The sequence below is a fragment of the Sprattus sprattus genome, assembly GCF_963457725.1.
Source record: "Sprattus sprattus genome assembly, chromosome: 5".
NCBI lineage: Eukaryota > Metazoa > Chordata > Actinopteri > Clupeiformes > Clupeidae > Sprattus > Sprattus sprattus.
Window position 1 is genome coordinate 22,612,630 of NC_137924.1, and position 71,819 is coordinate 22,684,448.

Below are 71,819 nucleotides of genomic sequence, written 5' to 3' on the forward strand. Positions count from 1 at the left end.
ATGGCTCCATGCAGCACTTACATGCAGCGCTTAATGGAGCACAAATAGATGAGATGTTGGACAGTTAGCGTTAGCTAGCACATCTGTCAAACAGCTCTGTTTGAGACACCCAATGACAGAAAGATGGACAGCATGGTGTCATTCACGTACACTCTGAACAAATGAATTGGATGGCCATATTGGCAAAATTGGAGCCAGACTCTTCGCCGGAAGTGCTTTTTGGAGCCAAAGCATGCGTGGTAAAAAGAAAATGGGCCAGGTCTGCCAAGAAATAATCATATTAGGTGGCTTCATTTTTCACTGAGCAGTCATTGGTCGCACCCTCTGCTCTTACAGTGCTGTCAATATTAAAGAGCCTCTGTAAATGTTTTTATCCAAGTTGTTCACAAACACTATGTACAGGTGTTTATTCTGAGAGGCCAGTAATATATTATGCCTTTTTAATACCAGCAGCACTGTTAAGTTTCTACAGACACTAAAGTAGCTTACAGTACAGGTTAAGTGTAACCTGTAACCTGTTCAAATCTGTGACCTTGGTGTCACTAGCACCTTGTCCCAGTAGTTCAGGTCCAGGAAAAGTAGTCTCTAGGTGATTTCTCTCAAAAACTCTAGCCAATGTTGTCCAGTCATAATCTGGCCATTGTAGACATATTGTAGGTCACGCAATACGCGTGAATACTGACTCAAAGCGCCACTGCTTTTGTTTAAGCAAGCTGAACTATCTTAGCACTCCTCATCTAGAGAGTATCCAAGGAAAAGAGAAACACAACCATCTGGTCCCACTGGGAAGGACAATTGAAGTTAGCCATCAGAGTAAAAAAAAAAAACACCTGAACCAAGATGGGGTCAATTACTGAAGGCCCCTGGTTGATTTTTATTCAAGGGTTCTCGAACAATTATGATGTTAATGGCTTGTAAGTTCAACTTCCTGCCTTTCACATCTGAATGTCTCTGTGGGTGACAAGCACCTGCAGCCAACCCAAGACTCCAGAAATCTGGGACCACTCCGAGTTCTGACATCCGTGAGTGTTGAGCTTCTGTCCTAAACTTGTCATGTCAAAAGTTTCCAGTTAATCAAACATTACCCAGTAGTCTTGTGGTTTTAAAACTGCCATGTCAAAAACGCCATTTCAGTGTGAGAATATAAAGCCAATCTGCCAAAAAACTATAATGTCCTCCTGTGCTGCTGTGGCAACATAAGTCCAAAGGAAAAGTGACATGTGGTAATTTTTAAAACATAACTCAAGGTAAACAACATATAAAATATTGTAAATGGCATATGTGATAAAAGTGTGCTTCATGTAACCTTATGGCAGTGGCCCCCACAACTGTGCTGTGATTCAACAGAACATTTCTAATCTCAGCAGCCTCGGCCACAAATCAATGAATCCACTCCTGCTGGCAAGAGGAGAACAAAAGTAGATTTGAAATATAAATGTAGGTCCCCTACGCTACTCTTTTCCCGGGCCAGGCTGTCTGATGCCCGCCACACTTCCAATCAAAGAACAAGCATCTGCCACATCAAGCACACAGTGAAGGTGAATGTGGATACCCCTTCCAAGAACATGAAGGTGCTTATAGAGACATCAGTACTATTGACTGAGAGGTGGTCTTATATTCACAGTAATGTTTGGTCTTATTCAGAGCTGTATGCTTTGAGAATGACATTACTCAGGTTGTCAGTATTTTTCCAATTGCAGATAAATGTGAATATTGATTGCCTAGAAGAAACAGCAAGTAGCCCATCAAAATATGTAACCCTACCACAATAAAAGCTAACCAGGTATTATGTTTATTAGTCTGAATACTTATAGCTCCACACAACTTAAAGCAATACAGGGGTCATTATTTTACAAAAAATCAGTTACATGAAATCTCTTGTTTTTACATATCAGATTAACAGACACTTTGCTACTTCTTTGCCAAACAGGAAAATAAAAATGAGTGAAAACTAATTTGAGCTTTAATTAGAGCACACTATTTACATGTACTATGGCAGTAGCATATCTAAAGGAGGTTAAATCACCTTCACATATCCTCACAACTTATGCTGATCACGTTTGCTCACCTAGAGTTTAGAGGTTGACTTTGTGTACCTCCTGGCGGCTGAAGCACCACACCTCTCCCCCAAAAGTGACGTCATACTCTATGGTGAAACTTGTGGCTACAAATTGGCACAACCCCCACACTGTTGGACACTTCTGCTGGGGACTTCAGAAGAGGAGGCTTAAACCCCCAAATTAAACCATGCGAGAAATTGTCAACATTCAAATTGGGCAGTGTGGCAATCAGATTGGATCCAAGGTAATGTAAAATTATTCTACTTAAAATGTAAAAATTCTGCATACCCACATATTTATATTTACCTGGTGTTGCATAACTCATAAGAGTAGATTGGTATAACTGTATCTTATCAAAATGCCTTTTCATTATTTCTATATGAAATTATTTGTATATACATACAGTATGTAGGTTTTATGATGAGCTGCACAGCGCATCCTCTTCATTGTTGTTTGAGCTGATTTGAACTGTCCCTTTGTATTTGTTTGCCCATAGTTCTGGGAGGTGATCATTGATGAGCATGGCATTGACCCTGCTGGCTATTTCACAGGGGATTCATCTTTGCAACTAGAAAGAGTTAACGTCTACTTCAATGAGCCTTCCAGTAAGACAGAAACATTTAATCCTAATCTTTACACCATTAAGATACACAGGATAAGATGTTAGTTCCACGCAGCAGGTGTGCCTGATTCATACTAAAATGTGTGATTTTGAATATATGTATACGTTTACCATAGAATAAACTACAATTTGCACCAAACCAGATAAGCAGTTTGAAAATGTAACTGATGGCATGATAAAAAAGAAGATGAATATTTCCAGAGGAGGCAAATGTTGTTTGTAGAATTTTCAATGTTTTCAAAACAGTAAGATGTCTTCATCTCTTGTCAGCCAACAAGTATGTACCCAGATCCATTATGGTGGATTTGGAGCCTGGTACCATGGACAGTGTCCGTTCCGGGCACCTTGGCAACCTGTTCAGTCCTGATAACTACATCTTTGGTGGGTGAATTACAGATTTCTTTATAAGATCATAGTTCATCACCGTTGTTCCTCGCAGATGGAAATATTTAACAAGACAAGTCGCCTGACACAGAAGTGACCACGTCTGCATTAAAATAACCTTAATTTATTTTTTAAATCAAATGTTATGAAAATGTCAAAATTACTGAATTATGACAGTGACACAAAATTACTGAATCTTACTGAATCAGGTGTATGTACTGTAAATATTGTCATTCGTTTTCATTGTGTACTCTAACGTAATTTCTGATCAGTAGTAAAACTTACAACTGGCTTACAAAACCTTACACGGTACCATCTGTGCCTCATGCTTCAAGTGCTCACAGGTTCCACTATTGTGTTCTTGTAGGCCAGAACGGAGCTGGGAACAACTGGGCCAAAGGCCATTACACAGAAGGTAGTGAGCTTGTGGATGAGATCATGGACCGAGTGAGGAAGGAGAGTGAGGGCTGTGACTGGCTGCAGGGCTTCCAGTTCCTCCACTCCCTGGGCGGGGGCACGGGCTCAGGCCTGGGCACCTTGCTCATCAGCAAAGTGAGGGAGGAGTACCCCGACCGCATGATGAGCAGCTTCAGTGTGCTGCCCTCTCCCAAAGTGTCTGACACGGTGGTGGAGCCCTACAACGCCATGCTGTCGGTCCACCAGTTGCTAGACAACACCGATGTGACGTTTTGCTTCGACAACGAGGCGCTGTACGACATCTGCTTCCGCACGCTCAAGCTGCCCGCCCCGACCTACGGTGACCTCAACCACCTGGTCTCCGCCACCATGAGCGGAGTCACCACCTGTCTGCGCTACCCGGGGCAGCTCAACGCCGACCTGCGCAAGCTGGCCGTCAACATGACGCCCTTCCCACGCCTGCACTTCTTCATGCCAGGCTTTGCCCCTCTGACGGCAAGGGGGAGCATGAAGTACCGCGCCCTGACCTTGTCCGAGCTCACCCACGAGATGTTCAGCGGCAAGAACATGATGACGGCCTGCGACCCCTGCCGCGGGCGCTACCTAACCGTGGCGGCCGTGTTCCGTGGCCACATGTCCATGAAGGAGGTGGACGAGCAGATGCTGAATATGCAGCGCAAGCACAGCAGCTACTTTGTGGACTGGTTGCCCAGCAACGTCACAGTGTCTGCCTGCAACGTGGCCCCCAGGGGCCTCAAGATGTCGTCCACTTTCATCGGCAACAGCACGGCCATCCAGGAGATCTTCAAGCGCATCTCGGGACAGTTCACCGCCATGTTCCGGCGCAGAGCCTTCCTGCACTGGTACACCGGCGAGGGCATGGACGAGATGGAGTTCACTGAGGCTGAGAGCAACGTTCATGACCTGGTGGCTGAGTACCAAGTGCACCAAGACGCCACTGCACACGACGATGAAGAGCTGTTTGAAGAAGAGGAAGAAGAAGAACCAGAGATTTAGAGCGAGGGGTGATTCATTTTTAATTTATGGAATAAATGTGAAAAAAACTGTCATTACATAATCACAGATACCTCCTTGTCCTTTTTCTCCAATGTCTTGATAGTGCTCCTTCATCCATGATAGTTCCACCAGTTATATTTACTGTGTTGCAAGGTTGCTAATAAAGTTGTTTATCGTTTGTGTGTTTGGTTACCCAGCCCCGTAATAAGCCTTATCTACTGATTTAATGTCTGTGAGCATTATCTACTTTGCTGCGATTTTCAAGCTCTGTCTTAAATAGATTAAGGAGTGTGTTGAAAGATTTGTGGCAAGGTTATCTTCAACCTGTAGTAATTCATGAGGCAGGCACTAGAAATGAGGTTGGAAGTTTCAAGGATGATTTGTTAGAACTGCAATTTGAAGAGTTAATAGAGTCATTACTGAGTGAGTTTGTGAGGCTCAGATTGTGAGTTCTATCCAGTCATACATGTCATAATGTGTATGTTTGAATGCCATTTAAAAACAACTATTTAAGTTAAATATGTGTCTGTACTACTAGTTCAACCAAGTAGAGGTCAAGTCTGAAGGTTCATAACAGACCTGGCAGTAGCCATAGCCATTAAGGCAATCCTGGACACATAGGGCCCTATCTTGCCGATCAGAAACGCAAGTAGGACGGCGGCAAGCGCAAGTAGCTGTGTGGGCGGCTCTATGGCGCAGTTGCTATTTTAACGGCGGAAAAAACACACTTGCGTCCAGCGCAAGCGTCAAAAGGGTTGGTCCAAAGGAGGTTACTCAGCCATAGGTGTGGTTTGGGCGTAATATGCAATAAACCAATCGGAGCGTCATTTCACATTCCCTTTAAGAGCGAGAAGCGCATAGTCCATAGCGGCTTGTTATTTTGATGGCGGAATTACCTGGTGGAAGACCGGAGAAGTTCACAGCCAAGGAGACCGACGTGAGATTTACACCAATTTTTTGGCAAGCCATATATAATTACAAGGAAAATAAAGTATTTACCACTTGAGGAAATCAGTGTGAAATCCATATCCAAGATATTTTAAAAATAAGCATACATGTAGCCTACACATTGACCCAAATGATTCAGGTTAATTGAAGCTGCGTGACATTTGATTTATTGTATGGCTTTGTAAAAAGCCGGGAGATAGATATATATGGGGATGCGAGAAACCCTCCAAAAGTAAGCAAAGTCAAGCAAGCATGTCAAGATATTGCCGTGATTGTTTCTGCAACGGGGCACCCGAAAACGTTGCCGAAAACGCTATAATGACGTCCGGAGACGTCGGACATCCAAGCTGGAAGGTAACGCACGTTCTCGTGCCTTCACGGGAGGTGGATCTGCCTCGACCCAGGATCTGACGGCAGCAGAGGACATCGCCACGTCTACCCTCACGCCTGAGAGCGTGCAGGGATTTGGGGGCATGGAAATCGGCACCCAAGCCAGTGCACCAGCTGACCAAACCCAAGGTACATAAATAAAGTCCACATACACAGAGATGAGTTTACAAGATTTATAATAATACTGGCATTAAATAAATGCAACAAAGCCATACAATAAATCAAATGTCACGCAGCTTCAATTAACCTGAATCATTTGGGTCAATTGTGTACGCTAGATGTATGCCTAGTTTTTAAATGTCTTGGATACGGATATCACAATGATTTCCTCATGTGGTAAATACTTTATTTTCCTTGTAATTATATATGGCTTGCCAAACAATTGGTGTAAATCTCTCGTGAAGACGACAGAAGTAAAGTGTAGCCTACAGGTATACTGTGCCGGCAAGCACATGCGCCCTTAAAATAGCGTTCTGAATACGCGTTACAGACTTTAGACATTGCGCCTCACATTAGACCAGCTTTTTTTTGGTCAATGGCGCACGGCGCACGGCGTTGTTTTGAAAACTGCAAAATACCACTTGCGCCAGAGAAACGCCTTCTCTGTTCCGCCCCCGCCCATGTCGACGCAAGTTCATTTCGAAGCGGACCTCTGGAGGGAAAATCGCGCTGTGCGCCGGGTGCAAGATAGGAATGATACTTGCGTCGGTGACAATGTCACTTGCGCTGGGTGCAAGATAGGGCCCATAGAGTCAGATCAAATCACTTCTGCATGACTTACACATGACTTTCAATAACTCAATGAAAATACATGAGGTGACATTTGTCACATTTTAAGGAATTGTAAGGCAAGGTTCTTGTCTCCTCCCCCATGTAATTGACCTTGATAAAGCAGCATTAGTTGATCACATGCTGGAGATAGTACTGTACAAAGAGCCAACAAAAGAGCTTTTACAGCGATGGCAAGACCACGTTCTCTCGTTTAGTGGTCCATGGGACTGCTTATAGTCAGTACCCACTGAAGTCATACCTTGTATGTGATATATGTTCATGTTTATAGTATATGGCAAATTAGTTTGTCCTCAAAAGCATATTTATATATATATTTAAAAAACAAAAGAAAAATGTTTCAACAATTACAGTTCCACCATGGCTAAACTGGTATGCCACTTGAAGAGCAAAGGGACAGGGTTACTGAACCCAGATTTTGAAATCTGTGGATCTTTGGTGTAACGAGTCAACTCATGTTTTGTCACTTACACAATCTGTCCACTGGGGGTCTCTCCTGATTGTCTCATATTTCAGATTTCTGTTCCCATGCCCTGATTAATTTCCGCGAGCTGATTGTTTAACTAATTGACAATATATAGCCACTTTCAGTAGTACACTAGTACACTTTTCAAACTTTTTTTCTCAAAACAAAGCACAACTTTTGTAGCAACAAAACAACAAAAATATTATGTAGTGTCCTATTACTAACAGGAAAAAACTTAGAACTTACAGGAAAATTGTCATACTATATAAAAGAGTAGCATTCCCTTCAGCAAACGTGAACAAATTTTTAACTAAGGCACCAACCAAACAATACGCAGAGTAAAAAGTAAAGCATGTTGTAAACTGGTATGTAATTATAGTTCATTTGGTGTCATGGAAGAAGTCATAAAACAGCAGATACACCTGAGATGCTAAACTGAAGCAGAGGGTGTGTTTTGTTTACTACTAAAACAGAAAATCAAATCAGTCACGGTCTCCGCATGTTGAGAAGAATGTCCGGCACATGAGGCACACATCAGCTGATCTTCCTGTGGAACCAGACAAAGGGGACTGAGCTCTCCATCTTTGACAACTTCCTATGTTCAGCAAGGAATCATTATGACTTTATGACTAATGACTTTATTCAGAAGAGGAAATTATCTCTGTGTGTGTGTGTGTGTGTGTGTGTGTGTGTGTGTGTGTGTGTGTGTGTGTCAAGGCTGATATATACTCAGTTTTAGACGCAACGCGTAAGCACGTAAGATACACAAGAGCCCCTTATGTGCTTAAGTGCGTCGACCAAAGTGAATCTTGACTCTTACCGATCCATAATGGTAAAGGGAACCTCGGTAAGTCCTGAGATGCACACAAAGACACACTCACACGCACACTCACACACAAGTGCACACGTGCACATATACACACACACAGACATACACACACCAAAAGTACTGCTTTTCAGTAAATTCCAATTAGTTGGAAAAGGACCCTTTAAATGAGGTTAATTTCCAAATGCAATTTTTCTAATTCAAAAGGAATCCTCCTGAACATACAACAACAGCAGAAACTCCTTCTAGGCTGGACCTGTGGAAACTGGGACTGCAAGATTAAATGTGTGACTTCATAATCAAAATAGCATACAGACACAGGGAGTTTATTGTAAAGATGGTACAGAGATAGCAGAGGACAACCATTGTGAAGAAAGAGAAATATTGAGCTAACATTGTGTGTGTGTGTGTGTGTGTGTGTGTGTGTGTGTGTGTGTGTGTGTGTGTGTGTGTGTGTGTGTGTGTGTGTGTATGTCAGTCAGTGAATCTTGACTCTTATCAATCTATAATGGTAAAGGGAACCTCGGATAGTCCTGAGACGCACACAAACGCACACTGACCCCCCCTCATCACACACATGCACACGTGCACATATACACACACACACAGACATACACACACCACAGTACTGCTTTTCAGTAAATTCCAATTAGTTGGAAAAGGACCCTTTAAATGAGGTTAATTTCCAAATGCAATTGTTCTAATTCAAAAGGAATCCTCCTGAACATACAACAACAGCAGAAACTCCTTCTAGGCTGGACCTGTGGAAACTGGGACTGCAAGATTAAATGTGTGACTTCATAATCAAAATAGCATACAGACACAGGGAGTTTATAGTTTATGGTAAAGATGGTACAGAGATAGCAGAGGACAACCATTGTGAAGAAAGAGAAATATTGAGGTAACATTGTGTGAGTGTGTGTGTGTCAGTCAGTGAATCTTGACTCTAATCGATCTTAAATTGGAAAGGGAACCTCGGGGAGTCCTGAGATGCAGGGCTTGTGATACTTGAGCCATTAAAACATTAGCCCTGCTGTTCCTATGGAGAGATGAATATATTCAGCCCTTTCTCCTCCAGGGTCGGCGCGGCCTGGGAGGCCCTGCTCCTTGTCCTCACCCTCCACTTATCTGTAAGATGAGCAGGCTGAGGGAGGTGCACGTGTGGAGACGCCTCGGATGGTGTGACATGCTTTCTTGAGTGACCCATCAAGTCTTTCATCTAAGTTCAATTCCATAACTCTCACACATATACCCACACGCAATTGAAATTTGACAGTTTTGCTTCAGGAATATTGTACAGACTGTAATCTCATTGCAAAACCGTTGCTCTAAATTTGTGGGAAAGTAAAGGAGTTATGGCAGTGTTAGCTTCAGAGAAACCTGTAAATCAGGCTACTGACAGGACTAGTATAAGACAGTTACGACAGTGACACACAATCTGTCTCACTTCATTAGAAGGGAATCCCCTCAGCCCACATGACGTTAAGTGTACACATATCATGTGTGTAACCATGTTTACGAAAAGGGATACCGGAGAACATTTGCTTATTGGGGAATCCGGACCCAGTCCTTAATGTGAACAACTGTTCCCTTTACAGCAACTGCTTAACACAGACCAGGACCCCCGCCATGCTGCGAGTCAGTACAGGTCTGAACTTGACTGCTGATCGTTGCGTGTGCCGTAGCAATAAGTCGCATTAAGTCACTAAGATAAAATCGACTTTGGATCCTGGAGGCAATAAACCAAGCTTGTTCCTTGTACAGCTATAGTCCACAACTGAACTTTGTTTATGTGATTCCCAGTTTAAGGGATTTGCTGGTAATTCAATTTTTCATACAGACAAGACTGACAAATTGGGCCTCTAACTTGTATAATTTTGGATGTAATTGCCCTCCGCAGCCAAAGTTCAGATGAACTGGATCTGACAGAAACCTTGAATGGTACTCTTTGGGAAATTGTGAAAACTGGAATTGTGCGAAATGGCACCAAATGGCATGAAGAACTTTACTGCTGTCAAACTTGGAAACTTAAGTGTTACAGTCCAATTAGCAATATCTAACATGAATGGGGTGAAATGTGAATGATGTGGGGATCTGCTCCAAGAAAGGCAACGTAAAGCTTGACTTGTAACCCTTACCCTAACCCTGTCCTTATGTCTATAGGTTTCCACACATTTATCTGTTCCAGCCTCTAAGAACAACTGAGGGATAAGGATTTGCATTTTAACCATTCTGGTGAAGCCCTTCAGCTGAAAAGCATTAATAAGGATGTGCTTAGTGCTAATAGAATAGCTGTTTTGCCCATTTTGTCTATATGGGCTTTCTTTTTCATACACAGCCACAAATACATACCGTGTAACGATTTTCTTGTCAGTTAAATACAGAATTTGATTACCTTTAAGAGATAATACCCATGTGTACATGTTCAAAAAAAGAGGTATCCATTTAAAGTATTCGAATGAATGCTTTAATTTCATTTTATCATCAGCACGTGCCTTTCCATGCGGAGTTGCAGAACAACATAGGTTATCTGAGGCTACGATGTACACAAAAACAGCTCCATTCCAAGAATATATGTTAGAGCATACAAGCAATTAACCTGGTCCGTATATCAACTCAGTGAAGCTACTTGGAACTGAGGCACAAATAAATCCAGTTATCTGGACCAGGACAAATGAGAGGTTTGAAAGAAGATGCTTAGCGATGACAGAGTCTTTGTTGAGGGTCAGTCAGACATGGTGGTGCCTGGAGATCCCCTCTGAATTTTGAACCGGAGGAATGGCACCAGCACAGTAATTCTGAAGACAACAGTTCTCAGTATCCCTACGCATAAAACGTAAACAAGCAAATTAAACCCACCTGCAGCAATACATCATGGAAAGCACAGCGATTTTGAAAGAAAGAAAAAACTGACTATGTCCCGTCTTCATTAAGAATCATTTTATTGTTTATTAGTTGGTTTATTTGTTTGTGTGAAAATATCTACTAACACTAGAAATCTGGCAGTGGTAACTGCCTTCGCCCCAAATGCTCTCCAACCTTGTAACACTCAAGGTGGGATGTCTGACATCCTAAGAAAACAGAACAGAAGCCTCCTTGAACTGATAGCCAACTTGGTACCACTTTACAATAAGACTCCATTATAAATGGTTTATATATGGTTTACAAATAGGTTATTAATTAGGTTGTAAACCCTTTGTAAGGTACACTCCCTACCATTCTTGTATCTGTTACTAGAGATTATACCCCAGGAGGGGGGGGTAGGGGGAGGGCTCACAACGTGCCCCCCCCCCCCCCCCCCCTTTACAATAAAGCTCCATTTTGCCAGTTATAAATGTTTGTAACTGATTACTAGATGATGATGTGTTTCACACTTTACAATAAGGCTCCGTTTTGCCAATTATAAATGTAAGTAACTGATTAATAAAGGGTGATTTGTTGGTAATGAGTAGTAACCAGTAACTTGATCTTGGATAGATGGATACTTTGTTAATCCAGAGGGAAATTTTAGGACATCCAGTAGCATCCAGACACAACATCCATTTTTTTTTTCAATTTGAATTTGAATTACATGGGATGCACACTATGGTCTTATCTGGTTTTCCAGAGCTGATATGGAACAAAAAAAAAATGGAATTGTGCTTTCGTTGTTAGCTAGTAACGTGACGACAAAGGTCAGAAGGTCACAGACCATCAGCCCACGGCAAATAGGGAGCTTGAGTTTTAAATCTTGCCTATATGGGGGGGGGGGGGGGGGGGGGGCTTCTTGCGTTTCCGTTCCGTTCCCAATCCTTTAGAACGTGTTCTCCCTATGTGGATGTGATTTGTGGATGTTGTGTCTGGATGATACTGGATGTCCTAAAAATCAGTTCCGTTCCCACTCCTTTTGAACGTGTTCTCCCTATGTGGATGTGATTTGTGGATGTTGTGTCTGGATGCTACTGGATTTCCTAAAATTTCCCTCTGGATTAATAAAGTATCCATCCATCCAAGGTCAAGCTACTGCCTACTACTCATTACACAAAAAATCACCCTTTTTTAATCAGTTACTAACATTTATAACTGGCAAAACTGAGCCTTATTGTAAAGTGTGAAACACATGATCATCTAGTAAACAGTTATAAACATTTATAACTGGCAAAATGGAGCCTTTTTCGAAACTTTTTTTTGAGGGGGGGGCGGGGCACGTTGTGAGACTCCCCCCTCCTGGGGTTTAAGTAAGGGATAACGGCCGACGAGCTGTCCAGTTCTACGAAGTTAATGGACGCTGCGGGGCAAAGAACACCACGACGCGGAGCGGAGTGGTGTTGGTCCGCAGAAGTCCATTAACTTCGTAGAACTGGACAGCTCGGAGGCCGTTATCCCGCTTATCTCCCGTTTAAAACATCCACAAATGTTTTTATTATTATTATTATTATTATTATTTAGAATTTCCTTTATCTTTAGGAAATTTAATATGCATAATAACCTGATGAATTCTTGATTTGAAGCCTAGTGCTCCCGTTAGAGAAAGCAGTGCGTTTTTTGAAGAAAAAAAAAACCGTTACGTTGGTTGTCAATGGTAACCATTCATGAGCATTGATATGGAACGGCGATTTAACGTTTCTACTGGGACTACGTCCAAGGTGTCCGGTTATACGAACTTAATGTACACCCCATTAGCCAATCAGAAAACAGTATTTCGTTCCAGAGGGAGATAATCTCTAGTTACAGATACAAGAATGGTAGGGAGTGTGCAATTAGGCTAGTAGAGCAAGTTAAGGGATTGACAGTGGTTTGCCAAGATGGGGATCTTCCCAAATAGTGAGCCCGCATCGACATATAAAAACTGTGTTTATAACTCATTTATAAGGGATTGTTAATGACTTACAAAGGGTTTACAACCTAATTAATAACCTATTTATAAACTATTTATAAACCATTTATAATGGAGTCTTATTGTAAAGTGGTACCGCCAACTTCATAGAAAGAACTATCAGCTTCTTGATCAGGGCCCCATTTCCCAAAAGCATCACAAATTAAGGCTTCTGCTTGAAAACGCTCGTAGATTTACGCGTGCTCCAGAGTTGTCATAGATGGCTGAGAGTTCATAAACTGAGACTTCTCACTGGGGTCACCAGCACGACGTACAACGAAAATTACAACTAACAGTAATTTGTCAATGTTATTGCAACGATATGGTCCAACCCTTTATTGTAGTCATCAGCTTTAAAAAAGAAAAAAAAAAGCTAATTTAAGATCACAGAAATAAAATAAAATGATGGACACATAATTGGCAAAGTTATAAAATGAAACACCGGTCATCACTGATTCCATTTGTCTAAGCACACCTTGTTCCTCTTCTTTTGAAGGGGTCGGTGGGGGCACATGTCACAGCATTCATTTAGTAGGGCCTAGGCCTAGCTCACAAGTTTGTGCAGAATGTGGAAGACATTGGGAAACGAAGCTCCATCAAAGAGAAAATATTCAATAAGAAAACGGCAAGATTGGAGTAACGAAGAGCCTGGCTCTTTAGTTATTTCCTCACTATCATCCTAGACATCAGACATCTTCCTCATCCTCAAACTCTCTCTAAAAATATACCAAGTGCTGTTTCTCGGGCAGTATGCCTCTCTTTGTAGGACTATGTAGGCAAGTGGCAAAGAGCAGGTTTATGTTGCATGTCTTGCGTTGGCCTATAGTGTTGGCACGTTGTGCAACAAACAAATCTGAATATGGTGCAATATTATAATCATTTGCGTTATTTTTGTGTTAGAAGACTGACTTACGTTAATTTTTAGTTTTTTTCTCAGACCATTCCAGAAATCTAACAGCACAAAATAGCATATCTAAAACAAAAACAATCAACATGCAGACACTTATAACCAGAAATAACTCTGAAAAAAAACCTACTGTATATCTAAAATCACAAATTATTACCCTACACTAACAACATACTAAAACAAACATCGACACACTTACCACACATGTATTAAGTGACTGGGGGCCAGGGGGATGGCATCAATGCCACCTTGAGCAAACATTGAGGAGAAGCTTGAGGAGAACCTCAGCTCAGAAGGGGGACCCATCTGCTTGGGGCTGACAGGGTGAAGAGATAGAGATAGAGATTTCACAATGGAGATTGCCTGGAGTAGGAGGGGAAGAAAAGAGACAAAGTTAGTGAATAGGATTAGGTTGCCATATATATGCACAGGTTATGGTGATGAGGAACAATGGGCCTCATACTCGAACACAGTTCTAGGGTAACTACGGTTGCGTGCCCTTATAAGGAGCTGGCGGTGCGTGTATGTATGCAAATCCAGGTGTACGAGAACGACCGTCCAATTTAAGAATCCTAATTCGGGGGAACAAGAGCTGAGAACACTTCGGCTGTAAGAACTCATTTCCAGGCATTCATGAATACGGCGGAGGTCTTTTTTTACGTTGGTCTTTCAAAGTTGGGAAGAAGATATTTAAGAAGACAATTAAGAAAATGTACGAGAATAGGGCCCAATATTATCACATATTATCACATCAGCATTTGCAGACAATGGTATGTATGAGAGACAAAAACAGGTTAGGAAATATCAGTCATACACACCAAACACGATGCAATGCCAATTATCTAGACATCAGTTTTAATTATGTAATGGCGTGCCACAGGCTATCTAAGACTAGGATACCTCCCTTCCTAACTGGCACCTTGGCTTAACTTGCACTTAAGCAGTAAAAGTCCCGCACTTCTTTTTCCTTTTCTTTCTATGCCGTTTTCTATTTTTTGAGAAAAAAAAGCAGTATTTATTGTTACACCAGGTTTTATTGCTCTTAGCTTGATTGTTCTGTCCCTTGTACATCGCTTTGGACAAAAGCGTCTGCTAAATGACTAGATGTAAATGTAAAAATAAGGGATTGGGGGCTGGAGACTCCCCTGGAGGAAGCCCCCAGCAACAGACTATAGAGGACTGCTTGTCATTATCCTAATCACAGAGATGGATTTCTCTGGCCGGATGTTTGTGCAGTGGGCCGGGGCTGTACTGGGGGAGTGATGAGGGGAATCAAGCCACCAGGTCTCCGGGCAGCGTCCCAGTTTAGCTGGATAAACACTGACCATGACAGAATGAGCAGTCTCCTCTTCGTCCCTGGAGGAAAGGTCAGATTGGCATATGGCTGAGCATGTTAGTGATGAGTGCTGGTGATCCTGTAGAGATGTATGGCGTCAGGAGAGGGGGGTAGGAGGCTATCTATCCCCTGTATCCCAGGGTAAGAATACACCTTCATATATGCTGTGCCTCAACTGTGGTATTATGCTGCTTGCTTGCTATTACAAAGTAGCACTACATGGGCACAGAGTGTATCCTTATTCAGTGGCTATGTCTTGTACTTTCAGGCAAAAGCTGCTCAAATAGCCGATCTGCTTCCTGCTTTTCTCATTTCTGAGCTGCTTTAACAACAGCCATTACAAACTATTGTTGTTGGTAGGCTGGTAATGCCTGCTGGGTGATCATCTTTCCAGCCCAATCCTCCCAGCAGTGACGGCTCTATCTGTCATCTTACACCATATGGAAAGTATGGAAGCTTCTAGAACCCACCGACCCCCACTCAGCCCTCCCCAGAGAGAGTACCTGGAGCTTGAAGCTGTGACGACCCAAAATAAAACTGGCATATGATGCCACAACCACATTGGCGATATCCTCAGGGCTTTGGCTGGCAGGGGTTCAATGATGTTCTGAATGACTCAGGGGTTTGTTCTTGTCAGAGTGCTGACAGATAGCTAGAGATCTGACCCACAACGTCATTCTCAGGTCAAGAAGAGACAACGATGAATTCTCATCGAACTTGCAGATTTGATTAACTGTATGCTTCAGATGCCATTTAATGTCTGCTGCACGCTGCTGCTTGCATAAGCCTGACTGGTGGCTAGTTTGCTCCACAATCTAAGTTTTTTCTTCTGTTAGATTATAAGTAGAAAATGTATTTGTTCTAAATACACTAAATATTTGAAGAGAACTTGACAAAATGTAAAACTCTTTGCAGATGGGTACAGCTGTGAGGTGTGAGTGCATGTTTTGTGTTACCATGAGGCTTATGTTCATGACTTCGATACAATGTGTAAATAAGAAGGAATGGAATCCCTGGATGTATTGCTTGCCATGCTTATAAGTTGCATTGACTCATGGGAGGAAACACGCAAGGTGTGTTTGTTTGAAAGCGCTAAAAAAGGAAGATGGAGAGTTGAGGGTGGAGGGTTATAGCAATCTTGAATATGCAGGAAAAGTAATTAGTAAGGTCATTAGTGAGAAACTAAGGTTATTGGTTGCAGGTGTTAGGCCTGGTTGGTCTTTGAAGTTAATTGTTTTATAATTTAATATGGCTGTATAAAAAGGTGCATTTTCAAAAGCCTACATGAGTGCAGTCATTCATTCAAATTCACAACATGTTCGCAGACAAATTTAATTTACACCTGCAAAAAACAAACTCAAATGCTTGAGATGCCTTTGCACTATCTTGTGCTAGAGTCTCTTAATAAGGACATTTAGATTCCTGCTTATAACCTGGTTTGCCGAAACACATGGCTGAGATTGTTCACAGTTAGGGAACTTGTACATTGTGACAACATGTATTACTGTACAGAAAGTTGGCATACATTTTTAGCAACAACAAGTCACAGAAAAGGACATGGGTACTTCATGGTTGGAAAAGAATGAGCCTAAGTTATATAAACTGTGAAGACTTGGCTATGAATAGCTAAGGTTGAAGCAGTCAGGCCAGCCCTTTGGATGTTTTGGCTAACTTGTCAATCCATTAGCATCACTTTAGAAAAGAGAGTCCAAGGGAACACTTTTGCATCCTTCCTTAAGTACGTACTATCCCTCTCACTGTACTTCATTGACCCCCACACTAGAATTCCCTGAAGCTGTGTACACAATAGGTGGGGACAGGCAGAGAAAAGAGAGTCCAAGGAAACACTTTTGCATCCTTCCTTACGTACTATCCCTCTCACTGTACTACATTGACCCCCACACTAGAATTCCCTGAAGCTGTGTACACAATAGGTGGGGACAGGCAGAGAGTTTTTTGTGTGCAATTAAAAAAAAAAAATCTGTGTATCTTTTTTTACCTTTTTTTCTACCATGTTTAAAAGCAGACAGAAACCATGAGCGACAACTGTGCCATGTGTGTGTGTGGTGGGTTGAGGTGGGGTGGGTAATCCTTTCCCATCAATCAAGGTGGGCAAAGACACTATGATATCTAAGGGTGACAGAATGATTGGTGGTATACAGCTGATGACAGCCCAGGAGCAGAGAGAGCTGCACGCCTCTGACTGTGGAATAAGTCTATAGAAGTGTGGCTGCAGGTGGGCCTTTTTGTCCGATCTCAGCCTGTGCTTAATGAGGAGAGGGTAAACCTATGAGGAGAACCTTCAGGGTCATTCGTTAATCACCTGAATCATTTGAGGAGTGCCATGCTGACAGACATGATCACCCTGAGGGCCCCTGAGCACATCAGTGCTTTTACCACCTCTCCATGCTTACTATTCACATGACTGCGTCCAGCCCTTTTGATATAGTGCACTGTTCACAGGCTTCAGTTGAAGATCCAGCACTCTATTAGCTAGCCAAACATGCCGATGTCCTCCACTCATGCCAAGCTAACAAAAGACACACCTCACAGATATTGTGCATCGTGATACTGCCAAGTTGACAACTGAGAAAAACGCCATGGAGCCAAACTGGAGGTGTTTAACCGCAACAACTTTTGTGAATCTTGTAGGGACAAGTCATGTTCTGTAGTCTGAGAATTCTTTAAAGGTGCTGCCAGGGTTTTGCACGTGGTGTAGATGAGATTGAGTAGTGAAAGCGAGCGTTATAGGTGACGAGCCTGGGAGGGTGGCTGAATCTTTTTCCCTTTTCAGCCCTGGGGCTGTGTCACAACAGCTAATCCGAATGATGTGATTTTTCTGTGGGGCACAAACATTACTTAGAAAAGCTCTAATGCGATAAAGACCACTCAAAATTGGCCTCACCCCAAAACTTCCTCAGAAGAACCATTTATCAACTAAACCTAATTTGAATGTGATATGTAATTACGCTCGTATATCATACCAGGCAGATCAAAGCGTTCTTCACAAGTGTTTGGTTGGCATCGCCTCCTCCTCTTCAATAAGCTGATCTCACGCTTTTGTGAGCTTGTTTACCAACCTTTGTTTTTACTTTCTTTTTCAATGCCTCGTTATTATCCAATAGTGGCTACTTTGAAGGCCAATCATTGTTTAAAACAAATTACTATGGCTATGATTAGACTAGACTAGACACTGAGTGAGTGAGATTGCAGGTTGTGAGTCTGTGTGTGAGTGACCTGACTTTTTGACATGGCAGTATTTATGGCTGTGTTAAGCACAGGGCTTTAGTGGGGGCACTCTCGTGTAGGGTGAGTGACAGATGTAGACCCACCCAAGAGCCACCCAAACTTGGAGGAGAAAAGAGGATGGAAAAAAGTGGACTCTCCTTACTATGTCTCTGGAAAAAAATTGCTTCATAGATAAACCTTATTTAGGTGGTCCTTTACTGACATACTGAAATACACAGAAACGCAGGACTGTGTTCTCTCTCTCACTCTGTCTATGTGTGTGTGAGTGTGTGTGTGTGTGTGTAAGAGAGAGAGAGAGAGAGAGAGAGAGATAGAGATGATCTACAATGATGCACAGCTGCCAGGAGGACCTTGGCATTGTGTGTAGGTGTACTAGTGCTATTGGTGCCATGCCAAGCTAACAGGGAGGCCATTGTGTATAGCCCTCTTGATGTCGTGTCAGTACTGCACTGTGAAAGACAATGGTACAGGATACATGGTGTCTATGCACCAAACTCCTGTAAATCTCCTCCCTCTGACATACTGTAACTGAGCATGTTGGAGATGTACAACGAGAAATCCTCTCCTCGCCCCTCTTCTCTGTGTGTGCATGAGTGTGTGTTTGTGCTGTGGATGTTCAGTTCTGTTTTTTTTTTGTGATGTTATATCCTAGGGTTCGTAAGCCTTTGCAAATCCTTGTGTGGAATGAGAAGCTATGAATAGCCTCATCAGCACGGGAGCGTGGGCCAGGGGAGGTAAAAGGACTTAAGTAGGGGTTTGCAAATGTATTATGCCAAAATGACAGTACCTATTTTTCTCAGAGCTGTGTGTATGTGTGTGCGTGTGTGTGTGTGTGTGTGTGTGTGTGTGTGTGTGTGTGTGTGTGTGTGTGTGTGCATGTGTGTGTGTGTGTGTGTGTGTGTGTTTTAGAGAGAGAGAGACATTGAGAGAGAGCGAGAGAGAGAGAGAGAAGTGGTACTACAAATACAATTGCTCCGATAAAGACTTCAAAGGAGTTGCATGTGTGTGAGATTTCAGAATTGAGGTGAGGCAGGGCCAATGACCTTGACCAAGGACAGCTGCATGAGAACAGCTGTATTATTGTGTTATGGGCCGCTCTTTTACGACGTGGGAGACTGGAGGTGTACAAGTGATTAAATGAAGAATAACCAGAGACGAGGGCAAGCTTCTACGAAGAGTAAACAAACATACAACACAAAGAGCGAATATCATCTGACTTCAATTTCCTGGCTTTTCTGTGCTGGAGCAGCTTGGCACACAGGAGAGTGGTCAGTTAATGCAGAGCAACGGGCTTCCCCTCAAATAACCTTCACAGCCTCAAAGAGATTAGCCCACTCTGTGTCATACTGCAAGCAGTGTTGGGTCAGTTTCCCAAATGTAGTAATTTGTGATTGGCTGCAAATCACTTCTCATGAATTATGATGGGCTTGTCTCACACAGGGATGGGCTATCCTTAGCTCAATGCCAGTCAAAACAACCAGGCTAAGGATTGAAATATGGGTGAAATTAGTTTAAGTTATTATTCATGGTTTAAATTTGTTTTAAATAATGTTACTCGCTCAGAAATGTATCTTCAAAGGAATTATTGAGACACATCAAGTTAGTCGAGGTCATATGATTACTAAAAATGTAAACTGTAAAGCATGATACTTCTTCATTAGAGGTAAGTATAGGTGTTTTGTTCTTAGTAACCCGTTGCCCATGACACTGATTATATAAATGTCTCTGTGTGTTTCTACACTGTAATACAGAAGACAAAATATGGGGGGAAATAAGTGACTATCACATGATTACCTCACGTGCTGTTTAAAAAAAAAAACGTTTACATTGTATCTGAATCATATCACACAGTCACATAGACTTCACATAGACTTTGTGTCATCATGCTACCACACACCCACATGGGAGAACAGCCTCAGCAAAATTCCAGCACTTACAGATGACTGTGCTAGACGCCTATTGTCCGTGTAACAAAGTAATTACATGCACCAGAGCCTGTGCCTGTATGACACTCGAGCCAGGACAGGATATGATGAAAATGACTGTTAGTCTTTTAGTGGTAAGTGCACTGTACTGGGCACCCCTTACTTGTTTCTGCATAACTAATTGAGAGTATTCTCTATGCAGACACACACTGACGTGAAAACACACACCCAAATGGAAGTATCGTCACCTGCAGAATTTGTGGAGACCGCCTTCATTGGGCTTGTTAGCAGGTTTGGTGGTTATGTAACACCACCCTCAACACATACCCCCCATCCGCACAGTGACACCTCATCATGGAGGCGCGGTGTACAGTCCCAGCGGAGAGCTTTCGCGTCAGCGCTACGTCGCATCGTACCCTGGAGCCAGGCCAGCAAGCCATGCAGCATGAGAAGCGCAAGATAAAAAGGAGAGTAAGCAGTGGAAGGGAGAAGGGTCGGGGGCGAATGGAGAGATTGGTGGGGGGGGGGTGGGGGGGCTGAGGAGGTGTTAGCAAAGGAGCCAAGGGGTTCCAGGAAACACTGCAGAGTTCTCGTCACCATGCCTGCACAGTATCAATCACACAATTCCACTGAGAGAGAGAGAGGTAGACAGAGAGAGAGAGAGAGAGAAAGACAGAGAGAGAGAGAAAGATTGGAAGAAAGAAAGAGAGAGATAGAGAGATAGAAAGACAGAGAGAGCGAGAGAGATTGAAAGAAAGAAAGAGAGAGCCAGAGAGAGAAAGACAGAGAGAGAGAGAAACAGAGAGAGAGAGACAGGGCGGGAGGCTAAGAAATCTTTGAAAGGTTGTGCTCTTTTGACATTTCACCTGAGGCAGAGTTTCCTTTCTAGGCTTCATGTAGGCAGCCTCTAGAGGCCTAATGCCAGCAACAGGTTGAATTGCCCCCGGAGATGTTTGGCATTGACTCAACGGCACGATCAAAAAAAGCAGATGCTTTTTCCGTCACTTCCAGTGCACTAAATAAAACAAAGCAATTCTCCACACTATTCTCTTTTTAAAAATAGCCTGACATTCATGTCCACAAAGAGGTTATGAAACCACTATGACGCTCCCTCTTTTCTTTGGCAGACATGAGGGAATGTGAGGATCAGCTTGAATCTTGGCGAGAAGCTAAATCACGGTAGTGATGTTTTGTTTAGATGGTTTCCAAAAGTGTATTTGGAGATAAATTATGGCGGAATGTTCTTTGTGCGAAGGTCCAGGAATCTGAATTCCAATACAGACACCCGGATGTTTGTTTTTTCCTCCCTGTAAGTTTATGGGGAGTCAGAGCAGGGGGGGGGGGGGGGGGGGGGGGGCAGTAGAAGAGATGAAGTGGGATTTAATAGGGGGATGGAGGAGAAGGTCTCTCACTTTCAAATATTTCCCAGAATTCATATTGACACTCGTGCCCAGAGTGGCATTTTAAGAGAATTCTCCATACTTCTCTCACATCTTCTGTGTCATGCAGACTTATTTCTGCCTCCTTCACCATGGACATTGTTAGAAATCTATTTCTTCATCACCACACCTTACTGAGATGGCACTTTAAACTGACTGGGTGAGTACTGAAGATGTGGAGAGACTTAATGCATGTTTGTGCCTTTGTGCTCAGACAAGGTATCTCACTATCGTTTAGTGTGTGACTGCAGAGGCTTTCCAAGGGTGTTTGTTCTCCTATGTCTCTTAGCACACACGACAGTGTGATGCCTTAAAAGGACAGCAGGGTACGTGTGTGTGTGTGTGTGTGTGTGTGTGTGTGTGTGTGTGTGTGTGTGAGTGTGTGTGTGCGGGTGTGCGTGAGTGTGTGAGTGTGAATGTGCATGTGTGTGTGTGTAGCTTTTTTATCTCTTGTGTCTGACAGTGGTGGCGCTGTGCTTGTATTTATAGCGCATCTAGATAAAGAGTGCCTGTCCTAAGCCCCACCACCTCTCAATTAGCGGCGTTCCATAGGTGGAGTAAGCCAATAAGAGCGGACGAGATCCCTGGGCCCAGAGCAGCCCCTGCTCACTCCACAGAGACCCCTCACCCAGACACATACAGCCAGAGGTAAGAGCATCTGAACTACCTTTACTTTTGATTCTCTTGTAAATGTTATCATGTTGCAATCAATGACTGAATATGCCAATGTTTATCAGTATTAAAGAAAACGTAGTGACTGCAATAGTAAAGAGACTATTATATTACGTACAATGCAAACTGCACCTGATATGGAATGGTCTGATAACAACAGATTGAACCACAGCTGGAACCAGATGTTATTTTTTTTTAAACACTTGAGGGATCAATTCATTCAATATAGTAGGTGGTAGTGCAGCATAGAAAATGTAACATATGTAAAACATATAGCCATGGTCACACTAACTGTTTGAATGTTGTCCATCAAGATCACTTACCTGTAGTCAGGAACATTAACAGCAACTGTTTGTGGGGGATTTCTCTTCTGCTGACAGTATGTGGCATCCCATTCACTCTTCCTCACCCCTTTCTTTCTCTCTTTCTTTCTCTCTCTCTCTCTCTCTCTCTCTCTCTCTCTTTCTCTCAATTAAACACTTTATCTTTCTTTATCTACCATCCTTAGCTTGTGCCATCTCTGCTTCATAACTATGCTGCCACAGGTCCTCCATTAGCCATTTACACGAAAGGGATAACCCTGTGTGTCATGCCTTGCATTTTCCCTTCCTCTCTTTCTAGATGCTAGCATAACATAAATGCTGTCAATTTAACCATGCACCTGTCCGACTGTATTTTGCAATCTGTTTTCCCTGGGTGGTCAGGAGGTTTTAAAGAGTGTGAAATGTAGCACAGGGCACAGGCATTTCACTGAAAGAAGAGACTAGTACAGTGGTGTTGCGCTACAGTGCACAAACCTCTCCACAGACCTCCTCTAAAAGCATTCCAGCTCACTGGCAGAACCCAGCCTCTCTGCAGGTCTCACCATAGCCAACCGGCAGCTCGTTACAGCCTCAATGGAAATTAGAGAATGACAGATGATGGGGGTGTACGACTTACACATGGGACCCTCAAGGGGTGATCAAGTTGTTACCCGGACGGCTAAATTGAGGGCTTCTTTAGGTTCTTTCCAAGTCTATTGAAAAAAACGAGTCCGACTGGATGAGATTAGTCCCACATGGTGAAGGGAGAATTCATGCCTTAGGGAACAGAAATAGCCGGCAATAGCTGGCAATTGACTAATCCTGTTGCCTCTTGGCTTCCTAAAGAGAAAAACCTGAGTACAGAGGCTATTTTATGTGTCACCCATAGAAAAACTTTAGTTCTCATAGATAGATCTTTGATGGCTCAGGAGACCTCGATTTGACTCTCGTTATTGTTTCATTGATGTATCAATTTAATCTCAGATATGTATCCTAAACTTCCTAAGGCGATATGTTTTGAGGCAAAAATGAGATGAGGCCCTTCATTATAAAAATCTAACATGACTGAAAAATTGATCTTCTAGCTTTTCTTCTACGCCACTGCTTTGAATCACCTTGTCATAGCCTAGCATTTCGTAAAATGTTAGCATGATTTATGACCCTGTTGAGATCTCTCCTTTCTTTAGCGAGCACGAGACAAGCAAAGGAAGCAAATCTAATCGAAATGTTCTCATATTGCCATCTTTGACAATGTTCCCTATTTGATTACACATATTAGATCACATCAAATAAATGAGCATAGATGTTTGACAATTGCAAGCCTGTGTCATGAGATGCCTCAAATCACAGGTTCAAAGGATCATGTGACCCACTAAACTTTATCCACTTTTATGAAACCAAACGTGGTTACAGAACAAATTCCACCCACTTGGTCACATTCAACGACTGCCAGACCTGAAATAAACTTTCCTAACGATGTGATACTACAGGAGTCCCTATCTCCTCTGCGTATGGCCTTGTGTACTGTGCAATGGGCACTCACAGAGATGGATCGCAGCTGCTCCTCTTTATTCCGTCTTTTCCCATTTGTGGAAAACCTTCGCCGCCCAGTCCCAGAATACTCTGGATGGCCATTAGAGTGGCGGTGGGCCCCCATGCCCCAGGCTGCTGAGACCAGGCTTAGGGGAGGTAGGGGAGAGAATGAGGGGGTAATGCTTGAGCCCTGATGAGCCCCCACAATCGGGCGAGTTCAAAAGGCTCGGCCACACAAGATCCTCAGCCTGGCAACAGCTGCCTGCCTCCCTCCCCGTTTCAAAATAGGTTGCAGTTGCGCTGGAGGTTTGATTTGTTTGCCACCATTATTTTGGGAACAAGATGAATCCGGGTCTAATCTGCTGGCACTGGAGAGAGATAGCAGGGCAAAGAGAGAGAGGGGAACGAGCAGCAGTAGAGAGGGATGAGGAGGAACGAAAGAGAAGGATTGAAAGAGGAGGATTGTATATCATCTCAGGCACTCTGCACTTCATTTTCTGGCTGTTAACAAATTTAAGTCAATACCTCTCTGCCATCACCTCTGCCCCTGCTGCTGCACTGGTCCTTCAGACCCACAGGCTGTGAATGGTGGAAGGCATCTAGCAGTTTTCCCATCAGATTTATAGAGAGGAAACTGAAGGAGACAGTGTTGATGGACAGAAATATACATGGGCAGAGGAAGATGAAGGCTTTTACAACGACTGGAGATAATAAAGGGATTTCTAGAACAGCAGAGAGCACAATATGCTAGTAAAAGTAGAGGTAAGTGGTCAGTAAAAGTATATGCAAATTTAACTTCCTACAGGGAAGGGGGAAGAAAGGAGAGGGCAAAAAGGTATGAAGACAGGAGGAGACAAAATATGAGAAAGGGAAGTGAGGGAATTCCAGTGAGCGAGCTTTCTCCCACTTTTCAGACATTTGAGTCCTTATATGGTCAAACTCTGGAAGGGGGGTTCTTACGCTGGTGCTGCTGCCTTGGCAGAGTAGTCAGCGGGAGACAGGACAGGAAACAGGAGGGAGTGAGTGAGTGACGGACTTCGCCAGAGATAGAAAGATAGAGAGAGAGAGTACGGCGAGTGGAGCAGCAGTTTGGCTGTGTGTACAGGGACACAAGGGAGCCCGACGGGAGTGTGTCAGCACCAGGGACAGCTGGGCAGGGGTACAGCAGAGCACGACACAAAAGCTCATGCGAGGAACAACCAGCAGGAGATTAGCATGGCCGAGGCTTTAAACAGCTGCCAAGAGTGAGTGGCTTCTTTTACCGCATGCCATTACTGCATGTCATTGCTTCTCAACACTATCCTCTTCTCTCATACACACGAAGCATAGGTACAGAGAGTGTGTGTAAGAGTGTGGACATGTAGTGATGCATGCAGTATCTTTATAATTTTCCACTTTACTCGTCTGTCAGCCTTGCATAACTGAGGAGTGCTGAATTACATTACTTGCATACCATGGTTCATTTAGGTTCTAATCTGATCATACACCTGGGGAATTTTACCGAACACCAGGCGGTGAAGGATCATTTGTGGCCTTTTACACACTCTGTTACCAACATTTTAGTGGGCTGTAGCATCTGAATGAAGTCAGGGCTTTCATTGTGATAAGCAATGTCTTCACTCTTCACAATTTTTCATACCAGTCCTACCATCGTACCTCTTCTGTATGGAAAAACCATCTGACACAAAAAAAAACAGAAACTTCCATATCTGTATAAAAATAGCAAATAGTGTTTCAGCTCATTTACTTTCATCCCTCAGTTTCCCTCCTCTCCCATCTCTTCTGCCTGTCTGCTGACTCCGGGGAGCCGTCAGGATGACAGAGCGCTATGACTGCCACTACTGCAAGGAGTCCCTGTTTGGGAAGAAGTACGTCCTGAGAGAGGAGAACCCGTACTGCGTGAAGTGCTACGAGAGCCTCTATTCCAACACCTGTGAGGACTGCAAGAAGCCCATTGGCTGCAGCAGCAGGGTAAATGTCTCACTCTCTCACACACACACACACCCACACCAATGAGTTTAGCAAAGCAATAAGCACGTAAGGCAGTAAGGGTTGTTGTGCAGGAAGCCAACAAAGATATCTCAGTTCAAAGACCAACCAAAAAGAGAGGAAACTAGTGTGACTCTCTCTCTCTCTCTCTGTATGTTCTTCTATGCTCTCCACAGGACCTTTCCTACAAGGACCGTCACTGGCACGAGGACTGCTTCCACTGCTTCATGTGCAAGCGCTCGCTGGTGGACAAGCCCTTCTCCACCAAGGACGACCAGCTCCTCTGCACCGAGTGCTACTCCAACGAGTACTCCTCCAAGTGCCATGAGTGCAAGAAGACCATCATGCCTGGTGAGATCACAGTTTCAGGTTGCATCTTAATAGGGATGGAGGTTCCATGTCAGACAGTTCCATGAGTTCTACTGGGGCTGAACCTTCCATTTCAGACAGTCCCATGAGTTCTACTGGGACTGAACCTTCCTGAGAACTCTATGTCTACATAGATATCTTTATCGCAGTCTCACATCTAGTCATTGGTTAACTTGTCAGAATTTCCTGTACAGCAAAACATGCTATGGGCGATAGGGATAATTGGGTTAACCTTATATGTCCGTTCTTTCTTTCTGTTAGACAGAAACAATAATGGCCATTTCAAGAGTGTGTACAAAGTAACGGTGAGTCACAGGGTGGATACTAGGAACAGGAAACTGCAGAGCCTAGAAATGATTTTATAAAGGACAGAGATAACATACAAAGACTGCTGGCAACTCTGTTTACCAGAACAAGAACGATCACATGACCTGGTCTCTCATTAACTATCTGCACTGTGCTAGTCAGAGTGGCTGCAACCCTATGCTTGAACTTTTCTATTGACTTAAGATTCAGATCACATGCAGATCCTTTTAAAACACAACAGTTCTTTGTTCCCAAAAAATGTCCACGTGTTTACAAAAACGTCACGGTTGTTATTTTTAGTGAGATGTTCTGTCAGGCTTCCCATGAAGTAAGGAACGTGTTTGTGTCTCACGCACTTCCAGTGCCACTTAGTCCAATCAGGTCAAATGATGTGCAACATTCTCAGCAATCAGCCTTGGATGCTCCTTAACAGCTGTCTTATTATCTCATATGTGTAAGTCTTCTGCCAGTGCAGCGGGTGAGACTTCTAGCACGTACAGTATTAGTCAAAAGTTTGGACACCTTCTCATTCTCAAGTCTTACTCATATTATTTTCTACATGGTAGATAACACTTTTTTTGTTTAGTATTTTATTCCATATGTGTTCTTTCGTAGTTTAAATATCGTCAGTATTAATCTACAATGTAGAAAAACATAAAAGCAAAGAAAAAACTTCTCAAAAAAATAAAAGGTGTGTCCAAACTTTTGACTGGTACTGTAGATTCAAACAGATATAGCTGGAGGCAAATAAAAAAAAATCAGATTCTAAAAAATTGATCTATGTGATTGATGATTAACTAAAGTTGAGAACTTGGACTATTAAATCAACGTTTCATCATCTGTTCATTATTTTCCCCCTCACGTCCCTTCTTCCTTTCCCAGGCACCAGGAAGATGGAGCACAAGGGCAACAGCTGGCATGAGACCTGCTTCACCTGTCAGCGGTGTCAGCAGCCGATTGGCACCAAGAGCTTCATCCCTAAGGACAACTTCAACTACTGTGTGCCCTGCTACGAGAAGCAGTTCGCTATGCAGTGTGTGCATTGCAAGAAGGTTAGGCTTTGACACATTTGTCACGCCAGCCACGTAACCACAAAGAAACTGTTTCATAGTCCGTGCAGATTTTTTTAAGATCAAAAAGTAAAGGATTTTATTGATGTGGTCTAAAGAACAAACTCCTCACTAAAATGGGTATTTCATAGAATCAATAAGATTCTAATTCAAAATTGCTGATTTGTTGTCTTTTTACACCCTTTCGGTTGGCAACTTTTTTCTCAGATCAAAGACAGAGGACACACAGAGGACACAGATAAGACACACATAGGACAGTCAGGGCAGAAGAAGACAGGCACTCAGTCTTATGAGAACATGCCATCGCAAGATGGTGTTAGAACAAATGATGCCTAAGCACTGTACTCTACAGTTAGCTAAAAATAGGGAGGAACCCAGACAGGCACGTGAATGTGGAAGGAAAGTCATGCGTAAACAAACATTCCACTCCTGACTGAGAAAGGTACATTGGCTTAGCAAGACTCTGTGCTGATACACGTGCTTTGAACAGCCTTTTTTATGCTTCTGTATAACAGCAAATACCCAGATGTCAGAGCACTACAGTGAATGACATTAGACAGTCTTGACTGAAGAATGACTTAAAATCACCCCTAGGATGCTTCTGCAGGTTACACTTACATATCATCTCAGAATCTCAGCTGAAGGAGACATTTTGGGAATCACGCCACAAACTTTCAACTGTCCACACCCGTGCCCATCCTTTCCACTTATCGCTCACTACTCACCAACACCTCATCACGTCTCTCTCTCCCTCTCTGCACCCTCTCTGCACCCTCTCTCTCTCAGCCCATCACCACCGGCGGGGTGACGTACCATGACCAGCCCTGGCACAAAGACTGCTTCCTGTGCACTGGCTGCAAGCAGCAGCTCTCTGGCCAGCGCTTCACCTCCCGGGATGAGTTTGCCTACTGCCTCAACTGCTTCTGCAACCTGTATGCCAAGAAGTGTGCTTCCTGCACCACCCCCATCAGTGGTATGCAACACACATACTGACACACAACATCTTATTTGTCATATGCAGAGGTGGTTTTTTTCAGGATATGGGAAGTTGTGTAATTTTTCCATTTCTGAAACTGTAGTCATTTTTCCTGAAGTCATATTTCCCCTTAAAGATGTGTCTAGTCTGCTGTGAATGGCCTTTTTCTGAATGATCATTCTGGAATTGTAACCCAGGTCTCGGAGGTAGCAAGTACATCTCCTTCGAGGAACGCCAGTGGCATAACGACTGCTTTAACTGCAAGAAGTGCTCCATGTCCCTGGTCGGTCGTGGCTTCCTGACCGAGCGTGACGACATCCTGTGCCCCGAGTGTGGCAAAGACATCTGAAGGAGACGTCCAAAGGTGCAGCGTGGACGACAAATTAAAGACCGGACATTCAATGAAATGTGCACAGCAGCAGTGCTATGAAAAATGGTGACAGAGAGAGAGAGAGAGGGGGCAAACAACTGTATATATAATATACAGGCTGAAAAACCTATAGCTGACTGACATTTACTAATCAGTTACACTTTTCTTTTCCTTTTTGGCTTTTGCTTGAAAAGAGAGGCTTTTCACAAGCACTGATCTGCCACTTTCAGCAGCTCTTTCCAAATATGCAAAAGTGCAAAAGATAGATGGCATAGACTATATTTATAAATATATATATATATATATATTCAGAGAGCCTTATGTCCTGTCTACAATAACATATGTGAACTTCTGTTAAGAGCCTTGGTCCACGTATTGTCAGTAATGCTATTTGAAGACATAAGGCAGGTAGGATCAACTTATAACTTTATAATATTTATGACTTAGCTGGCTTTTCTAACACACCATTAGTGCAACTATCAGTTGTTCTATGTGAACTAATTACACTGTGAAAAAAACACACATCCCAACTACCAAGAGTGCCTTGTTTATGACCATATTTTCAAATTTAAAAAGTACTTGTATGTGAAGATTTAAATAAACTACCAAAAAAAATGCAAAAAGTGTGTGATTAATAACCTCTTACATAAGCCTACACTCTATTGATTCCATAATGGACATCAACTCATTACAACAAAACAGTCGTGGACAAATCCAAAGAGTTTCACACACATAAGATCGTTTTGTCAGTTTATTGCACAAAAAAATGCTTCAGCACTATCTGCTTTTGCCATAGAAAAATTGAAAGAGGTCTCTTCATATAGTACACCAACACTTTATCGTTCCAGGAGATCTATTCTCAGGTTCTTTTTGCAATTGTGTGGTGTTAATTGCGCATACGTATCTTTTCCCACTTGGCAGCCCTTTAGATCTAGAGCTTTCAACACAGGCTCGGGAAGAAACACGATCCTTAGAGAAAATTAACCAACAAATTATCATTGCTCATGTCAGCCTTCTGTGCGATTCTTATCCAACCAACTGCATTAAAAGTTAAAACCGCCTGCCACACTAGCAGCTCAAGTTTGTAAAGACAGCCACGGGAGCTAAAAACTACCCACGATAAGACCTAACAGCTGTCATCATTTGCCACATCAGAGTCAAATGGTTCAGTAAAAGCACTCTGCTCTCAAAGCGCACACACACACTCAAAAGTCAAATCATGTGACAACACACACAATTCCAAACCAACAGGGGATGTCACTATGGTTACGTAGTTGTTCCACTTTTGGAACACCATATTCCCACAGGGGCAGGCTTTGGTTCCTGAACAGCATCATCTATTTCTTTTTTAACTGATGTCCTTTTTATATGGACTTGGTGCTCATCAAGACGAACTGGCAAGTTCAGTCAATATGGAGCGTGAGACTTGTGCATGTGCACAGGACATTTTCAAGACTTTTGTAGTGCATTTTTGAGGCGTGGGTCTGAGTGTTGACTCTCTTAGGACAGACAGGCTGACGTGAGAACATGCATCAAGTAGGGCATGAGATCTCCACACAATCCCAGACTGATACTCTTTTTGGTGGCTAGAGTCTGTCTGACGGATACCACTTGGAGGTGATCTGTCCATGTCCATCTCCATCCTGCCCCAGGGCAGGCTCCTATCTGGGGCAGCACCGCTGTGCAGGGTCAGGGCCAAGAAACGTGCTGGATCTTCTTTTTCACATCAGGCGACATCAGCTCCCCCTGCTGGCCAATAAGCAGCAAATCCATTAGGGAGGCCATTCACATTTAGTCACACAAGGTACAAATACTGCAACACTATCACAAGCATGCACACACACATACATGCCAAAGTGTTCAATTGGGTTATGTATTATTAATAAGGCAATATAGATCACAAAGGATAAATCTATATGGCTCACTGAGCTCATTATCAGGCTGCTGTATGACATGCAATTGTGTGGTTTAATTCAATTCATTTTTACACACTCCACTCTTGCACAGTAAGGGATATGAGAATGCGAAGAAAGCACAACAAGGGCAAAGAATAACCGATTTCAATTATGTTTTCTAACCATTTTAGTTATTCAAATATTTGTGTCAGTGAACAATCAGACAGCTGAATCATTCAACGCATACTCACACTGCAGTCACTGTCTCCGGGCCTCTTTAATTTTGCCGTGGCTGAATTGGAAAACACTGATAATGGAAGTCCACTGGGACTTTTTGGTGTTGTTGATGTCGATGATGACGAAGACGATGAGGATGAAGAATTGGATGAGGAGCCTGGAAGCTTGCGAATAGGATTGGTCAGATTCATCGATGGAGGTGGTTTCAGGCGGTCTGTCAATCCAGGTGAAGTGTCAGGCTTTTTCAATTTACCACTGCCTGTGGAGCTGCCGTCAAACACAATCAGTGGCCTCTTCCTTCCCATATCACTGGTTGAGCTATGGCAGACCAAAGCACAGGAAAACATTTTCAGAGAATTATACACAGCTTATGTAACGCATTACGTGAATTTACACTAGCTTTCATTGTTGAAAGTAATCTTGTGGAGGGGTCTTTCGGAGTTAGTTTTCCAATTTTGAGCAAGGAGATCATTTTCGTTCTGCTCACCTGTGACTGTAGGAACTCTGTCCCACTCGAGTCTTCTGCATCTTCTTCCCCCAGCGGCTGTTTGGCAGTTCGCGCTGAGGCAGAGGGATGACATGCCGCATATAGAGATCCGTAAGCTGGTCTTCACTTCCATTGCTGTCTACCTGAATATTCCTCTAAAGTAATAAGTTAGACGAGTTAGAAACCGCTCACATTTCATAGTGAATGGATACACAATAGCTTGCTAGATCAAAGTAACACAGCTAGAGAGGCAAGCTGGCCTTCTATGACAGGAAGTATGAGTTGCTACAAAGTTACAGTCAAATGTATCAACCTGTTTTAACACTGTTAACTTAGATCAGCACCAAAAAGAATGAGTTAACGTTAGAATTTTGTGTACTTCAGCTGTTGGGTAATTTTTTCAAATATCACACATGAGGAGCTAAGAAAAACGTAACGAGTTAGGTCACCTTACTGACTATAAACCAAATGTAGGTGTAGGGGAACAACTCTTAACAGATAAGAGACACCGATTTAACAATCTCAAGTGAAGTTGTTGATGGACGACTCGCTAGGTAACTACCAGCTAACCTAGCTTACAAGTGTGCCCATACAACAGGATAGATGGCTCATGAAGCTCAAAGGGAAAGCTTCCCTTTTTGTAAAATTGCTAACCTCGTGTAAAATCAACTTGATGAAGTCATTGGACAGAAGCTCAGGATGTAGTAATAGATCTGCAACTGATGATCCTCCGTCTGTATTTTCTCCTTTTCCATCACGTCCATGCCTATGGTTTGCCATCTTGTGCATTCATTCCACTTGCATCACAACGTGCATCGCTGTCATTTGTTTTCGCTGTGTCAGCGTACAACGCCACCTACCGTGGCGGAGGTCCACTTGAAACCCCCTCTCACCTCACTAGATGGGCATGAACCACGAGGTGAGTAAATATTTGAATACAAATGAACATTTAGTCCACAGACTGGATCAACAGATGATTTTAAACCAGCTTTTTTTTAAACAAAAAGAATGGACTAGTTCTTTCGTTGGAAAGAAATTAAGTTAACGAGAAAAATAATGCAATGCTAAAATGTAATTGGCTGAAAATGTGATCGCCGTATAGTAAACCGGTTGGCTAATCACAATCAAAACTCGATACTCATTCATAGAGACGTTGCTAATATCACTGGCCGTTACATCCTAATCTAGCCGAACTTTAGATTCAAACAAACAACGATATCTTTTCATTACAAGTCTAAACGTTTGCCTACTCGTGTTAGTTCCTTTTATACATTGCCTTTATATCTTGGACACTGAAACGAAAGATAATGAATGGCATAAGTTAAATAACAGGACTTTAAATACAATCACCGATCGACCAACATTTCTGCTCCTGACCAATAGAGGGCAGTACAACCTTTAGTGGTTCCTCAAAGCGCTCATTTAACTTCTTCAGCATCTACGAACAGCCTAGGTGAAGTAAGGTCACATGGAAGAGGGAAATTGAGTGTTCTTTGGACTTATATAACGATTTAAAGAGGGGTAAGGTAGCAGTTCACCATTTCACTTCTGCTGTTATTGATCTTTATGCTGAATTTAGCACGGACAAAAGAGAGGTCGTTGTTTAAGGGCATCTGAGTCATATAGCATAGCATAGGATGGTAACGTACTAGGATAACATTGGCTCGTTAGATAACGACATAGTTTGGTGAGTGTCCTGCTGTTGTAGCAACCAGGGTAATGTTGTTGAACCCAGTTGAAATACTTCATGTTATGTTACGTTATCTTCCAGATTATTTCAAGTTGAGAGAGTAACTTTACAGGCGCCACTAACGATGTACGAAAATAATGATCAGGGAAGTAATACTGTACTCCCTCTGAGATAGCACTAGCAGGATAGTAGTTAGCTTTCATGTGATCGGTGAGGTGGTCCAATGACGTGTTTGTGTTGATAAACGCCCATGTGTTTCTGCATAGCAGCCATGCAATTTATAGCTCCTTTCAACTAAAATAAAGTCTGCATTCCTGGTAGTACTGGCAGTAAAGTGACCAGCAGTTTAGGTGAAAGTGGATATAGTTGATGAGGTTTTTGTAAACCAAACTGTATCCAGGGCCGTAGAGTGCTCGAATGAGTGTACCTCGATGTACTTATTAAACAAAACACCATCAGGTTGGATGGTTTGTTTTGATGTTAACTTTGAATATTTGTGGCGTTCAATGGCCTAATAAAACTACCCTAAACCATAGTTGTTCTCCTCTGTGCTAGAGCCTCTCACTTTTTGCCACACCACACCTGAAGGCTATTTGAAGATCAAGCCAACATCATCTTAGTTCTCACCTCAGAGTACCTGGCAGGATTTATGATGTATTGGTCGCTATGACCACCACTAACATGTATCTCATGTTTAATTATACTTATGTATAATAGCTTTGCACTTCACAGACCTTTTGCTATTTCAGCTTGGTTGGCGTAAGACACTCAAAGTGTAGTTTTACTAATGTTTATACGTGTTTTTCTCTCAGACTGAAAGGAAGAAAAAGAGGCCTGCCAAGATGGCCAGTGTAAGTTACTTTATACTCACTAGAGTCTACATGTAATGCTATCATCTGTCATGTCTTATTGAGTATGTAATGTCGGTCCGAAGGGGATACTCTTTTCAAATGTGTCAGGTCTGTATAGCGTGTATGTATGGTATACACATATGTTTGGATGTGTTTGCAGGTAAATTAAAAAAACTGTGAATAACACTGAAATGATGTAGCTAATGTATATGTGGGTTTTATGTTTTCCAGGTTATCTGTGGAAGGGCAAGGATGGTGACTTACCTGCCAGGGATCCATGTTTTGGTGCGCCGTGTGGTTGGATCCAGGACCTTCTCTGGAGCCGGATCCTCAGGGTCTGACGAGCCGCTCCGGAACATCACACCACCTGACCTGGGTACACATGGGTTTTGGAGCCCCTCCTACTTGCAGTAGTTCACATCAGACATGCCTTATGCACTATGCCCTATTCACCGCGTTTAACAAGAGCAGTGGTATGTCTCAGGAAAAGAATGTAAAACTTTTCTTGTGATTTCTTTCAAATCTTTTGCTGCTACTTTTATTTCAAAATTTCCATTTAAATCACTGATAGGCCTGGATGGAAAGGTGGAGGTGCATAGACTGGAAGGTTAGGTTTTTCTTGCCTGCTATTTGTGGTAACCCTGTGTTTATAGATACATTTCTCTGTCCTTTAATGTGGTTGTGTGTGTGTGTGTTATAGGACCCAGGACGGTGTGGCCAGAGGCGAGCATGGGACCATTCGGACCTCAGGATCTGCGCTTCCAGCTACCTGGTAACACAGGCTTTGATTGCCACCTGGAGGGCACTGTAGAGCAGAAGAAGAATGCGCTCCCCAGACAAGTCCCAGACGTGCTAACCGCACCCTCCAGCACTGACAGACACCACTTCATTTTGGCCCAGCTTGCCTCAGAGTATGAGGTTAGTTGAACAGTTATGGTGACCTTCTTTTTGGGGGATGAGATGTGTGTAATACTATGTTTCTGATTAATTGTGCCAATAGTTTGAACGCACAAAAGGCATTTTTGTGTCATAGCTAACTGGACTGTTGTGAGAGGGAGAGTAGAGCTAACGTGAGCTGTTATGTCCGCAGGGTGAAGAATCGCCACCACAGCCTGTTAGCAAAGTGGAGCAGTACTTTGAGAACTCTAATGTGGAGTGTGCCATACAGTTGTGCCCAGAACTTCTGAAGAAAGGTGAGGCTGGAAACGTTTATATTTTGTATTTGTTTGTTCTTGCTTTACTCTTTCTTTGAAAATAAAAAGGGGGATGAAGATATAAGTAAGGGATAATGTATTGTCCGGAGGTCATTCTCCAAAAATAATTCCCGACGGGGCGAACAACAGCCCGATGCGCAGCTGCTAGCTATTGCCATATACCACTGAAGTGCAGTTGCATGTGCGTTAATGCCTCGAATTGCCACAAGAGGGCGGCCTAACATTATTTTAATGGGCTGCCCTTTGCTAATTACTGTGTTTACCGGGTAAAACATGAACAGGTATGGTGCCAAATGTTGGTAAATGGAATTGCCACACGTTCAGCGTGAGAAAAACCTCCATGACCCCATAGTTGCTTTATGAGGAAGGTGTATGGGAAGAGTGATATTTGTGTACATTTTCAGATCCTTTTGTTTGTTGAGGTTTGCTGATATTCTGTCTTCAGTTATTTGACATGTTGAGTTTGAGTCTGCTGTCTAGGAAAAAAGAGGAAGTGCAAATGTTTTGCTGGCAGTTATTATTAGAAATACAAATCTCACAGGTAGAGATTAGGGTGAAATATACAGGTCTGCAATTTCAGTAGATGGTGGAATAGTTTCATGTTCAGACAACTATTTTAGCCATTACAACATGTTCACTTACATTGGCATTTGGCTCAATAACTGCAGTTGAAGTAAATTGTGTGTTGAAAACATCAAATCAAATAACTGAAGTCCATCAGCGATTGTTGTTTTTCTCATAACCCAGATTTCCAGCTAATGTTCCCTGAGGCACCTTCAAAGAGTATGGTGGTGGTGACGGTGACGCAGAAGACGGAGAATGACATGACGAGGTGGTGTGAGGAGGTGGATGTGGAGAGGGAGAAGCTGCTGTCTAAAGTGAGTCAAACCCTGAACCTTATGCTATGCATTGTGTAACATTGTTTAAACTAAATGCATATAACGTATGTCTATAAACTAAATGCGTTCAACAGGGCTTGACATAAATGGTTGCCGGTTGCCTTTAGACACCAAATTGATACAAGCGGCATCCGCAGTAGAAATTTCTTAGTGATATCAGAACATCGTCTAAGTCCCACAACACTCCAGTTAGCGACTGTTGTTAAAACATAAAACACCATTTGATTGATGATGCTGTTCCGAACAACTTGGACTCACAATGTGTGTGTACATAACACTTGTTAATTGCAGTATATTGGATGAAGTCATATCTTCAGTCTATGCACTGTAGCCATCTATCACAAACAACAGGTAACTTTAGCCTGACAGAACAGGTAGTTAGCATCTTAGGCTGTAATAGACATCATAGCCTTGGCTTGTTGTATCTTATCTGTTCGATATATGGGACACAGGCTAATGTTACATACCTCTGATTGTCGTTGTGACCGAAACTTGCTAGCTTCATGGAGTTGTCTAATGTCATGTATGTGTGTATGTGCTAGTAGCCTACGTGTTTATTAATGTAAGCTGTGACAAACACCTATCTAGACCATGGCGGTATTAACCCCTGCATAGCGTACATTTAATTGGTATTCAGTCACTTTGCTAGTAGACTAACGTTTAGTGAACCCTTCAGAATTTCTTCAGAAGGGGTAGCATGCCATACAGCAGAGTGGCTACACGTTACAATGGACTGTTTTGTTTGGCTTTAGCTCAGAGTAGAGAGGCGACACTCCCCTATATTCATTGTGATAGGCACACTTCTGAAAACAAATCTTCTGTGGGGCCCCTGTGGCATTTTGTGCCCATGACAACTGTGTATGTGCCCCTGAACTAGCTATAGCTATTATTATAAATTAGCATATTTGTGAAACTTGCTTAGCCTTTTTCTGAAAGCTGCCTCATGTGTTTGCAAGAATAAAATACTTTGTCATTTAAATTAAAATTCATTCTTCCCAGTTATGCTGAACTTTTAAGTTTAATCTTACAAATTGTTGTAAGAGCAATCAAACTGATTAAGGTGGAATACTTACTAATTTGTTTAATCACTATTACACTATTACTAGTACACACATACATTCACAACTTCGGATAGAGGCTGTTAATGATGGCAACCATTTAGTTGGTAACCAAAAACTCATACCTTTTTAAAGTTAATGTTGAGCCCTGCTCAATGTCTGGCTTAGCATTGCTAGCTTTAGATGTGTTAGAAATGTGGCATAAGTCTCTTGGTGAGAATATTGTTCAGCTCTGTTTTTTTATGGCAGTTTTCTATTGCAAAATGCAGTGTTTGGGTTGGGCATTCCCCTGTAGATTTATATGTTAAGTCCCACATGGACCCAACAGAAATGTCTTTCTTTTGTTTACGCAATGCTGTCACTTTTTTAACCACCTCCAGGCTGATTTACATTTCTGACAGTGTCCAGGCGCCTGGCTCAATACATTTAAAGATGGTGTTTTGGTATAGATCTTTTAGTGTTTCTTTTAGAAAGCCCTAGAGGATTAGAAGGACCAAGAGCTCCGCGTTACTACGACATTATGGCGATGATGCACCTGAACTGCTTTTCACGTGGAAGATAACATTTGGTGGACAGGGCCAAGCATATAAATCCCCTCTACATTTTAAAGGCAAGATGGCACTGTGACTTTAAAAAAAAAAAAATCAGAACACAGGTATTACTCAAACATGTTATCTATTTTTGGCTGGACTAACCATAGAGTTGGTAACGTCAAGCCTTGCGTTGTGATTACTGCCAAAGGACTAGTTGAGAGGCAGAGGAAGCCTAATGTGAGTGAGCAGGCTTTGCGTGGTTCCGCAGGGGCCCTCTGTTCCATTTGCGTTAGTCACCGTCTACTTAACAGCACCCTGTCTGGGCTCTGGTCTCCTCAGCAAGCAGCTCATTTTATCTCCTGCTCTCCCTCCATATGACTACAGATGGGGACTCTGAGCGTTTGGTGCATGGGGGTGTTTGCAACGAATAGCTCTCTCCTTCCTTGTATAACTTAATTTGGCATAATGTTTGCAGTTTATCAACGGGGCCAAGGAGATTTGCTACGCTTTGCAACAAGAAGGCTTTTGGGCGGACTTTATAGACCCTTCATCAGGGCTTGCGGTGAGTTAATACCTCTCCTGTGTTTTGGTGATTATATATTCTCTCTCTCTCTCTCTCTCTCTCTCTCTCACTCTCGTCCCTGTAATTGAGCCAATGTAGTAAACGATACTCTCTGTTTATCACTCTTCTAGTTTTTTGGCACGTACACGAACAACACACTGTTCGAGACGGACGAAAGGTATCGCCACTTGGGTTTCCAGATCGAAGACCTGGGCTGCTGCAAAGTCATCAGACACAACCTCTGGGGCAGTCATGCTTTCGTAGGGACGGTTTTCACCAACGCACCTCCAGGCAGCTCTGTCATGAAGAAACTACAAGGCAGCCAAGATTGAAAAGACTTCTGCAAAGGGATGGTCACTGAATGTTCACATGTACTGTGGTACAGCACTTAAACACGAATAAACTCAAAAAAGAATACATCAAGAGAGTTAAAAGTGGGCCTTCAACACTTGACCATCAGACTTTTGCCTATATACAATACAGAACATACCTTACAAGTGTGATGGAGTCAGGTGCTCTGATGTACACTAAATATTGTAAGGTTACAATCTATTTATTTTTAATAGAAGGAAATATATTGAATATTATGTCCGCTTGTTTTGTCAGTGTCCGATGTGAGAAGTCAATGATATTATGTTATTTTCTGAAGTGATGGACCCATCGCTGGATATCCGCTCATATTCCATACTGATTCCTTAATATTGTTTGTTTTAAAGACCCATTGATTCAGATTGCCTTTTACCTTTTAGGTAGGTTGAGAGCTCAGTTGCTAGTGTCTAGGTGTGTCTGTGAGCTCTTTAGTTATTGATATATATTAAGTATGTGATTTTCACTGATTGTACAGATGGCACTTGATGTTGGGAAAGTGAGTGTTGAGGATTTGTGTGTACATTTTACGGCAGCTTCTGCTAGAGGTCCATCCAATATAGAATAAAGAAAAATATTTTGTCATTTTCATGCCTAAGTTTCATTAACAGAACAAAAAAAAGTCAGGAACCCTTTTCCATCAATAGATTTGTAAATGTATATCATGGAGTCATTGTATAAATGTGCTGATATAATATTTAATTGCATATATTCATATTTAAGACTGGGAAAACCGGCTGCACCCCAGACAAGAGACACTCAGCATTTCTCATTTTTCAACAAGACTTACAAACTATCCAAATAGACCAAATTCAATTTGAATTTAAATACAAATTGAATTTCAGCCCTCAGATTATGCAAATGTCGCCGTAACTGTTATCAAACTCCGATATTACAAGCACTAAAATCAGACCTTTATACCCCGTAAAGCTGCGGCTCACACCCCCTTACCGACGGGTCCGAATGGCGCGACCCAGTCAGATTAACACAGGGCGAGCTGGAGGTGTCTGGACTTGGGCTATTGTGGGAGGGCGCCACCAGCTGCCGTGGGTGAGTGTCTCAGGGGCCACATTAGCATTCATTAACCCAAATGCAACTATCAGAGAGCAGATGGGGACCTAATCAGTCTCACCCTTGGCACGGCACCCACGTGAATTAAGATGGACATTTCCATGTAGAGAAAAATGCAGCGGAACTCATGCAATTGCTATTTCAGACTTATTTACTGCAAGTGGGAACCTTCAGAGGAACGTGATTTTTTTTGGTGTACTGATTTCAGAGATAACCGTGAAGCTTTCCATTTTCAGCTTTTTTTCGTCAATACTCTGGAGAGCACATCGTTGTGTTGAGAGGACAATAGATGATCAAACAAAAAACCTGTAATGATCAAAAAAATGAAAAAATCTGCTTATGGCTAATTTGCTAATTGCAATTAAGTGCTCTGCTGTAGAACAGCAATAACATAAGACTGAACTTTTTCAGTACAAACAACAAACATGTGTTGTCCCAGTGTAGAGAACTGTATTATCTTCTGCATCCATTCTGTTTTTCTCTGTGTGGCCGTGTGTGTTCTGGCGTTCCCTGTTCAACCTCTGACTATTTTTGTTGGGTGAAATATTGCGCCGCGTCTGGTATGCAGCCCAAGTTAGTTTGAGAGCACTAACGCTGTCTCCTAAGGTGTGACCATGTGTGGGCCAACATATTCACAAAGTGCCCAACTGCCCCCCGATGCTCACACTTCTGAAGCAATGCAGGGGGTAGACATCTTAACAAGATTGCCAAAGTTCAATTTGAAGCCTTGAATAGTTCTATACCAGCAAGAATGCATTTATGATGAGCCCCATACAAGAATATTGCTTCACATTGAAATGGAACAAGGTCTGTATATAATTTGGTTCCGTGAAACACACCTCCTTAGATAATACATCCATAAACTAGGATAAATGAATGGGGGGGGGGCAATATTTCTGTTAAGGAAATTGACTTGCCTTAACAATGGGAAAGGTCATGAAAGGTCATGAGGCTGCTGAAGCCTAAATCAATTAATGCTTACTAGCGATTGTAGCAGAATGTGCTTGCGTGCAATAGGCTTGTTGGCTGGGGTTGTGACCAATCAGTTGCATTAGATGAACTGCTCTGACACATCAGAAAAACATGCGTGTCACTGTTGTAAGTTGAACCAAACAATGGTCAATTGAACACAGTCTGTCTGGGATTTGGGCGCGTTAGCGTGCAATAATCATTCCAACTTCTTAAGTCTGCAGACTGCTAAGGTCACATCACGGCATTCTGTGATTGACAGTGCATTCTATTGGTTGTAATTGTCTTTTTAGCAGCTCCATTTAACTCTTGTCTGTTTTACCAAGTCTTGCCAAACTCCTCAGATGAGTGAGAATGTGATGCAGCCAGTGGCACCTGCTGAAAATGTCAATGATTTAAGAAACTTTCCTGTCATAACATTCCATACATTGTACGAATCTGAATCATTTAAAATAAAAATTATCAAGGAACCTTTGATGTATTTGTTGATGCTAATGCAAACTGGAAAATAGTAACAAAACAATATATTTTGTTAATGGCAAAAGCTCAGTCCAAGTCCAAGTTCAAATTACTTTAAGTTTAAGTTTAAGTCAGTCAAAGAATATGTAAAAGCAAAGCCCATTTGTACCGTATGAATTTGACAGACTGGATTGTGGGCCTCACAGGTGAGTACATTTGACAGGAGGAGTCACAGCTCTTGCCTGAGAAGAGCGCTGAAGTGAAGATGTACCTAAATGGATGTCTGACACTGAGCACTGGTGTTGACAGATCAGGCCTCAAGGTAACAACAAACTAACATAATTGGCCCGCTAGAGAAGACGGGGGACATGGGTGAAACTCCAAACAAACAAGTTGATCTGGTTAGTCAATCCATAGTCTGAAACTTGCTGTCTATTGTCTGCACTGCCTGACCATGTTTCCTCGCTAATGAATTCAGAAATAATCCATTTATAATAGTCCTGATGTTCAATTGGCTTGAATGAGTGGGATCAGAAATGTACCAAAGGATATGTCAACAGCAGAGTGTTAAAGTGCAAGCAGTGAATGCAGAGCGGGCTAAACACTTGCACTGCTGACTATAACATGTTGCTGTTCATGCTCTTGCTTCCTGCCTCAAGAATAAAGGTGAAAGAGGTCACTGAGGTAATTTCTGAGGTGGTCTTGAGGCAGACATCACGTTCAAAATGTTATCTTAAGGAAATTCCTTTCTTAAACATACTAATTAATAGAAGAGTTGGAACAGACTGTTCTGGAGAGTCAAGAGTTATGCAAACCTTTAATCATACTGTATTCACTCTGATTCAGTGATTAAATTCAGATCACAGAAGAAAATGCAGGCTTTTAAAATGTTTTCGAGGTGAAATATCTGGGGTCAGACACAGAGCATGTCCATTGGGACAAGGCATCAATAATGTATTAGAGTTGCTTGACTTTTGAATATTGTGTCAAAAAATGTCAGGAATACGAAGAAATGACACACACTTGCACTAAAGGTTATGGTTTACATAGGTTGCCAGGTTGAACACACTGAACCTTCATAAACAAGTGCAACATTAAACTAAGAGAATGGCAAGCGACAACGAGTCCTACACTGGATCAGCCAGTGTATACGATACTGCCAATTTATCATAACCTTTAGTGCAAGTGTGAAAATTCACTCAAGTTACCTCAGGACTCCTGAGTTGCATATAAGTACATTTATTAGACAAAAACAACAAGGTCGTTGGGCTCACCCATGTCCTAGCAGGTCAGAGAGAAGCACGGGCTCCTTTCCAGAGAGAGAGGGAACCCGGGCCTACTCCCAGCCTGCAGCAGACGAGATGGAAGCAATATTAAACACATCGCACAAGGTTTAAAAGTTTATCTTATGCTGACGCCATAAATGTTTAACATCTCAGTCATTCTAGGTCCATGACTGAGCGTCTTGTCTTCTAAGGATGTCTGACCTTCCCAGGGTCGAGAAAGCACATTTCGACCCTGTCACAAATGAGCTCACCCAAGCATGCTCTTGCACATATGCAGACTAAGTGGCACCTGATAATCTAAGTTACACACACAGAGAAACACAGAAAAGCCATGTTCCTGCTTACATAAGCACATGATTCATACGAGGTTTATATTAATACAAGGCTCTTGATTAATATATTCTGAAGTCATTAGCAGTGTTTTTATCTCAAAATGATCTCCATCAGCAAGCCCCTAATATGAAACCTTTATTTCATGCCTTTTATATCCCATCCTCTGAGCAAGTCTAACCCTTTGGCATGGGAACACATTGGGCTGTGCATGACGAACAGGCTCTGTGTCACAGGTCTGTCCCGAACAATGGAAGATTCCCATAACTCATCGCCCAGCACTTTCCTGTTTTTAGAAACAGGCTCACACTGAAAGTGCATTTTGCCAGGGAGCGCTGTGATGAATGTTATTCTTTGGCAGTGCCAAGAAGGGACGTGTTAACCCTTGCTGCTACCACCTCACCATGGCAACCAGGAGTGTAGCAGTACGTGATATTGGTTTGGGAGTTTGTAGACAGCATTGTCCAGGAAAAAAGTGTAGTTAGTCTAATCCTAATGCTGTTTTCATTCATGCAGTAATCTAATTAGTAATCCTGTTAGGATTTCAATTCAAGAATTTCACTCAATTAATAAGAGACTTAGAGTGGGGATTTGTAATGACTGGAGAACTTGGTTTTGGGCAAACAAAAGCGAGACTAGGCTTACAGTGGTCCAGATCAAAGAGTGGCAACTCAGAGGGACATCTGGCCATCGAGCGAACAGACTGAAAAGTTGTGGGACCGATCAGAGGCATAGATAAGAGAGAGAATAACATTTAAAAACTGCCATTTATGTGTCTTTCAAAAGTCCAAGGGAGGAAAACCTTTTAAACATCCTGTAACATTTCCATCGTCCAAGTCCAAAGACAATGTGTGTCATTTCCCACCAATCAGTTCAGCACTCTTCCTTACTGTCAGCTGCTTCCCTTTCTGCAAATCTTTGCCCCATGTGTCATCTGCTGAAGCGTGTGAATCTCCACCCAGCAATGCTGATTTGCTACTATCATCGCCACCTTTTCTCACAGACACTGTGGATTCAAATGGAGCCATTTTTATCGAATGGGAGGTATTTGCCAAGTGTGATGCTGCCCGAGAGCTTTGTGGTGACTCCACATTATCACTGGACAAAAACATCTGATCCAGATCCAGATGTTCTGGATAAGTACCACACTATACTGTACACAAGGCCCCAAACAAGGAGGGTACAAATTTGTAAACGTCTTTGACAGTAGGTGCAGATCGCATGTCCTCTGTGTGTTTTCACGTCTGCAAAGGTTATTATGGGATGTATAGAAAGGGCACTTACAAAGACACACACAGCTCAGTAATCCCACCTGGCTTGCTCCTAATCCTCTTGCATTCCGGCCGGATCCTGGGGTACAGCTGCGTCCAGCGGTCACCCTGCCTCCACCACCCCGCTCCCTTCAGCTGAAGCATTCCCTTGGATCGTCAGCTGCCAATCAAAGCTGTGCAGTTTCATCCTTAAAGCAGAACTCCACATGCCATTCCAGATGCAATGACACAGACCTACTTAGATTGTAGGGACAAGCTGAGTAGCACTAAAATAACTGCCTCATATATCCGTCACCTTGTTGCTGATGTCTACTGCCATATTCTTCTCCTCAGTATTCACAATGCATTTGTGCAGTTTACACATTATTATATCATTACATTATCATATCATCATCGTAATGCCACGCAAAAAGTACAAAAAGTATTATTACAGATGTAAACATTTGAAGCTGTTCTTAACCACATCAGGGAGTGTCACAAGTTGGCCTTATTTCTCGCACCATGAGAAGTGACCTGCCTTGTCTCTGTCGTGGCTTAGCCGGTGCTGGGGGGTCTGTGGTCTGAGTAATTAAAATCCCGGTGCAGTAGTGCCGGCCGGGGCACGCAAACCTGCTCCCCGACAATGGAGGTCATTCTTCTGGACCCGGAGCCAAGCATCTGCAACCGGGCCTGCCGTGGCTCAGAATCATTAAAAACACGTTACTGCTCATCTGGAAACAGAACCACGGTGAGGAAATTTGACTTTTATTGCCACTGGCCTTCTCCACGGCTGCACAAATGGATTAGTTTTGGTGGAGGGAGTGGAAGAAATCCTTGAGACATTGTGAATCTGTTTTTTCTTTGTTTCTCTCTCTCTCTCTCTCTTTCTCTTTTTAGCGGGGGGGGGGGGGGGGGGGGGGGGTGATCAAAATGTTGGAATGCCCTATAAAACAGATTAGGGAATTTGTTGCCCCTGCTTCGCTGCCCAGCTCCTAGACACAACTTTCATAAGGAGGCTTAGGACCTTAGCTTAGGTAACACAGTGAACTGTGGTTCCCACACTGGCTGGCAGTGGCTCATATTAAACTGGAGAATGCGGAGAAGCACTGCAAATAAACGACTCAAACATAATACAGAATGAAAGCATGTGGCTTTGGGGAAAGTCCTTCAACGGGACTTACCTCTAAGACCGAGAGTAGCCGAGGGTTCCCTTAAAAACCAGCCACTCGACTCCATCCAGCGAGAGGTAATCGCTTTGGCGGGAGTTTGACAGTAATTCCAGGAAATAAACTCATCGTGTAAAGTAAAAGAAAAGTACTGTTTTCATGGTCGCCTCCAAAGAGTCCCCCTAAGCCATTTTCAGATTATTTAGTAACCAGAGATGCCTCTTTTGTTTACAATTACTGCCTTAGGGTGAAATATCAGTCCTGTGTGTTTGGATAATGTTGACTTCGTCTTTCGCCCCGCAGTCCATCTGTGACATGGGGTGGACAAAAGGCTCATGGTGTTGACCTCTGACCCCTGGGCACACGCACCAGAGCGCGTGTTTCCTTATCCTCCCCTCTTAAGTGCGGTTAAATTAGAGATGCCTCATAAATCATCTGGCCCACAAATTCAAATTCGGTCAAAAGAGATGCTGCTTTTTACATTTCTGATTTGATGGTGGGTTCACTGCATGTCTAGAGGCACGTGGGTTTCATATTGATTGTAACTGAGCAGGTGGTATATTGTGGAGTAATACCCCAAAAGAACAACCTTACAGCCCAGTGTCTTCTAATGAGATGAACTGGCTTTACATTTGGAAGTACATTTCACTGACACACATTTACATACACCGTATCAAATGTTAGTTTAAAACATATTTTTTGGAAACATTAATAAATGGTTCAAGAGCTTTTTGCCTTGATTAAAACCAAATTGAGGTTGTGGGATTGAAATTCAGGGCCTTTCATATACAGCGGTAATGAAGACCCAATCATGTCTTTCCTTCTTGCCTAGTCATAGTCTTTACTATAAGATTATAAGATTGTGGGAGGACTAGGCTCTTTCAAAGAGACATTAATGGGTGAATGCCCACTTAAGGGCTCATGCATTTGCTCTCTCAGTGTATATAGTGAGGTGAAGCCAACCCTGATATCTTATCAGGAAACCTAAATAAGTTGGAGCATTTGTAGCATTCCTAAGAGTCATGTTAAATGTCGTCACAATCCCATTTTTGTATTTACGATCTCTGAGAGGGCAGCGGTTGGAACAACATGGCAGACTCATGTGCCTCAGGCTTGGTCAGCTGAGTGGAAAATCTCTGATCTGTGGAAAAGTGCAAACGGAAAGCAGTGGGACAGCAGAGGGATATCTTTCATGTGACAGAAATAGCTGTACATGGGAATGCAGAATGCTACAATTTGGACATGTGGACAATTTTAAATGTCGATCAGAGACATGTTTTATTGCTCACTAAATCACTGCCAAATGCATCCACAGTTGAGTAGTCATGCCTAGAATTCCCTTTGTTTGAAAAGGGTTGTTGGACATTCGGGGCAGAAATATGAAAAATGTTCTGTTCATGTCAACAGTTCAACAGTAGATGCAACCTTAATTTCTGTGATTTTCCATTGGCCATAAACACACAGTGACTCCCCAGTTAAGTTAAAATGCCATGTCTTCATCTTTAATATGAAGTTAGAAAAATGTTTCCAAAATATATATACACACAAGTATTTACAGAGGTACTACACATGGACCAAATCTGAAACAATATTTACATGCTCCTTAACATTTGGCACACACCGGCATGCAATACTCCTATCCATTCCAACAAAAACACAGAATCATGCACTTCAGATTTGTTCAGCACTATGGTAGAGTTGAGAAAAGGCCATCCGAGTGAGATTCTCTGCTCTCACAACAACCAAATGTACGTTTACTTTTTCATTTTGTAGTATTAAAGAATTATTGCCTGAGTTAAAAAGAAAAGACACAACAGAGTTATCGGATAGCCCTTAAGTTAACACAAAGTCCAAGAGTGGCTTTCCAGTTTACAGAGAGTATAAATGCAGGTTTAAGAAATGCTCAAAGCACAGCGCTGATATGTGTTCTAGTTGACTTTTTGTTTGGTTCGAGACCAAACAATTAGCAACAGGACAGGCAAAGAGAGACATTAAGGAAACGACCCACAGGCTCCAAGTCAAAGGCACTCAGCCTAAACAAACCATGGAGCCAGGTGAACAATAACACTGTATTTGCAAACTCAGCGATTTCTCACAATCCACACTTCCAGAGCAGAGAATCGTGATTTAGGAACATTTCACAGTACAAAGTACACAGAAAGCTGGAAAACACTGACAGGGATACAGTATGAATGAGCAAAAGGCCTCAGTTGGTTAAGATGAATTGGCTTCGATCCCAACCAGACATAGGGGACCTGAAACTGACATCATTTTGATCCACACCAGTGACCTACAAGAATATAATCTACAAAAAAATGAAGCCTTAAAATAATTTACATGTCCTTCATGTTCTGCAACTGATTTGACTACAAATCCTCAGTTTGAACTGAAGCCCGGTTTCCCAGTGTGACCACTGGTCAATCAGTGTTGCTTCAAAATAACATTAAATGCCATGATTTAGAAAAGCCTTAAAGCTACGTCGACAAAATACACAAAACTTAAATGTGCGCACCCTTTTGGTTATTTTTATTCGAAAAAGGAAAACTAAGTGCTTTTTTGTCGCTTCACTAGTGTTTACGGTGTAAATGGACAAGCTGGTGATTTTTGTAGGCATTCTTCCTCTGTTGTTAAAAATACACAGTCCCATATGGTAAAAAAAAAAAAAGTAATAAGAGGATGTTATCTGTTCCACCTGGAAAATAAGAGCTGCCTACTCTCCTACATTTCATGCTGTGACCTAAAGGCATAACATTTTACATGGCTCTCCTAACATCAACATGTAGTACAAAAATAAATACTATATATATTATATGTACATACAGTTTATATCAACCATAAGACAGACACAATTATGTGAAACAAAATAATGAAACATTTTCACCTTAAAAATAAGTACTGTATCCTCCAATTCCGTTTTAAATCGTCACCACTGTAAAATGCAGGAGTCCCCCCCCCCCCCCCCCCCCCCAACCCCCCACCCCACCCCCACTGACAGGTCCAAGCATGCTGAGACAAATATGAAGGGCAAGACTTTAACCCCCATTACTAGACAAGGAACAGGAGCAGTGAGAAGAAACTACACTCTAATGAGACCTAGGATTGGAATAAACAAGCTATTTGACTGTGTTCAGTTTGAAAAGGAAAATAGTCAGAGTTAAAAAATAATCATGTTAACACTTCATTGGTAAGAGGTAAGATTAAAGCAATAATAACAACAACTCACACTATCGTTCCATTCCTTTTTCTTTAGAGCAAGTGCTTAAACTGTTTTCCCCTCTAGGGCTTGTTTCACTTTTTAAAAGTCTGGCCTTTACAACATGCTTCCTCTACAGTTTAAAACAAAAAGAAAGAAAGATGAATTCATGGCTTCACCTTCCACTTTTTTACTTTCATCCTTCAAACCTGCCTAAATAAGAGCAAAGTGAGGGTGAGTGTGAGGGTGAGTGTGAGAAGAGAGTGGCTTGCAGGCGGACACGGGGCACTGCTGAGGGGAGACGTTGTGGCAAAGATGGCTTCTGTCTCATTTCGAGGAAGTGGCAGGTTACAGATGTTCCCTTCACAGCAAGCTGTGCACACCTGTGCAGAGAGGTTGAAAAATGACACAAACATTTTAGATGGCAAGATTACACAGCACTACTCCTGAACATTTGAATCATCCCTTTCAAGGATACGTCACAATTGTACATGACTGTTTGTGTGCATCAGTGTTCGACATTCAAAATTATTTTTATTAAACTTTGAGGAGTTGAGATGGTGTATTATTGGCTTACTTATTTACTTCACATTCCTCTCACAAGTCACAAATGTTCATTATACTTCTGCCTTTTTATTGTTTTGGTTTCGTACAAAAATGTAGGTACTTGCCAACACAGGCATTGGCTGCCTGAGGTCACGAGACAATCCCCTGTTTAACAACAATCTCTCACACTTATGCTTCCCAAACCAATTTACTCATCTGTCTTTGTTTCTTTCATTCTGGACACTTCCTTCTGTTTTCCCCCCTCAATGTCTACAAATAGGCCATGCCCGTGCCTGAGTGACAACCTTACCCTGCACTGTAGGCCTGAGCAGTGGCGACACGCACACCTTTCAACGCGGATTAGCATGACAGCGCGCTGAGAAAGCGCAGCCCATCCCCAATCTTTATCTACTCTGGAGAGAGATCACTCAGAAGGATCTTCAGCTTAACTCCTAGGCACTCTTAAGTGGTGCTGACTGAGACGAATCGTCTCAGCACGGAGTCAAACACACACACACACACACACACAAACACACACGCACACACACACACAGACTCACACACACACGTTTGTTGTCCTCCCACTATGTACTTGGAAGCTCCCCTCAAGTGGGCTTTTTGTGTTGGTTGAGTCCAGGATTTAAGACAGAGATATGGGTGATTCATGACTATGCGGGAAAGGGTATAAACCAGCCCGTACTGTATACAATCTAAACATGCTGTAGATAAATTCTAATGCCAAAGGAAAACCAAGGTCAGCTGGTATTTGTTTAAAGATATAATCAGCACACTAGAGCACGCTGGAGCTAAAAGAAAGTATGAAAGTAAGAGAATCAGACTCTGAGTTCATCATGAGACCATCTTTGATCTGTGGGGTTCATCTTCCCAGGGGACTTTAACTGTCCGTCTCCAAAACAGGAAACCTTTGGGTGGCTAGTGAACCCTTTAAGGCTTCGACAGTAAGTGAGGAGAGCTACTGCAGAGCCAGCCAGCCTTCTCTGTTTGGGTCTCATGGCTTGTGACGGTTATCTGATATCTGATGGGAAGCAGCCATGCGGTCCTTACCCTGTGTCCTTCATGGTCAGTGTCAGTGCATCCAGTAGAAAGACAGTCATTGAGGGCCACACAACGCTTTGTTACGGACACAGTGTTGCCGTCCAGATTTATCTCGTGCTGAGTGTAGCAATACCTTGCATCTGCGAAGTTGAAAACAAAACACTAGTTAGGCACTGATGTAGCTCCTCAAACGATGGATATTTACACTTCAACAGAGCATCTAGAGTATTTTTACAGTTGAAAGAGGAGGGATGAGATTGTGGGGAGAGAGAAAGAGAAGGAGGGGGAGAGAGAGAGAAGAGAGAGAGACAGAAAGAGAGAGAAGAGTGGAAAAAAGTTAAAGAAATGCAGAGCTTGAAAGAGGATACATATCCACCATAAAACTCAAAAAGTTTAAGACATGTAAACTGGTAACATGGCCATCAGTGAATGATAATAACTACTGACAACATATTATTAAGTGGCTTTAATCTAAAAACTCTAGCATTTAGTAATTTGGATGCATTACAATCTACCACAATAATGAGCAAATTAAGTAATCTGTAAATCATCCATAAATATGCACTGAAGTGTTATAAATCTGTCATGCACAGTGACACGGATGAATAATAGGGTTTGCTCATTCAAAGATCATCAGGAAAAGACCTTTCCACCGACTACTCCACCTTTCCTTCTAATTATTATGAGGAAGAGCCACATGAATGAACCAACCCCCTTCCCCCATCCACCTCCCCCCCCAAAAAAGTAGAAAAGAATGTCTTTATTGTAGTCCTATAAGCTACTGAAAACCCGGAGCAAAATGTGTGTGACTGATGTACATTCCAGAGACTGTTGGCTGAGCACCAGATCCCATGTGATCTATCTGTTTGTTATTGGAAAAATGTGTTTTAAGATGGGGCTCTGAGGAACTCGGTCATTCAGTAATGGTGTAAATCAGTTCGAGACCAGTGAAATGGAAGGAGACACAGCAGTGCTCTGTATCAGGTGGTTCTTCGTGAGGCAAACATGGCCAGAGCCAGCAGGATATATGACATAACACAGCAAAGAAAGATTTTATTTATAGCTTGGAGCATCACAAAAATACAAACTAATACTTTCTATCATAGAGAGGTTCTCTGCAGGAGTACTGTACATGTAAGTAGATGCACAACGTTGAGTATGTTGCTAATACTATTCATTTCCTTGTTACATGGATTAAAATATAGAGGTCTTACCTTTTGAGCAATATAGGTCTGGTGCCCAACGGTTGCACTCATAGTTGTCTTGCGCCTCCTCACAAGTAAAGCACTTGAATCCGCCTGGGTATGGAGTAGCTTGGGAGAAGGAAAGAGGACAACACCCTGTTATTTAAGTGTGGTTACACTCCACTTCAAATACATTAGCGAGATGTTAGCTGTAATAAATCAAGAAAAATGCCAAAAGCAGGTTTTCACTGAGGGAAGGTACAAAATGTCTTGTGATATATTGGAACAAAAATTCTAAATTATGTGAAAAACACACTGTTTAAATCACACAGTAATTTGTGCCGACGCCTGTGCAATTTAAGCACTTTTACTCAGAGAGTGTGAGTGGGCCCTTCTCTCTGCAACAAGAGGTTCTCGTTATTATTTATTGATCTTTGCTTTTAGCCATGCCTACTAAACTCCCTAAACATTCTTCACATGATTCATGGCTTAGACCTTACAGTTGCCGCACTTGTATTATAGTCTCCGAGTCTGTAACAGGAATTTTCTCACATTTCTTTACATTTCGTTAACAGTCGTCTAAATCAGCTTGGGCTGTAAACCGCTATGTCCTGTGATACGGTCTAGAGTGATTCTAAATTTGAAACAGATTCGTTTTGCTCAAGTGTCCATGGAGAAAGCTACCACATATATGCCAGCCATCTGTTACAATCCAACAAAGGAACTCTGCCTTTGCACATTTCAAATCATCACATCTATCTGGAGGTCTGAAGGGGAGTCTGCTTTTTCACCCCCTCTGCGACAGCTGGAAGGTTTCTGTCACAGAAATGTCTTTCAGTCTGCAACACCTGTCAATCACATCCATCCCATCCTATTTATCACTGCTCCACATCCAAGCCCTTAGACCTTCACACAGTCGCCAATCCAGCAACCACAGATCCCACAAATCCCCAGAGGAACCAGAGGGGTGGCCCCAAGCCTACAGATCTCTCCCGGAAAGCCAAGGAACAGCAACCCTGATCCCGGGAGGTCCAGCACACCATGTTGAAAGATTCTCAAAACTGACAGACATTTTTTTTCCTCTTCCCCTGATACTGGGAGGGGAGCTGTTGTCAAATGTGGGAAGGCTGACCTCTGAAATTATGGCTTCCTTGGTAGTTTTAGCCGCTAATCTTGGGGTTTACCTTCAGCTGTAACCCTTTCATGTTTCCCCACCAATCAACTCCCCTCTCAAGACAGGGAGCAGAGCAGAATGGTGAGTCTTGGGGTGCTGAGAGTCATTAAGCTAAAATTCAAATCCATACTTTACTTTTTTTAATTTTGTACTTATTGGCTAAGATGGGTTTTTTTGGGGTCACAATACCTTTGTTGATGAAAAAAAATGTCCAAATTGTGTAATTGTATGTGTTTAGGGCCAAATATTCACACCATGACCAAACAAAATGGCATGGACAGATGCCAAGACTGGGAGACATGATCTAATGGACTGTTGTCTGGACTTTGACCAGTGTCTGCACATTGTCAAAGTCAAGCGTGGAGATGCTGGACAATTTTCTGTAACCTCAATTATCCTCATTTGTGTCCTGATTCACTCTGAATAGAAGGCACTGTTTAATCGTAATGGTCTAGTGGCATTGAATATTAATGCAATTAGCAGTAATGGGTATTGACAAAGGCACAAGCCCAATGTCCATCTTTTCCTTTGTAACAACCAGTTATTGTTTGAAACCAGTGGAGAAGAACCAACATCCAGAATTTTTGAATAATACTTTCTTATTCAGGAAGTTAGATAACTGCTTATCCTGTTGTCATGCCAAACATATGTATTTCTACAGTTCCATAGTAATTGTTCACATATCATGTAGTTACACATCAGCATAGGTCTTTGTTCAGCAGGCACCCATGCTTCACACTGTGGTCACTGTTTAATTTGGCAATGTTTGCCTGCATGTCAAATTCCAGGATGGCTAAATAAAGAAGTGGTATTTCTATCCGATAAAAGCCCCAGCATGAAAGACTCACGCACTGTCAGATTGACTAGCGACATAACTAAGCAACCCGTCTTCTTTGGTGGTGTAAATCTCATCTCAAAGTGTGTGTGTGTATGTGTGTGTGTGTGTGTGTGTGTGTGTGTGTGTGTGTGTGTGTGTGTGTGTGTGTGTGTGTGTGTGTGTGTGTGTGTGTGTGTGTGTGTGTGTGTGTGTGTGTGTGTGTGTGCGGTGTAAATCTCATCTCACAAGTGTTCTGGCAAGTGGCAATCACATTCCATAAGATGCTTGAAGGGTGGTGCTTTGGCGTGCATGTAGCATGTCAGTGACGCAACCCCAGAGCAGGGTAGTGGTGCCTCATCATCCACTCAGGGCCCTCCGCAGGTCCCCTATAATAACAGCCCCTGGGTTAATCACAGGTTCTGTGGGAGACGCAGGGTCTAGTGGACTCACGCCAGCCCAGGCTTATGGGATACCCTGTGCTGAGCTCCTCTCCGCTAACAGCCATGGGGGGATTAGCAGCATGGACTGACAACTGAGGTGCAGCAAACTAATTCATATGGCACCCAAAAGCATAAAAATAACACAGGGTCACATTGCCAATGCGGGCAGGGGTGAGACCACTGTGGCATGTGTGCAAAGAGTTTTGCGCCAATTTAAGCCAGCTGTTTCTTTTGGCCACCATATCCTTCAAAAGACTTTTGGGAATCATAAAACATACCAGGAACTGTGTTAGTTTTATTGAGTAATAGACCAGAGGACTACAGTGAGTGACTCTGAAGAGGACGTTGACGTGACAGTTCATCTATGTAAAGGAGGTAGTTCAGGAATGATTTTTATGAGGTTTATGAAGAACGTCATACTTGAGGGGTGAAGGTAGATGATGTCATTTTCCGTGAAGTCCCTCGTATGTGCAGTTTCCATCCAGTCAGCGATGACCATCGTTATTATCACCCAGGCCACCGCAGGCCAGGGTTCCATTGCAGAACATCGATTCAAACATGCAGCTATCTGATCTGGGTCCAAGAAGTCAACCTGTTCAAACAGAGAAGAGACACATACACATTTAAACAGTGTTTCATGAAGCATATCCAAAATTGAACAGATGAAAAGTTTCACAGATATGTTAATTTAATATTTCAAAGTCAGGTTTTGGAAAAACAAAAATGCTAGAAGATTTACTAGAAAATGTGCTAGAAAATATACATGATTCACTAAATTTATGAAAGGAGACCAAAAATGTCCAAAATGTGACCGAATGTCTAATTTCACACGTATGAGCCCCTTGCATGGGGGTGGTGAATTACATTAAAAGTTTCAGTGCTCTTCTGAAGACAGGCAGACTCTGTTCATTTAAGTACTCCAGACATCAATACCAATTAAGCCGAATTTGAAGTGCTTGGCTAGAGTTGCCAGAGGCCACGAGAGTTTACATGATTAAACCTAAGTGAAGTTACTTATTTGGGAAATAAAAACAGCGTTGCCGGAAGGACCTTCAAGGAGTTTCACATTTCAGATCAGTTTATCTCTTTGTTTTCACAAAAACATCTTGTTTCTTCATTAGCAGAGAACCAGACTATTATTTTGACTGAAACGATATCTTCTAAGGTCATTCTGAGGTAATGCCTGTTAAAACAATAGACAGCATATGCTCAGTCAAAAGTGAAGACACCAGAGGGAATTAAAAATGGTGGAGATTTAACCAAGGCGTTTACAAATGTGTTCATTGAATGTTTGCACGACGTGACATATATAATGCCAGGCAAACTGGTTGAAATTATCTGAGCTAATTGCCTTAAAAAGACTAGGCAGCAAATCTAGAGTGCAAAGAAGGGAAGTCTAAAACACACAGCACAAAGTCATCTATTTGTTTGTCCACCATCCTGGAAGAGATGTATTATCTAGCCTTGGCCTCTTTGTGTATTGAATGAAAAAGCCCACGCTGTCCGAGCGACCTAAAAAGAATACAGAAGGTCTGGCCGATGCACAAGGAAGGGTCCTGTGGCTTGCATTTGTAAGAGAAAAATTGGAGCACATCACACATTTATCACAAGCGCTTGACTCCAGTCCTTTGTCTCCTTACCCTCAGACACAGCGAGAAAGGCAGATGGTAAGAGAGCCAGAAATCTGATTGTTCCTAAATCAGTGGCGCCCAGCTCTCAAGTGCATGTGAGTTCAAATTTGATCAGTTCCATAGCTTTTAACTGGTTCCTTTTAAGCATTTCGGACAAATTTAAGTGTTCTCCACAGGGTTCAACAGTTCAGTTGCCACCAGTGCAGCCAAAAAACGTCAGACTGATACTTATTGCCACGAAGGGATGTCCTTCCAGAAGTTACTGTGCAATTTCAAGATTAGCTCACAACAAAGTCTTTCAAATCAAAGAGAAGGGGTGTGAGTTTGTCACCTCAGAGATCCCCTCCAACCAAAATCAAACAGTACTCAATAATGTCTTCCTGAGACATTTCATTCTTCCCTAAGCCCTCTTTTGTATGGCTCATTGCATCTTTAGTCTGACAGTGATGTCATTAGGGCGGCTGCACGAGGCCTCCGTATCCCTAGGCGACGGCCGTGATCTGGGAGTGTAAAAACACTAACACAGCTACTAGTCAGAGGAACCAGTGGGACCTTGCAAGCACCAACTCCAAATTCTGGAATCTTTTCAATTGTTTCAAGTAAGGCTTCCTGGCTACATTAGTGGGAGATTAATTGGTTTGTGTCAACAGGAGGGAGCTGGGAAATGCAAACACTTGGAATGGATTTCCTTATTGCAGGGGGGGATATGAATCTGACAAAGCGTGATTTCATGCTCAGCGTTCCTTAACAAAAATACACTTCATTTTGGTCTGTTTGTTCTACACCAAGCGTGAAGGTGTTGACACATGCTCAGGTTTATGACATAAGAGAGGTAAAGCCACACTGGGCTATTATGGGAGAGTGTTGTATTAACTCCAGACTATAGTGTATTCAGAGATGTCCAGAAGCTAATGGAAAGCCAAACTGTTCCTGATTATGACACTTCTGTTGTAAAATATTTGTATCATGTTCCAACACAACGCTATTGTGCTTTCTCAAAATCCTTTGAGGTTACAAAATAATATATTCACAAAAATGTCATATATCTTAGCTAAATACATAATGCAGTTTATCTATTTAACTACTAGATTAAGTGTTTTAAAGATAATCACATAAAACAATAGTCTGATAAAGTCTGTGCCTAATTGAGAGTTATGTGTTGGTGAATCCAGTTATGAGGAAATATTCCCTCACATTTTAGTGAAAAGATTATAGTATATTGCTGAGGATGCTGTGTTTCTGGACTGAGCAGATTTAAATGCAGGAAATATTCAGTTCACATAGAATTCACATGAAACGCTTAGTTTCCTCTCAGTACTCTGCCCTTTCTTGGCAACCAGTCCTGAATTGTTTAATTGTTTATACAAAAACAAGTAATCCGTACAACACAGAGAGAAAAAAAACACGTTTGTCGCCGTACATCTGCTTCTGCACTCTGATGTACGTGGTGAAACTGGCCGGTGTTGCTTATTGTCCTTTGCATGCTGGGACACCGAGCACTCCACCCAGCCATGGCGTCTTGTTGCGCGCTACCTTTTGACCCTTTAGACAATACGGCGTAGCACACCAAAGCCATGTTGGACTGCATTGGGTTTCCTCCAGTTGATCCTTATCTCCTTTGGAGGTCCAAGAGTGCATTCAACAGGAGACCAACACAAGAGGTGTATATATCAGTGTGGGGGGACCCTGACCCATTTCCTGTCTCCAACTGCTGGGGAGCCCAGAGGGTGTAAAGGTATGAGCCCTCAAAGAAGCCTTCCCTTGCATTGATCAGATATTCACCTCCTAAGAGAACTTACCTACATCACTATCTATGCTATCGGAAGTTTCACATGCTGGGGAGGTAAACACAGTGCAGATAGCTGGCAGGAACTGCAACTAAGGGGCCGTTTCTTTACTGATTGCAAGCATATGTTGATGCAGATTTCCAAAACAACAAGAAAATGCAAGGTCATCTTAGTTTTTTTTTACCTTCAATCAATTTATTCAAATTGTGCATGAAGGTAATTAAACCCAGGTCAACTGCTTGGAAGGTAGCTTTTCTGATACAAATATACTTGAACATAAGGGGGCGCAGACTATTAACCGAACAATGACACAGATCTGTATCAATAGTGCCAATCTTATCACCACGGAATCCGTACCAATAGCCATTTCTTTTAGAAAATCATACAACCAAATTAAGCTTTGGCATTAAAATGAGATCACAGACATTTAGAAAGACAGTCAGTTTTCTGTAATCCTATTGTTTATACACATAAAAGTGCACCAGAGTTTAACAATAAAAATAAGCTACATTCCGCCAAATTGTTATCCAAATGTGGTTTTATGACAGATTTTGTGAATGAGCCAAAGTATGAACAAGCATTTCTTTGTTATAGCACAAGAGCTCATTTGGAATGGAGGCTGTTAAGAACATTTGTTTAAAAAAAATCTTACATTCCACCATCGACCACTTTCCAACAAGTAATTAACTTGTCTCCTTTTCTTCCCAGATGGAAACACTTTTTGACAGAGAAGGCTGGGTGGTTTGGGGACCCTAAGTGAATCACAAAGGAGCCACAAAAGTCCTGCCTTTCTACAGACCCTCACCGGGAAGATGGATGTCTGATAAAGCCAACATACTGATGAGGCTTCATCCTCTGGGTCCCATGGGAACATCTTAAAGAGATGGAGGTACATGAGGGGGAGGTGTCAGGAGACACATACACATCCCATTGACATGGGCACAAGGGTCTGGTTTCAATGCTACAGGTGTCCACACAGAGGCCAGTGACAGCTTCAGCACCATTATCTCTTGTTGAAGAGTGTAACTTTACAGACCTGACTCTTCAAATGTCACCACCTTGCCCCATGTTTGTGGGCGCTATTGTAGCTGAATCAGCAGGTGCCATGTTTGATAGAGAGAGAAAAAAACCTTTCCCATAAAATCCCCCAACAGAAGAGAGCCCATACCAGAGTCTTTGGTTATTGAGGACTGCACTGAGTGTAGTGAGAGGAATAGGCCTTGTACTGTGCTATAGATTGTTTAAGCCTGACCTAGATTGCAAAACCTGTCATAATCCCAAGCAAGAAAACATACATTTTCATTTCAATGACATTATCTTGGTGATCGATCATTTCCATATTTGAATGATCTTCCAACCTGAACATCCAGCACAAATACAAAAAAAAAAAAACGTCACATGGCTGCATTTAGGCATTTCACAGTCGAAACTTGCATGTGTTTCCCATGCTGTGTACCCAGACACATGGCAATTAATGGCTGAAACAAGCAAGGGCCAAACATGCAACATCTTTGGCAGGAAATACCTGCAGAGGAACTTCAGTCGCATGTCTCCTCTCATGTCCTGCCAGCATGTCTGCCAGAAGCAGCACCTGTCATCAGAGCTGTTATACCCACCATCATGCTCTAACATGGATGGGAGCTGTGGTTGGTTGGTTGTTTGTGCCAGTGCAGGAGTATTTCCTCTTGCTCAAACAGTCCCAATAGGATTTATGACGGTTCATGACCAATCAGAGCAGGTGACAGCTGGGTGTTTTAACGGCGGGCATTCAACATGACTCATCGTGACAGTGTGAGCATTCCAGTCTGTGGAGATGTTTCGTTTGATCACACGCTTGCTTGTTTTTCGTACATGTGTCATGCCAAAGAATGAATGATAACCGGGGATCACTGAATGAAGTTGAACATCAGGTTCTCAGTTTGTAAAAGCAAAAAACCATACAACCACAGCTCAACATTTGGGTTTGGATTCAAATAATAAAACGTCTCACCCAAGGCAAGACTGAAAAACAGACAATATGTGCACGCTCCTAACCTTGACACAGCAGAATTAGCAAAACATTGCCTTATCAGCTAAACAACCTGAAAACCTAAAATGTTCCCACAAAGCCACACATCTGAAAATACTCCACATCTGAAAGTGTAATTCCTGTGGAACCATTTGATGCATTAGTCATTAATGCATTAGTCATCAGAGTAAATGAGCATTTAAAGAGGCACTTCCTTCTAATTATGTCCTCGACCCACAAAAGCTTTAATGAAAAATAGCCACATAAATAGTTGTAGGGTAGTTGTGGCACAAGAAATAAAAGGTGTTTATCTCAAGTCTTCTTTCTAAAGACACAGAGACATATATTCTATGGATATTTTATTATATGTCCTTATTTTAATAACACCTTCCTTCAAAGTGTATTTTATAAAGGGTTTTTAAGCGGGCAAATTTCTCTGAGAATGTATCCCTTTTAGATTCCCCATAAGTATAACTTGATTACATCACTGACTGCAATAGATTTATATTTTTGCTCAACTCCATGAATTCTTCCTGTGTCTAAAATTACTCCCTAACTTCAGCAGCTGGCTTACGCTCCTGAATGCTCATTTGTCCGTGAGTTAGAATCACAAGTTAGACTCCTATCTGTGCCTTGTTGTGCAGTTTAACACCACACACCTTAGGGGATACGACTGGCATCACACTCGCTCGCATGGGAGAGGGAGAATGGCTCCCTTCCTCACCGCCAACTGCAGAAACTCAGCTGTAAACAAGGTGCCTTTAAGCCCCAGTGGACTCAAACGAAATAGAGGGTTCATCTGTTTGCTTTGTGCTTACTTGGACTAACTGGTAGCTTGTAGTGTAGAGGAGAGAGAGCAACTTCGCACACATCAGAGACTTGTGCAGGCCTACCTAGAAAGAACTAGTTCAAGGAACTGACTTTTTATTGACATAATGAATGTGGTAAAATTGAATCTGCAATATACAGATTCACAGTACAGTACAATACAGTACAGTACAGTACTTGATCAAACTCAATCAACACCCTTATTACCCCCATATATCCTACTCTGTTAGTATTTTAACACTTGTTTAAAGTGAAGGTTTTCAGCATACTACCCAGGCTGACATATGATATGCAGCACAGTACGTAGCCGAGATGCTCAGTAAGTGTTTGTATGACAGCTTGATGAATGAGGTGTTTTCACTGGTGAAATGACCCTGGGAACCTTACTGCCAAACCAGGCATCATTCATCATCATCCAACACCACCACTGACCAAAAGGTTTATCATGCCCAAAATACAAATAGCCTCCATCTCCCCTCTCTTTCTCTGTATCTCCCTTTGTAGCTCAATATAAGCAAATCAGATTTTGTATAAAGTGACATGAAGGTCTTGTCAGGTAAACATGAAATAGTCTTGAAACACTGGTAACAAAGTAGAAAAAAAATCTCGGCTGACTGTTCTCTGGGTTAAAAGAACAAGAGCACCCTTTGAAACACAGCCAGATGCAGAAGAGTATCTTAGGTAAGCAATATGATATTTCAGGTTGCGAGGAAAAGGCCACTGAATAGCGCGTTCTCCCATTGAAGGAAAAAAAATGCAAATCTCCTATGACCGAAACTTGTTGAACCTGATTTTCAAAGTAAAGTGGGCCGAACTTGTGTGTGTGTGTGTGTGTGTGTCAGCAAGGTAACAACCACAAGTTGCTTCTTGTGGCTCATCTGACTGCGCAACAACCACAACACAGAATAGTTAGAATGTGTCTGGGATTTAACCAGGTTGATGCATTGCTTTCATGTCATGTTTTCTGGGGTTAACACCGAACAGTTGCAAGACTGTAAATTAATATGGCCTATACTTTTTGTAATGGCATATTACACCCAGTCCAAATAGCAGACAGGCTTGCACATCGGTCTAAACGGTGTTTCAGTTTTGCACATAAGATTTTACAGGACAGACAACGACAACTGAATCCTGAGACCTCTGAAGACTCAGCAGTGTTGTGAGGAAACCAATGACCCACATCAGACAGAGGGCCCTCCCCTCTTTTCAGGACCCATATGGAGGCTAACGGTGCCTTCAGCTCACTCTGTCACTTGCCAAAACCAGTCAGGTCAGATCATGATCAGAATCTGGCTAATTGAAATCCTACACGCACACACACTTTAATTCCGCGGTATGCTTTTGAAGTGCTTCAAGTCAAGCTGGATAATTTTTTAATCCCCTTTTTGGCCACTTGGCGCATTTGAAGATCCAAAGGATCAGACACGTAGCTCAATGTACGACACGGGATAGGCTGCTGAGAATACACAACCAGCAGCTAGAAGCCCCAGTCCTCAGAGAGTGCATGAGGTATTGTTCATCAGCAGTATCAAGCAGGTCATATCCAAAATGCCTGCACTTTAAACTCTTGTCATGAGCTATGTACCGACTAATTTAAGACACACGGCCAATAATGGAAAACAAACATAGATTGGAAATAACAGTCTAGATATAATTTGTTCCGTTCAGTTAGCACTGGGGGTATAGAGTATGTTCAATAATAACTGAATGGGACTTCAATTATGACGAGTTTGTTGGCTTATGTGTCCTGTATCACCAACAACACCTTCACTGAGCTTACTCTATCAGCCCTCAACTTAACTCCATGGCAGTTTTTTAGTGATAGCATGTGGCTGCTTTTCAAAAGCACAATTTATTTAGCTTGCATGATGGCTTCTGAAGGGAGGGCACAGCGAACATTTTGCACTGACTTGAAGGATGGTGTCCGTGTTAGCAGTTAGCAGAGGGCTTCGGTCAAAACACAGCAGATTCTGTCATCTCAGCTGTCAAACCATACTTGAGTCAGTGTAGACCTGGAAAGAGAGCTTCCACCACTGTTCCATCTCTCAACTTCCTGTCTTACTTTGCCTTAACTTCCCTGATCTCATATCAATGATCCAGTGCTGTAGCCATTTTTCTCCTCTCCTTTCACTCAATGTGACTGCTTGATCCCTCTGAGACACTGTAGGGGAAACATCAAGGGCCTCCTGACGAGGGGTCTTTGCACCCCTGAGCTTGATGCACACGTTTTGTTGTCTTTAGGCTTAATGTTTTAGGAAAGGGCTCAGAGCAACAGCTGACCCTTTCCACAGGGAGTTCCCGCTATCTCCTATTGTTCACTTGCTCAGGGGTTAAATCCCTCTTTGAGAAATAAGAATCAGGGGGGGAGGGGGACAGAGCAAACAGGGGATGAAATGTCCCACTGGCAGCTGTGGAGAATTTGGAGTTGGAGAGGGAGTGGGAGTGGTTGGACCCAATCCCCTTGAACTTAGGGGCGACTGGAGCTGTGACATGGTGAAAAGGCAAAAGGGAGCTAATTGGGATTTTGGAGGCAGCGGATTTACTTTCTGCCTTTTGTCTTTGTGGCAGGGATAGAGCGAACCTCACAACTCTCTCACAAAGCCTTTTCATGGTGCAATCACAGACAGATGAGTTAAAGACTTTAATTAGGTCTAAGAGCCTTAGGGCACTCCAAGGGAACTGAGCATTTTATGATTTAATTTTGTACTCCCAACTGTTTCCGTACACATCTCCATGGTGCTGTGTGGGTTTGAAGAAAGCTGGAAGGTGGGTGGAACAGGGCTAAAGATTCAGAAGATCCAGAAGTGATCTGCATGCAGAGGTTTTTTTGAGATTGTAGAGTGACACTTGGTAGAAGTATACTAACTGACATAGATCTCAAAATATCAAACTAAATCTCACTTCAGATAAGCAGTGAAGTGATTTGAGAAGTTCTCCATTACAATGTTGGAGCCTTAACACACACACACACACACACACACACACACACACACACACACACACACATGCACGCACACACACACACACACATGCACACAAGTGATTAAAGCGTGTCCTGTGTAATTCAAATCAAAGCCTGCCTCCTCCACACCCCCATATGCAATGACTAAGTGTGAATGATGATCCCAAGAAAAGTACTTCCATAAGTTACAAAGACAGTATGACGTATGTCTCACCATCTATCAGTGGTTTCTAGATTTTATTATGCCTGGCTTATTAGCATACTGTTTTTTTATAAAGGCTGCGGGTGGCATCAACATCAGGAGCAAGATCAGAGTAGGGTGTAGAGTGGAAATGGCAGGTTGCAGCAGCTATGAATACAAATGTACATATCGTCCAAACAGGAGTACATAAACTGGCCTGATCATGCCATGACTGAGCAGAAAGAATAATGAATCTTTCAAACTGGCACAAGGAGTAGAGGAACGATGATTCATTTCTTTGCAGGAATGTGAGATACAATAACAGGCTGATCTTTTTTCTCTTCCAAACTCTCCTCAGCTGAAGGAGGAGAAATGCACGATTGGACACGGAGCATGAAGCTTTAGAGATACACTACAACATCAAAGTAAGGGAGGACAGCGCTCTCATTTTGAGGAGAATGACCATGTAACCTGAGGAAAATTGGGTCAATCGATGCTCATTGAGAGAAAATAGCTGTGGGCATTCAATTGAGGCTGGCTTTAGAAGACTGCATTCCCCACAATTTCATACTTGTCTTTAGGTAATTTTGAACATAATTTGAAACAGTCCCTCGTTCCCTTTGTGCAGACTCATTTTTTTAATATTCTGGTTTTTCAAAGATACATCATTGGACCGTCAAAACGGGCCAAAAACGGATAAAAAAAGCCTACAAGCTAAGTTGCATGGCATACGAGACAGATTGCAACTAAAACTACTGGAATGCATCAGAAGATATTTGATGATCCATGACCTTTAATGCTATGGTGATACCAAACCAAAGGTTTCAGATATTCCCCTCACCATGCACCAGGAACATGAATAATCCATCACGCTACCATCTATGGGCTGAGAGAGCTGAACTTCAAAGGGAATGTTCAAACGCCGTGGTCTCCGGAGAGACACAGTGGAAGATTTGGTAGCTCATACTGCCTACCACTTCAGACATCCTTAGAGGGGCTCATAAAACGAAATAAATAAATATATTGCTATGGGGTGGGGATGGGGGGGGGGGGGGGGGGGGGGGGGGGAGTACTAATGGGGGTTAAAATGGAGGTCACAGCCTTGTTCCTAGTGGTAGTTTTTCTCCAATGCTGGCAGGAGAGAACGTAGATCTTTCAAACTGGCGGATTACTGTGTGTATCTAGACCCTTCCAAGCAGTGGGGAAACATCAAGTTCAAAGTGTTCCTGTAATAAAGGAATCAGCAGTTTATGTATTCCTTTGTATGCTTTGATCTTGATGTTTTTAGGCCAACGGCCCTGTGTACTGATTTTTTTTTTACAGTTATATGGATTATATTAGGTTAGGAACTGTTACTATTTTTAGGTCTTCCGTGTGTGTAATATATAAATTAACTTGATATTTACAGACAGAGAATGGCAGGGGTCCCACAATGGGGAGCGAGGAAATGCTCAGCATCAAATCAAAGACATCTGCTCAGTAAACCAGAACAAGGTCAGCTGATTAAAATCACATTCCCATACAGACAGTAGAACCTACATAACACCCAACGTAAAATTGAGCCTACAGATTTGAAATCTTCAAAGAAACGCAACAAAAACGCATCCATGGACACACCACTGACGAGAGACCTATTGCCAGGAGCATCAAGGCGCTGTCTATAGGCAAAGATCCTTTCGTGGCCAACCATGCAGTTAATTCGAAGAACAAACTTCACTGAATAATTGAAAAAGAGCATGAGTAATGCATTGATGGGAGAGCAGAGGTCCACTCATCATAATGCACCGATCCATCGGAACATGTAAAAGCACCAAAGAGAATGTCACACATCAAAGGCCACTGCCCTCATCCGCAGTGAAGGAGGCATAGAAAAAGCCTCGAATGGGGTCAGATTGGCAAACATGACTCTGACACGCTGGGCTTGAGCTGAAAGGGCTCTTCAGGAAATGGAGAGCGCCATGCAGGGGATGGCTGCCCCCTCTGGCTACTGGGGCAGACCTCTCCGTGGTGCCTTCACCGCGCTCCAGCACCCATCCCCCCACGTCTGCGACACACAGCCTGCATACGGCGTGCCATGCTCCACGCTCCTCAGCCTTCCCCCCATTAGATGGTGGGATTTCCTGTGGAACCCTTATAATGTTTATGAGAGAGACAGAGAGAGAGAGAGAGAGAGAACCCCCTGTCCCACATAAGTCATATTTAATGTTTAATATTAACAATTAACCTGTTATATGTTTATATCCTATGTAACCATCTATAGCTTATTGTTTGTTTTATTTATTTATGTTAATTTAAATTGTACATTTTGTGTAATATGCTTTCGCAATGTTGGATTGTATGCAGTCATGCCAATAAAGCCATTTGAATTTAAATTTAAGAGAGAGAGAGAGAGAGAGAGAGAGAGAGAGAGAGAGAGAGAGAGAGAGAGAGATACTGGACCTGAAGAGTTCTGCGCTTGAATCAATCAATGAAAATGAAATGAAATGAAATGTACGAAAATTGACACAAAGGTTTTGATGTCACTGTATGGCTGCTTCTTTGCTACTGTGCGGCAAACAAAAGGCTTCAGAGAGAGAGAGAGAGAGGTCCTTCACCTTGGTGGTGATTAGGAAGAAATATGTTCCACTTCATCATTACTGTTGGGGTCAGGAAACAGACTAATGGCATGTTCCACAGAGATTGCATGTGTGCACTGTGCACTTTTTAAAATACTACCACTTCAAAAGCAGCTCTTTGACCTGGCTTGAACTGGTTGAGCATACAAGCAAGGTTCAATATTGCCATAGGAAAAAGTGTGTTTTGCACTGTATTAAACCCTCAAGTAAGTTTATCTTAAGATAAAGCAGAATAACACAAAATTATACTTTGAGCATTTGATCTTGACATTTTCTCTTTGCATTTCGATCTGAAAAGGAATAAATTACATTTACCACACGAGACAGATACATACAGAAATCTGTTTTGACATTGAGCTTGGATGGACAAAGACAAAAGAAAGACAACAGACGCGTCCCTCCAACCCAACCCACGCCACACAGAGAGCATTTAACGTTAAACAGGCCTCATTTGTCAACAGCTTGCATGGGATGGCTGCTGGTGTGTGGACATGTGCAAGGATACACCACGTGACCCATCAACACACTAGAGGGCCTTCATCAGAAGGGAATGGCCACACCTGGAAGAACCCAGCTCTACTCACACGATACATTCCTTCTACCTGCATCATACCTCAGCGTAATGACCCTTATGCCTACCCACAGAAAGCACTTAAGGCCACCCCTATGCTTGCTGCAATGTGTCCCAATGCATCCACATCCTTATCATTATCAGGGCTCAAATGACACACTCCCATCTCCATCTCGGCCCCATCTAGCACGCTGCAGGTGGGACCCGCGGCTGTTCATGTCATTTGAGGTTGTGCGTAGTTTGTTAAGGCGGCCATTTTCCACTGGCTACCCCTGCGGAATGTTTCCATACTGATGAAGAGAGATGGAGCCTCGGGTCTCCAAACCATGGGTTCATTTTTCAAATCAGACGGCTCAGGGGGCTAATCAATGATTTTCCACGCTATGGCACGGTGCACCTTCAGTTATTATGCACAGGCCCACGTCATTATGGATAACCTGTTATAGCATCACATCAGTCAACATAAACCACAAAAACACCATGGAGACAAAAGCTTTGTGGGTACACAATAGCATGCAAATCATATTCACTCCATTGTTACATGCAAGAAATGAACCATGGTACAAAAACAATGTGGTGCACCTCAGGGAAAAAAAACAACGAATGTAGGACCAGAGCAGGTTATTCTGGGAGAGTAATACCGTTGTTAAAATTTAAATTAAAATTGTTGGTTATCTTTCCTCCTACGACACAAAGTGAGTTCCTCAGTAGGCTGAAAACTCCCCCTGCTTCGTGAAGTTCCGGGGTCCTTTGAAATGTTCTTGCAAGTGAGACTCTCTCTCGCGCGCTCTCTATCGCTCTCTCTCTCTCTCTCTCTCTTTCTCTCTCTGTCTCTCTCCCCCGCACTCCTCAAACAAACAGGGCCCCTGAGACTTCACGCATGTTATGGCCACGCGTGGGCACTGAGCACTCTGGACAGCCTGCCTGCATTACAGTTTAGAGAGGAGGAACATCCTTTCAGTGCTCCCATGATCAGCTTCCAGCTCCTATTGTCAAGCTGATCGCCCATCTTCCCTTTCCACAGAAGCTCTGGTGCATTCAAACGACTTCAAAATCAGGCAGGCAACCTTTAGGTTGGAAACTACCATGCGCTGAGCTCTTTTGTATATTTACAGAATATGCTGTGAAGTCCAGATTCTAATTCCTTGGTGTTATTGATTCAGGTCTTCATTTGTTTTTACACTTTTTTCATGTTTTCCGCATTGAGTTTGAACTAAACTAACCTTTGCATTGGGTATGGCGTAGGCAATGGCCCACCAAAAAAAAGAAACAGCACCAAACTGAAAATACAACAAAGTGCTGAATTAAGGGGCAGGAGACTGTCCAAAAACTTCTCTTCTAAAAATGGCCTTTGTCACCACAGCCTGGGCTTTTCAGCCCCTGCTCATACACGCACAGGAAGCGAGTGTTTTCTCCAAGACTAGTTATTTTGCCCTCTCCGAGGCAAGCGGTCCCCCTCTCTCTCTTAGATCACATATCAAAGACAGCTCAGCTCATGGGTAACTCCAGCGCCATGGCTTTCCTCACGCGGTAGAGCTTAAATTTTTCACGCTTCTCTCTCGGCCTGGGATGCCTATAGTAAATGGATAGCAGGCTTCGATTCCACCCACACAGCCCAGTAACCACAGAAGGGGGAAAATCAGGCCGAAAAGTTGCAGCACATTGTTGAGTGAAAACCTCAGGTTAAATGCAATGGCCGCAACAATTTGGAGAATTGCTATAGATTCAGTGACTATTATAGTGTTGGGGATAGCTTGTTTTTACCCAAAATGTTTACTTTAATGTAAAAAAAATGATTCTAGTCACTTTGCCTGTTCTTGCATTTGTGTTCACTTTATCAGTGACGACAGTGAAATGATGAGTTCTAGACAAAGGGTGGAATAGGGACAAGCTCATCTACTCTACCAGTTATTAAACAGCGTCATCAACAACCTGACAAGCTTTAGTATGACACAGTTCTACTGACGATGATACCTCGGAAATCTGTCTCATAACTTAACTGATTATGGTATTACTGAAAGGGGGCTATCTGAGCATCTGAGCCACTATAGCAGATCTGTGACCTTGGCACCCAAGTATTCTACGCCTCAAAAAACAGCCCCTCCGCAAAACAATTGCCGAGTATCATACGACAAGCCATCACACAAAGCGTACTACACCATGGGGTTACACCCACCATGAAATCGTGGGCATATTTCTATGATGAAGAATATGCTGTTTATGAATAATGACCATGCACCTGCTTGTCCATGCAACCCAATTGGTAGACTTAGGTTACCCTTTCCTCCAGAGATTAGTTCCATATAATAATATCGAAATGCGTGAAATTGAACATTCATACATGGCACAGTGCATACATATTTAGCATATTCTGACAAGGGGGTTGTGCCATATGTGCTTCAAGATTTCAACCTCATGCAATACAAAAATGGAGCAAAATTATCAAAAACAGGTTCAAGCTGAAAACTTGTGGGATTATGTTCAAGGGCTGGCACAGAGGAGCACAGCAGTCAAGCATGGACTTCTTTTGTCCTGGACATGAACCATCAGTTAATGTCAAATGTCACAGCCACCTCACATTTTATCACCGCTTCCCACTATTTGAAAATAATAAAATATATATATTAAGCAACGCCAACCCAAGTACACCTGCATTTCTGAAATTATTTTAGTTTTATTGAATTCATTTCGGTTAGATGTTGGGGTCAAAGTGGGTCAAGCAGGTACAATACTCCACTGTACAGAACACAAACCGCACAAACTGTAAAATGCAGCTGCCTTTTTTTTGTTATTTAGGGTTAGATTTGCTGAGTAATTCCTACCTGTCCTCTGATAACACTTGTTGTTTTGATAACAAATAACACTGGCAATTAGTAGTACGCATTGGCTTTTAAAATGTAGACAAAAGTGTAACACTTCAGCTACAGAAACAGGACGGGAGTAGTGTGCTTACCAGGAATTCGCTTTGATGTCAAAGTTCGGAAAGAGGATGTTTTTTTCTCGTAGCCTATTCCATAGTTCAGAAGCGAATATCCCTAACACCGTTCTGTGCGATTGTTGTCGTCTACACACCGGCCCCCTTCACTGGTCTTCAGAGAAGAATTAATTTCGCCCGACGGCTGCTTGGGAAGAGTCGCAGCTCTGGTCCTATCAGAGGTCGTGGTAGGCGTGCTCATTAGGCGCTGGGGATGTCCCAATAGGCTACACATCTCAGGAACTGGCTTGGAAATATGAGAGGATACGCACCTCGACTTAATATTTCCTAATCTAAACCCCAATTAATCGATACCTTCACTCTTCATAAAATGTGTATTATTTAGTTCTGTTTCTGTTTTCAGCTCCAGTTCTGGTTGAATATCCCCAACACTCCCATTGTATATGCTGCGTTATGTTAATTTACATTTCTTGAATTGTAAGATATTGCGACCTTAGTTCTAATAGAACAAATACATTTGTAAAGTATGTTTAGTCTACCTAAACGTTTAAATGAAATCCATTGCCAGAGATTTTAGTCTTTCAATCTCATAACGCATCGCCCTCTGCTGGGCAGGGAATCATGGGTATGAGGTGTATATTGAGAGAAATGTAACATTCTGGTGGTATTTTTATTTAGAAAAAAATGACTGCATTGAATTCAAGAGGGTTCCTTTAATTAATATATCATTCTCTATGCAAGATGTGGCACAACATGGCATAATGTTTTTGTTTGTTTGTTTTTGTTTTGTTTTGTATAATGGTGTACCGTGGGCCACTGTGACTCTTCCATACGCGAATGGTTGGCCTGAACAATGGAGAACTCTGAAGAACACCACTTAAATGTTATAATGAAAATTGGGTAACAAATCATTCTGTGACATTTGAGAGAGCACATACAGAGATTCATGCAGGCATACAGTACCTCTGGTGAAAAACCAGATTTGTTTTTTGCAAAAATATTAATTGTCTGCAGAACACCAGTCTGGATTGAGTAGAGGCATGTGATAACATCTCTCAATATGTAAAAATTCCTTTTACTCCATGGCCTTTTGTACACATTAAACAAATACATAAATCTGCCAAAGCCAATGGAGAAAAAATACTGTATACAGATAAGTGCTTTATGGAACTTTAGCCAGTTCACAATTCAATACAGAATGTGTGTTTCAGTGATTGCAGTCAGGGAGCTATGCTTTTTTGTCCAAGCACTGATGGAATAATAACTGTTAGACTCAGAGGACACACACATATATCTCCATCTTGACTGGTTGACTATTAATTGAAAACATGCCATTGGTGCAGAGAGCAAAGGCTGATATAGTCTGTGGCCTATAATAATATAACGGTTACATTCGTAAATATATGACGCACAGATGTCAGTGCAATATTATACTCTAAAAGTGGTTTGTGGATTTATGAAATGCATGTGAGGGGGTTCATCAAACCTTTGTTTGTCTGTTTGAGAACTGTAGGTTGTCTGGGCGCATACACGTTTTCTCAGGAAGATAAAAAGGTATTTAAATCAGTGGAAATGACTACCCCCGGATGTGATTTCTCAGTCACAGAATGTAATATCAGGATAATTATTTCTCTTGTGTTCTCAGGAGGCACAGTAGGCTACATGCACACACAATCTTTTTGAACAGAGAGGAAAATACAATTTAAATTTCCTCAACCTGGCGATTGGCATGTTGTGAGGCATCTCAGGTAATGTAGTTACATTCAGAGAACACATTTCCAAAGCTGAGTTGGTGAACTAACATAACATTTTTGTTTATTATCATTCATTAGTCTCACTCATCTTGAAGGCCATTATGAAAGAAACAGCTTAAGTTTTGTCATGTCTTAACTGCCTGTTTTTGATACCTGATGTGTTCCTCCAAATATGTACTCATGACAATGAAAATTAGGATTTAAATGTTGAAGGTTAAAAAACTATTTGGATTTGTTGTAGGTTAATATACCACAAACTGGCCTTTACCAGCGTCATGACTGTTAACTTTAAAGAACATGTTCGACTGAGGTCCTGCAAAAAGGAAACTTTTCATCTTATCGGTCACCAGGAGCCTATACACACTATTCCACGCTGGTGGAGAATATGTATGAAGGATCACTCTGACCAAAGAAAATTAAATGGAAAAAAAAAGAATAAAAGCTGGTTCTGAATTGTGTGCCCCTTTAGTTAAGGTTTTGTTGTGATTGTTGCAGCCAAAAGTGCAAAAAGTGCAGTTAGTGCAATTGAGTATAATGCAGAAATTCTATGACTGTGGAAATGTTGCGGTAAGTAGAAAAAATTGCAAAATGCAATTG

At 42.4% G+C, this 71,819-nt stretch overlaps 5 protein-coding genes across 6 annotated transcripts; 3 read left to right on the plus strand and 2 right to left on the minus strand.

Annotated features, from left to right (window-relative positions):
* Window positions 1-2,247: 2,247 nt before the first annotated feature.
* On the plus strand, window positions 2,248-4,500 carry LOC308366074 (tubulin beta-2 chain-like; the record flags this gene model as incomplete). Its single annotated transcript, XM_080839709.1, has 4 exons — window positions 2,248-2,304; window positions 2,557-2,665; window positions 2,953-3,063; window positions 3,434-4,500. The coding sequence occupies 4 exons, from the start codon at window positions 2,248-2,250 to the stop codon at window positions 4,498-4,500; spliced, it is 1,344 nt and encodes a 447-aa protein (XP_080695835.1).
* A 17,743-nt stretch (window positions 4,501-22,243) lies between these two features.
* Window positions 22,244-29,766, plus strand: fhl2a (four and a half LIM domains 2a). Of its 2 annotated transcripts, none has more exons than XM_080839533.1 (6): window positions 22,244-22,278; window positions 25,898-26,108; window positions 26,303-26,477; window positions 27,684-27,853; window positions 28,658-28,844; window positions 29,045-29,766. In XM_080839533.1, the coding sequence occupies exons 2-6, from the start codon at window positions 25,953-25,955 to the stop codon at window positions 29,194-29,196; spliced, it is 840 nt and encodes a 279-aa protein (XP_080695659.1). In that variant the 5' UTR covers window positions 22,244-22,278; window positions 25,898-25,952; the 3' UTR covers window positions 29,197-29,766. The 2 variants fall into 2 exon arrangements, with proteins under 2 accessions (XP_080695659.1, XP_080695658.1); XM_080839532.1 differs by lacking the exon at window positions 22,244-22,278 and adding an exon at window positions 25,251-25,381.
* Window positions 29,767-30,115: 349 nt separating this feature from the next.
* cUnh2orf49 (chromosome Un C2orf49 homolog) lies at window positions 30,116-32,625 on the minus strand (the record flags this gene model as incomplete). The annotated part of the gene is made up of 4 exons (XM_080838638.1): window positions 30,116-30,963; window positions 31,364-31,667; window positions 31,837-31,991; window positions 32,491-32,625. The coding sequence occupies 4 exons, from the start codon at window positions 32,623-32,625 to the stop codon at window positions 30,907-30,909; spliced, it is 651 nt and encodes a 216-aa protein (XP_080694764.1). The 3' UTR covers window positions 30,116-30,906.
* Window positions 32,626-33,257: 632 nt separating this feature from the next.
* mmadhcb (metabolism of cobalamin associated Db) lies at window positions 33,258-39,594 on the plus strand. The gene is made up of 8 exons (XM_080838404.1): window positions 33,258-33,357; window positions 34,339-34,377; window positions 34,609-34,753; window positions 35,078-35,295; window positions 35,468-35,570; window positions 36,339-36,469; window positions 38,557-38,643; window positions 38,775-39,594. Exons 2-8 carry the CDS (start codon window positions 34,369-34,371, stop codon window positions 38,973-38,975), a joined length of 894 nt encoding a protein of 297 aa, XP_080694530.1. The 5' UTR covers window positions 33,258-33,357; window positions 34,339-34,368; the 3' UTR covers window positions 38,976-39,594.
* A 9,234-nt stretch (window positions 39,595-48,828) lies between these two features.
* LOC308365248 (ly6/PLAUR domain-containing protein 6-like) lies at window positions 48,829-54,528 on the minus strand. The gene is made up of 4 exons (XM_080838625.1): window positions 54,371-54,528; window positions 51,550-51,648; window positions 50,345-50,475; window positions 48,829-49,116 (listed from the first exon to the last, which is right to left on the minus strand). Exons 1-4 carry the CDS (start codon window positions 54,486-54,488, stop codon window positions 48,937-48,939), a joined length of 528 nt encoding a protein of 175 aa, XP_080694751.1. The 5' UTR covers window positions 54,489-54,528; the 3' UTR covers window positions 48,829-48,936.
* Between the last annotated feature and the right edge of the window lie 17,291 nt (window positions 54,529-71,819).

Excerpts from the sequence above, each read along its gene's own strand:
- LOC308365248 (XM_080838625.1), bottom strand. The coding sequence starts at position 54,488 with ATGGAACCCTGGCCTGCGGTGGCCTGGGTGATAATAACGATGGTCATC. Across the intron at positions 50,476-51,549 it reads AGACCTATATTGCTCAAAAG|ATGCAAGGTATTGCTACACT; the intron begins GTAAGACCTCTA and ends TCAACTTCGCAG. Across the intron at positions 49,117-50,344 it reads CTGACCATGAAGGACACAGG|GTGTGCACAGCTTGCTGTGA; the intron begins GTAAGGACCGCA and ends CTCTCTGCACAG.
- mmadhcb (XM_080838404.1), top strand. Across the intron at positions 35,296-35,467 it reads AGCTTGCCTCAGAGTATGAG|GGTGAAGAATCGCCACCACA; the intron begins GTTAGTTGAACA and ends TTATGTCCGCAG. Across the intron at positions 38,644-38,774 it reads ACCCTTCATCAGGGCTTGCG|TTTTTTGGCACGTACACGAA; the intron begins GTGAGTTAATAC and ends TCACTCTTCTAG.
- fhl2a (XM_080839533.1), top strand. The coding sequence starts at position 25,953 with ATGACAGAGCGCTATGACTGCCACTACTGCAAGGAGTCCCTGTTTGGG. Across the intron at positions 26,109-26,302 it reads CCATTGGCTGCAGCAGCAGG|GACCTTTCCTACAAGGACCG; the intron begins GTAAATGTCTCA and ends TGCTCTCCACAG. Across the intron at positions 27,854-28,657 it reads AGTGTGTGCATTGCAAGAAG|CCCATCACCACCGGCGGGGT; the intron begins GTTAGGCTTTGA and ends TCTCTCTCTCAG.